Source organism: Myotis daubentonii, chromosome 5 (assembly GCF_963259705.1).
Source record: "Myotis daubentonii chromosome 5, mMyoDau2.1, whole genome shotgun sequence".
In the NCBI taxonomy this organism is placed as follows: domain Eukaryota; kingdom Metazoa; phylum Chordata; class Mammalia; order Chiroptera; family Vespertilionidae; genus Myotis; species Myotis daubentonii.
In genome coordinates this window covers 46,676,318-46,748,406 of record NC_081844.1, presented here as the reverse complement: position 1 = coordinate 46,748,406, position 72,089 = coordinate 46,676,318, and positions in this window count along the sequence as shown.

The window sequence follows — 72,089 nt, the reverse complement described above, 5'->3', positions numbered from 1 at the left end:
CAATGGCATGGGGAAAAAAAAAGCTTTGTCTAATGATATGTACAGGAGTTTCTAGGATTTGTATCTTAAATGCTGTATCCATACCCGCAACCAGCTCCATGTGGTTAATGAGTCAAATCTGGCCTGATACCTGTTTTTTGTAAAGAAACATTTATTGTAACATGGCCTAGATTATTTGTTTCCATATTGTCTCTGGCTTCTTTTGTTCTAAAATAGCAGAACTGAATCATTGTAATGGGACTGTATGGTGTGCAAAGACTAAAATATTTGCTTCCTGTCATTACAGAAGAAAAGTTTGCCCAGTCCTGCTCTGAAAGAAGAAATGTTTTTCTTCAAGCGTTTTGTTACCTAGCAGTTGGTGCCACTAACTGCTGGGCACAGATAGCACATTGCCCAGGAGGCTTCTGCTTCTCATATTCCAGAGATGTGGTACTACACACAAGAAGGAAGAAAGAAAGGAAAGAAGAGGGCAGGAGAAAGGAAGAGATGAAGGAAAAGAGAACAAAAGAGCAATGTGTTGGTCCAGATTACCAAGAACAGTCTCTGAGATGGAAATTTGGTTACAAGAAGTTCACTGAGGATGGCTGTCAGCAACACTAGTGAGAGAATAAGAGGAGCAAGATGAGGAGAGGTAGAAGTTGAATTGCAACACCTAGGCGCCATTCCTGCCACCATGGCTACTCCATACTACACCCATGGTACCAGCATTGAAGTTGCCATAATATAGACAGGGTGATGTCAATTGGCCCCATCATTCTATTTCCTTGCATGTTTAATACCTCTTCAGTGATGGTTTCCTTCTGGTCAGTGATATACAACTTTACAATTAATGTCAACTTGCATAGGTCCATTCTCATGTATCTTCCACATATGTCCTTGCCTCAATATTCTAATCTTCCACCAGGCCCCTGTCCAACTAGCCACGCCATTAACCACTACTTCTGAGTCAAAATATATTTTTTCCTTCAGACTGCTTGTCTTTCTAGAAAGTGATCAGGTAAAATGATGAAAACTCTATTCATTGGGGGGAATTTTCTTCACTATGGCCACCAGCGGGGAAGGAGGACATAGTGTTGCCACAGTTCCATTTTGATTTATATTCGCATACCAAGCCAACTCATTCCTTAACTCAGCTCAGACTTTTAGATCCTCCATCATTTACTTTTAAGGATACCCCATATGGCCATTAGGGTGAGCTGAGGGAGAGGCACTGATAGCAACGGCTTTCGGCTGTTCATTTGCTCATGCAGTTTTTTTTGTTTGTTTTGTTGTTTTTGGTTTTGGGTTTTTTTTTGTGTTTTATGGCTTGTATCCTGATCCCTAAGTACCACTCCTATTTTGTGATGAACTGTTGTTGGGTCAGCCTGACCTTAAGACTTTATAGGTTTGGCAGAACCCAATTCCTCAGGGGAAATTCTGGCTGCATTGTCTCTTGGTGTCTCATGATCAGGTGCTCCATTTCTACCGGTGCCCAGGAGCAGGCCAAGAACTGATTGTTAGAATGCTGCTGAGTAATTCTCTGTTGTAGATCACCTGGCCTTCCTTGAGGAGCCCAGGCACCTACTCTTGCAATTCTCCTATTGGGCTTTGCTTATAACCTCTGTGTGATGCCTTTTTCCATGTTTCCTGCCAGGCCCTTTGGCTAAGCAGCAGTGTAGCTTGTACCACAGCCTGGTCCTGCAGGAATCCTTTCCTGTTCTGAACTCACTAAAGATAGCTGTCTTGCATGTAGCTCCGGAAATAGACCAGAACCTGGAGAGCAATGCCAGGCACTGTGCTTTCCTTCTCAAGGGAGAAGTGGGATATGCAATAACTTGTCCTGTACTTTTCGGTGGTGTCTGGTTATATCCCAGGCCACTGGCCTCCTAAAATGGCACTGATGGGGTAGGTCCTTGAATCATGATATGTTTTGTCTCCCAGCCTCTGGTGTGCATATATCTTATCGAGGCCTTTAATATAAAGCTACTCCTTGCTCATCTAATCTGATAGGCATGATGTAATTGACATAGTGGACCAATGTGATGTTCTGAAGAATGCCCAGATTTCTGTGGCAGAGAATGTGTTTTCCAATGTATTTTTTTCACTTACTATTTTTAAAATTAGGAAAATAGATGTGAAATTACTATAATGACATTTGTTCTAATGTTAACACATTGCGTACCGCATAGAAATCTCTAAGACATACGCCAGGGACCGCACGTTTTGGGGCAAACTGCACGTTATTTAAATCATCATAATACACTTTAGGTGTTGTTTTTCAATAATTATAACATTTTTATTTACAAAAACAATTAAACAATTAAAGTTCCTAGTATCTTTTTAACGTTTGGTACTGCGTAAAACATTTTCCTCTATGAAGAGGGACCAAACAAAATTTACGTAAGTATCTAGATTCACTCCTTTTTCCATGGGCGGCACAAACTCTGCAGGCTCTCGTAGGAAATTTTTTTTTTCCATTTGCTGGAATACACGTAGGTTCATGCTGCTTCATATCACCTGACAACCTTTTGGGTGGATCTTTACGAGGTGCTCTCCTTGCACCCCCAGGGGAAGGGCTGGACAGATTTGTCTCTGGTTCCGGAGAGCCTTCATTATTGTCATCCGTTATCCAGTCTCTCGCCACCGATAGCAGAAACTGTTTATACTTCATTTTTGCTTGTGGATTGAGGACGTTGTACACTCTAAATGAATTGAAAAGTCCACAGTTTATAAGGTACAGCACAACTTTTTTTGTCCATTTCATCGTTTTCCTTAGAATGGAACAACACAAAAGGAAGTGTATCAGTTTCGTTGGTTTCCTTCCTTTTTCTGAGAGAGGGCATTTCTAAAAGCGCCAGGAACTTGAAGACAAAGACTATTCGAATGACCAAAATAAAATGTAACTGCAATGCTTTATGGGTTCAAGCAATGATATAGTTTTTCGTAGATTGACCTGCACAGTTTCCACCAATGAGATCGCTTCATTCGATGTGGACAAGACAGTGTGTTGACATCTAAGGTCCTTAACAGATGGCGCGCAAAACACGAGAAAGCTCGTGAGCGGTACGAAAGGTGTTAAAAATATTTTCTGCATTTAGTTGAATTTCATGAAAATAAAAACCATATTTTGCATAGAGCCTATTAAATACAATGGGAACTGTAGTTAAACAGTGTCATCCTAACACTCTGTCAGAGGGGACACTTCCCCGAGACCCACACTTTGGAGGTTCCCTGGTAAAATCTACTCCACAGGTGAAGAGTCTACATGGCCACAGGGATGTGCCCACACAGATAGCGCCATTCCCATCCCCCGACCATGCTCCAGGTCCTGGCGTCTTGGCGTTTCCTTCGCAAACAGCCCTGAGCACATTTCCAGACACTATGTGGAGCCCTTCCCTGTCCTTTGAAAAAATTAAAGATTAGTTGTTTTCTTTCAAAGAGAATTATTCAAAAGAGGGAAGAATACTTAATTGGGAATTTCACTTGGTATTCAGTTGATGGGAGCGGAAATCTGTTTATGTAAAACTGTAGTGGGGAGACCTAGTCCAGTTTTTCAGTTTCAGCAGACGTTTCCTTTCTCCTTACTCAGAGCACAACGTCATTCAGTGCTGAACCACACATCTGGGTTCCAGATGCCCCCGTGTACTCCCCCTCATTTTCCCAGGGAAAGCAAATACCTATTCTCACCGTGTCCCTGTGACATACAGACAGAAAAATACCAGAGCCAGTATATGTAATCGGATATAATTTACACATAAGTAGTATATAACATACATAGAAATATATAATTTATAGAAATTATTGTCATTCTCATTGTTTAGAAATTTAAACATTAAGTTTTATAATCATATGTAATTTTTAAACATTGAGTGCTCCTATTTGAATAGTTTCTGTAACAGAAGCGTGCCCAAGAACACTAATAAACACACTTAAATGTTGATGATGATAATGCTGATTGAGAAGATATGCTTCTATATTTTCTGTAAAACTCTTCTAGAATGTGTAATTTTAACAAAGAGCTCTGTTTGAAAGAATGTGATATATTCCTTGTAACTTACCACAAAACTATGTCATTATTCTCACAGTTATTTAAATTTAAGGATTTGTTCCCTTGAAGCCTCCAAACCCATCTGTGCCGAAGTCTCATTTCCCTGATGTAAATGCCATAGCACTCAATATTGGCATCTTTCAAACTGAAGAAGCGATATTCAAATTCTAGCAGTTTGTGTTAGTTGTAAGCGTAAAGCAGTCATTTGTTTTCTAAGCTTGTTTCCTGAATCTCACATGTAGATCCAGCAAACTCACTTCGTCTATTTGTGAGACTGTCTATTCCTTGATTAGCCTCACTTCCTGAGATCTAACTCCTAAACTTACCTGGAGACCAGTCGGTGTGAGTTGTAAGCGGAAGGTAAACATCAAGATGCGCTATGCTTTATTTATTTTCTTTATGGCATAACAATTTTTAATATCTGGGCCAAACCAAAACAAACCACACAAAAAACTTAAAAACCAGAAAACTCTAGCCTCATTATAAGGCACTGGTTTTCATATAAGAAACCAAGCTCCAAATTCCTCCTGTAGCAAATTCCATGAAGATTATCTATCAGCAAAGGCTACCAGTAACGATATAAAGCTACATGGTGGTGCCAGTGTGCTAATGGGGGGAAATAAGAATGCTCATCGATCTGTGCTGCTTTCAGTTCCTTTTCCTTAGTCTCAGTTTCCAAAAAATATATTTTTACTATTATTGGGAAAGACAGTAGCAACTACTCCATCAAGATGCCTGCGTTTTCTCAACATGTCCCATTCCCTCCTCATTGGCTCCCAATTGTATATGATGATATCGTTAAAATATCTTCCCTTCTTACATCTCCTACCCTCCTTGCCCTTTTTCCTAAGAACTGGAAAGTTCATACCCATAAACCCTAGTGCTTTATTTTCTTAAATGGCTCCATACTATCTGTTCTATAATATTATTAGAATTTTTACTACATTTCATCTGTTTCGAGGATTTTGCTTAAATTTTTGTTGCCCATTCCAGAATAGTCTATTTTTGTCCTTTTAGGATTTAATTATTTATGTTTATTCATTGGAAGCCAAATTGTGGAAAGACTTTCAAATGTGGTGAGTATCCTGACAAGCTCTTCCATCTGGGGTATCTCTGTCTTTGTCTTAGAGCAGGCTGTTTTGTAACTCTCCAGAGATGGATGTTATTTTGTAGAAAACTGAGAGCAATGCAAAAAATTTCCATCTATAGAAATGCAAATTATTTCTGATAGAATGAAATTAATTATTGTCCTGAGAAGATTGACTAATTTTGACAGTTTCTCATCCCTTTGTAAATTCATTTCAGCATTCCTTATCTGACTATATGTATGTGCTACTTTGACATTTTTTTGACCCTCTGATACATTTTTGTTTTCCTTATTAATGAATGAAATAATAATAACAATTAGTTAATTAAAACTTTGGAAACATAAATTATAAGACTGTATAAGATTCATGATTTTTCCCTTTTGGGGAATTATTTTTTATGATCCTTTCCCAGTTTCCAAGCATAAATTCTATACCATAAAAAGAAAAATGTAGATAGCTAGCAGACTGTGACACAAAATTGGTTTTGCTCAACAATATTACACCAAAATTATCTTTTATAAAGTGCTCCTCAAATTATCACTATCCAATTTTCAGGTAAAAATAAACACTGTCAATAAAAATGGCTCCTATGTATAAGACATGGCTTTCTATAACTTTACATGAAATTTGACCTGCAGAATAATTATTTTTATTTGTCAATGAATGAATGTTTTCCTTATAACTTTTATGCAGCAGAAATAATTAAGTTTCACAGTCAAACTGGTAAATAAATGACAGAGAAAATGACATTTTATAATAAATTTATATATAAACAACTTTGGTTTTATTCTGAGGGTGACTGGGTACATGGCTCTAAAGACGGAATCAAATTCCAGATTCATTTTGTAATAATAAGCATTTTAAATAGATGTGTAGGAGATCTTAAGGCAGAAATATCTAATGCTGGTCTTCACAGGCAGACAATGTACTCTATTGTGATTTTATCAAATTTCATTATATCACATGAAGAACATTATGAGTTAATTTTTTGCAGATTTTACAAAAAAGAAGTTTTTATTTTGTTAGTTCATATATTTCTTCTTTAAGGACTAGCTCCTCCCTGTCCCACATAGCGTGTGTGTGTCTCCTTAACATGTTAATTCTTCTGGCCTTACTGGAATTTTAAAATACAGGAGAAATTTAAAATTGTATGTGGAACAAGTACATCCATTTAAAACTCTAAACACAAATAAAGAGGACACACTTCCTTTCTCCCCCTCCCTTAATGCTCCCTGTGGTCTTTCTGCTTTCAGTGTTTGAAATTGATTATTTAATCCTACTTTGTGTTTTCATAAATTTTGTGATCATATTCTGCCATGAGATGTACAACTCCTTATCTTACTCTTGTGACAACCAATTGATTACAAGGATCCAATAGGAAAATGTATTATTTGTACATGAGACATGAAAAGCAATTTTGATTTTTTAGACAGTCTTAAGTCTCCCTTATTTGTATGCTAGTCTTCCTACTCTTCTCTAAAGAGAAAGAAATTGTTTTTGGCCCACAGAGATATTTTATTGTTCTGGGAAAGGCCGTGCTTGTGTTGTGATTATGGAAGTTGTGTCAAACAACAAGATTAAAAATATATGCAATTGAGATTTTGAAGTTGTGGGGGATTTGGAGCAGGTTAGTCTTTGAGCATTGCTGAATTTAAGAACCTAAGGTTTATACATAGAAAGGGATGACAACAGAATAATCCTTAAAATATTTCATTCTTGGCAAAATATGTACCTGGGGAAATAAAAAAAAAATGAAGGTTATGTGAATGCTTTTGATGTCTTTGACTTTTTGCCAAATATCAAGCACATCAAGAATATTAGAACAAATGCTGTTCTTGTTTTCAGGGTTTTAACAATAAATTGAAGCAGTACTGATACCCTGAAGTTGGGATTAACAACACATTTTTTATTTTTTAGAATGAACTCCTCATTCACAGGACTTACCATAAAGACCATAACTTTTGTGAGCATTTACTCCCATTTTAAGTCACCAAACATGGCCTTAGGCCTTTTAACCCTAATAAAAACATCTGCTCTTGAACTAAAGCACCATTTTGGGGTCAAATACAGTAAAGAAACTATATTGGCTAGATAAATGATAATTAATCATTCCAAAAATAAGATGATTTAATTCTACTTTGTGTTGATAGTTGCTAAAATAAAAAATGCCATCGCTGACAAATCATAAAATGCAGTGAAACCATTTCTACTGCTTAGTTTAGTTTTGTTTTAAATGTGGTCAGGCCTTATGCAATGTGCTCTTCATTATTTGAGGCGTGAGGAAGAGCAGCAGCCAGATATTTGAAGGGAAGTGGTCCCTCTGTAGAAAGGAGCTGGTTCTTTCGCAACCACTTCTGATATTTTTATTGCCAAAGGTTAGCTTAATATATAATTTAGAAAGGGTCAGGATAGCACTGTTTTTTTAGTTAAAAAGGTTACATTTGGTCAACGAGTTTTGGAAATTCTATAAGCTTTGAGATGTCTTGGCGATAGCTTTCAAATAACCACAATGTTTGCTCACCCTACTAACTTAATTTTACTAGACATTAGGGTGAAATAGCACCCATAGACTCTTCTAAACTGCTCCCTCTGATCTATCAGGTATGAGTGCACTATCACTTCTTTGCCATCTTTTGCATTTGATGGTTTCCAGGAACTTCTCTCCAAGAGTGAGATCATCCCCGAAACAGCAGCTGCCAGAGGGAGGTGAGAGACTTATGATGGCCTGACAGTCGTTCTTTCCAATTCCGTGTCAGGAGATTACATAGGAAATGTCTGCATCTCCAGATATATGTCCAGTGAAATGAAGTTTGTGAACCTTTTGTTCCTCGAACCACCCACAATTAAGATTCTGTCTGAATATCAATAAAGCTTAAAATAAATGTGGAACTCGTAACTCATTGTGTTATCCAATATTACAAAAAATTATTATAGCAATGGAATTATGAGTATAGGGACACAAAAAGTTGAGTTTATAACATAGGATTAAAAATGATGGGTATTTTACAGCATTTCCTGAAGCCAACAGACCGAGCTTAAAGAGCTCATACAATCTGCGGGCTTACCTGCCTTTCACCTGTGTTCTTGTTGTACTTCATCTATTTCTTCTCTTAATCTTGCACACATTAAATCTTCTCTTTTATTTTTCAATTACAGTTGGCATTCAATATTATTTTATATTACTTTCAGGTATACAGCATAATGGTTAGACATTTATGTAATTTAGGAAGTGATCTCCTGAAGGTTCCTCAAAAAATTAAAAACAGGACTACTTATGACCCAGCAATTCCACATCTGGGTATTTATCTGAAGGAATCCAAAACAGTAATTCAAAAAGATATATTCATCCCTATGTGCATTACAGTGTTATTTACAATAGCCAAGATTTGGAAGCAGCCCAAGTATCCATGAGTGGCTAAAAAAAGCTGTGATACATTTACACCATGGAATACTACTCAGCCATAAAAACAAAAACAAAAAAAGCATAGGTGGACCTGGAGAGTATTACACTAAGTGAAATAAGCCAGTCAGAGAAAGACAAATATATTATTTCACTTATATGTGGAATCTAACAAGCAAAATAAACAAGCAAAATAGAAGCAGACTCATAGATACAGAAAACAGATTGACAGCTGTCAGAGGGAGGGAGGTTGGGAGGCTTGGTTAAAATGGTGAAGGGATTAAGCAAAAACAACACACACACACACACACACACACAAATAAACAAACAAACAAAACACACCTCATAGACACAAAGAACACTATGGTGATTACCAGAGGGAAAGGGGAGTTGGAGGAGGTAGAAGAGGATAAAGGGGTGGGGGTATAAATGGTGAGGGAAAAAAGACTTGACTTTGGATGGTGATAACACAATACAATATACAGATGATATAGAATTATACACTTGATACTTATATAATTTATTAACCAATGTCACCCCAATAAATTCAATAATAGTTAAAAAAGAGTTAGGTACTGATGAAAACATTTATCCATCCATCCAACAGACTTATGATGGGTTATGTTAATTACCTATGCTAGAGAGTTTGCTAAGCATTTGGGATGCCACAGGAAAAATAATGTACTAGGTTCTCCATTTTTTTGGAATTTTGTTCTCTAAATACATTTTCTAGAATTATATTTTTTTAAACTTTGAGTTGTAACATAGTAGTTCATTAAAACTTCTTAATAGGTCTTGGTTAGCGTGAAAAAAAGAAATAGATGAAACAATATAGAAAAAGTTAGAGTGTATCATGCATAACAATAAGTATTGCTGTGTGAATCATTTTTTCCTGACACATGTATTTACTAGATTGAAATATAATTTGTATTTTTTTATTATGGAGAATGTTTTAAAAGTTTGAAAGCCATTGTACTAGGCTACTTACTACCTTATCTATGTGTCGTCGTTCCCCCCCCCCCCTGCCATTTGACTGAACTCTGTAGAAGAAGGAACCAGATCATTTTACAAAGCTTTTTACATTTGAAGCCGCAGAACATACCTCCTGATGTGCATCAGGTCAGTAATAATTGTTTGTGGGAAAGATGGTGGGAGAGAGAGAAGTCATAGAAAGTGGGCCATTTGAAGGAGGCAGCAAAAAGCATCAGTGAAAGCTGGCTTCTGCAGTCATGAATGGTTAGCCACGAACTGGGATTCCTGCAGTATGATGGGAAGGTAAGTACAGAGTAACTCCAGAAATAGATATAGTAACTGATCGCACAGAATAAAAGAACACTTGGATAGCAAATTAAATGAAAGTCTTTTTAATGTCCTGTCCTATATCAGTTGTTATAAAAGACTGAATCATTGTTTTTATAATACCAATTCCATTTCAGTATTGAAAAATAAATATTAATAGTTACTTTCTGGGTCCCCAATTAGTCGATGTCAAATTTTATCCACTGAGCCAATGTGCATCTATAATTTGTAGATAACTCTTACATTCTTGGTAATAATTAATGTTTTTAGGAGAAAAAAGACTACCTTTAAATGGAATACTTGATATCAGAAAATGAAAAAGAATTCAAACTATAGTGATTTTATGTCAAAAGCACTCCATTTTCAAGAAGAATGGTAAAGCTTTAATCCTACTTTAGTCCTTATTTTCAATTCTTTCATTAAATCCAAACATAAGTAATAAGCCATAAATATGCATTTTTAAAATTTAATCTTTTTCTACATAAAATATTAATTTCCTATGTCCTTTGAACTGGAACAGTACTTGTTCATGTTTAAATTTAAAACACCATTTCACCACAATCTGAAGGTATACAAAAATGTTTGTAAACTACTTTGTTTTGCCTACTGATTATTTTCTTAAAAAACTTTTATAACAAGATGTACTTATTGTTTTCACAGTATTCACAGAAAAGTAGGCTAACAATTTTTAAAAAGACTGTGAATATATAGGGGCTTGATAATGTTTTTACTGAAAAGGAAGGGGGCAGGGAGAACAAGGGCGAGAGAGAAAGGAAACTAAAAAAGAGAAATTAGTGAAAGTAATAAAAAGAAATATATTTAACATCTACACCTTGCTTTAAGATTAGCTTGCCTTGTTCCAAAACAACAGCAATAATAATCAAGTTTGACCTAGAAAAAGAAATAGAAAATGCCCTGTAGTTTCTGCTTTCTCCTGGGGTGTGGATCTTGGTTTCTGTGCATTTCTAAGTCTGATGCTTTAGTTTCCCTTGTTGATCCTTGGGCTTTCAATATGTTTTCAATAAATTTCCTTTTGTATAAATTAGCCAAAATAGCATTTCTTGCTTACAGAGTTGTTACTGGTACAAAATGTTATTATAAATATTCCTAGGGATGTGAATCCCTTTGAGACCTGAGGCTTGACAGAATGCAGGCACAGTTGCTTGGTGCTAAAAGATGGAGCAGAGGTTTCTTACACGAGGAGTGCCAGAATTCAAGGTGTTGAGAGACTGAAATCTATGTAGGAAAGGCAAGGGAATGCAAGAGCCAAGTTTAAAGAGTTATCAGATTAAATTGGTCCACAGATAGATGTCAAAGCCAGAAATATGGTGGTGGGAATTTGGGTCCAAGACGAGTCAGAGTAGAGCAGGCAAGAAGGGATTGGGGTTTGGGGGGAGGGAGGGGAGAATGGGAATCCAGGAATACAGATGAGAAGTTTTGCTGGGATTGCCTCTTGTGGCCAATGAACTGATGGGGAAGGGAGTCAGGACAGCTTTTCCTGTCTTAAAGTATTTGGGGAAATAGTATCTGTTGGGCAGTGAAGACTAGATCTTCCATCTAGGTTTATCTTTAGATAGACCATCTTCTCTTGGAGGGTCTTTGCTTAAGAATGGGTTGAGTTTACTTTTCTTTCCTATGACAACTCTTTCTTCACTTATCTGAAAATATATATTTTGAGTTTTTACGCACATTTGACTTCATTTTACTTAGTGTTATTATGCCTTGCCACACCATAACCTCAGTTATCAATGTAATTTTCTATTATACCTGTATTGTTTAATCTCTAACTATAATATGTTTGACCAAAAGAGCGTTTTTACTTTTCAATACTAGACAATGTTCTTTACTACATTTGTAAGGCACATTGGTTATGATAGAATGTCATAACATAATGTGTGCTCAGTTTCAAAGAAAATTTCAATTCCTAAAACTTCAATTAAAAGTAAGAAATTCCTATTTAGATTTCCCCCATCTCCCAGAAGGTATGTTTTATTTATTTATAAGTCTAGAGCACTGGCAGATCTTCTGCATCATGTAGGTGGTATAAAAATTCACAGTAAAGTTTAAGGTTAATAAAATATTTTGAAATTGGGAAATTTTGAATTTACTAGTAAAAAGGATCTTTTTGAGAACTTTTAGCCATGTTGATATTAATAACATATTTTCTGATATTTTGTACTAAATCATATCAGACTCTAAAATTTAATAAATGGCACCAGGAACCATTTCCCTCATACCTAGAGTTTTTCCAAGTTCCTCCTCACATTCACTGGTAGAAAGTGAAGCAGAATGTTACTCACAATAATATAGTTTAGACACCATGCGTCTACATGTGACTTAACTACAAATGCATATATATTCCTTTGAATATAGCATTTATTGTAATTATGTGTCTTGAATACAATTTTTTAAATAAGAATTTAGAAAATTAAAACTGACACAGAAATCTTTAAAAATTAATGTTAGCTTCTATTCATGTGGAGCTTTTCAATGCCTGCATGACAGGTTTTTTTTTTAGTAATATGCAAGTACATTTAAGCTACTTGAATCTTATAGAAATGATATCAGAAGATATCTGCAGACTGTCAGCATTTTTGCAAGAAGCAGGATATGAATTGTATTTGGAAAGAAAAGCTTGGTAGAAAGCTCTTGCACGGCTGTATAGAATTATTTCAGAGAAATATTATCTTTTGTTTGCCATTAAACTTTGTTAGAACGGAATCCAGAAAGCATATTGATTTGTTGTCAGTAAATTGCATATGCTGATGGATCTGTTTATCCCATTGTTGTATGCAGCTTATTTCATTCTGTATGCTTGGAACAGAGAGTACTAGAAAAAAGCTCAGATTTAACGCCCAATCCCTACCAAGTAATTCCTTCATCCATTTTGAATTTGATTTATACAGGAAAGAAGAAATCACCTCCTAAATCTGGCCACTAGCTTGCACTATTGTGTTGTGATATACCCTGAAAATTATTTCTTTCTTCACTACCACTGTTAATGTTAAACTGTAAGGGTATAATTTTTGGTATGTCTTAGGAGATAAGTTATTAGTCATGATCAATTTATTAGCTGCTAAGTTGACTTCCTTTATTCCGTGTTTGATTATCTAAAGAACCCAGAATGGAAGCTGACATATGGTGTCTCTGCAGGACTGGTTGAACATCTGCAATTCAAGCAATATTTCAAATTCATCGAGCAAACTGCTTACCTCAGTAAGATAATGTTTTATCTCTATCTCATTAGGTTGAGTTGAATATTTATGCTTTTGTATTATCAGATGCACAGTATGTTCTGTTCTCTAAGAAACAAGAAGAGCTGGTGGACGCAAAAAAAATGTCTTCTTGAGTTTTGAGCTCAGGGGGAAACACTCGCAGGGAATTCATGATACTACAGAGGAAAAGAAGTGTCCCAGGAGGAAGAAATTCAGTGTAGCAACCCTGGGTTTATGGAAACATGTACCTACTAGGGGAGGAGCCACAATGTTTTCTCTTCACCATGGATGTGGACGATGGAGAGGGAAAGGAAGGATCTAGTATAAACCTAGGTTTGGGCATTTATAACCTATCAGTGGTCGGCCAACTGCAGCTCGGCAAACCGTGGTTCGCGAGCCACATGTGGCTCTTTGGCCCCTTGAGTGTGGCTCTTCCACAAAATACCGACTTCTGCGCATGGACCACGAAGTTTCAATCGCACTGTACGTGCGCGTCCGCACATGGTATTTTGTGGAAGAGCCACACTCAAGGGGCCAAAGAGCCGCATGTGGCTTGCGAGCCGCGGTTTGCTAACTTAGATGGATAGTGGTCACGTTAACTGAAAATGGGAAGCCTGGGCAGAAGTGGCTATAAATTTGGTCAGAAAAGCAAGATACTTTTTTGGTTATTTTATATTTGAGATAGCCTTTAAACCAGGGGTGGGCAAACTTTTTGACTCGAGGGCCACAATGGGTTCTTAAACTGGACCGGAGGGCCGGAACAAAAGCATGGATGGAGTGTCTGTGTGAACTAATACATGTTAACACTGCTGCTGGTGAAGGAGCGGAGGGGAGAGCAAGAGAACCCTCCGCTCTTTCGGCTCCGCGGGCCGGATAGAACAGCCGAACGGGCCGGATCGGGCCTGTGGGCCGTAGTTTGCCCACGGCTGCTTTAGACATTTAAATTGTGATCCCAAGTTTAATTCTAAAGCTTATTGGGAAAGTCAAAGGTGGAGATAAACATAACCTTATAGGTCCTTAGTTCCTTTTTCCAGGAAGGCATTATGTTTATTGCAGCCATTCTAGACTTTGAAATATTTCCTTTCATAGTGTCAGTTATCCTTTTTAAAATACATTCTTATTGATTTTAGAGAGAGAAGAAGGGAGAGGGGAAACATTGATGAGAGAAAAAGCCTCCTGCGTGCCTCCTTCTGGGGATTGAGCCTGAAACCCAGGCATGTGCCCTGACTGGGAATTGAACCAGCAACCTATTTGTACACGGGTTGATGCTCAGCCACTGAGACACACTGGCTGAGCCACAATTATCTTTTTACTTAATAACTTAAAATAGCCAACTGGTAGGAGACTTGCTGTAAAGATTAAAGATGATCCAACCGTCCAGTGGTGCTTGCTAAAGGATGCAATGAATTTGGATCTGGAATGAGGTTGCAATGTATTTTCACACCTTGAAAAATCCATTCCCAGATTACACAAAGGACTTCTCAGGTGACCTTGAGTAGGCCATTTAGGTAAATTTCTGTGTTACTTAAATGAACTATCTCTGTGGAGAGAATGGTGATGAGGCTTGTTAATTCACATTTCTAAAAACACTTCGGAATCTCTGCATGATGGGTCAAATTCTACCCTTTCATGGAGGCAGAGGAGGGAGCAGGCAGGCCTGAGGACACGGAGGGAGCCTCTGGCACATCGTATTTCAAACGAATCTTTGAAGAAAGCTCCCTATTTTCAGCACATTAAGTGTTTTAATCACGTGTATGTTATTATTCTAGTAATTTCTTTAACATATCTCTCCCAAAGTCTCAGATTTGGATAAAGGGAATCTTTAAAGGGACTTGCCTGTGAGCTTTACAATCTACAACACTTCAAGTTTGTAAATTTTTACCTTACATCAGTGATACTCAGCTCCTAAGCAGGACAGGCCCTGTTGCTGAGCTGACTGGGGCCAAACAGGGCTGATTTAATCAGCTCTAGACAGATATTTGCAAGTTATGATCACAGATGAGCATAAGCTCCGCAAGGAGGAAAGAGAAAATTTCAAAGAAAGCTGCCAGTCTATGTGTTAATTATATCTATTTATGGAAATGTTATTAATAGTTACTTAAAAAAATAGTACCAAAAGAACAGAACATGTTCTGATCTCTTTCAGCAGGGTAGATACGAAATCAAAAATGAGAGATTTTATGTAAAACTGTCAAGGCCAAAATCAAGCTCTGGATAACTTTAATTTGAGGTTTCCTGTAGGCTGGGGTGTTCAATCAGGTGAGTGAGGTGCAAGTTTGGGAGCCTTCCAAATGAAAACCATAAATTCCTGTATCAGTGCCTTTTAACCCTGAAACTCAGGGATTAGGTAACAATATCCAGTGTGGTCCATTCCAGGGAGGCAGAGGGGAGTCCTCGTGGAGGTGTTCTTTTGCTAGACCATGTAGCCGGGTTGTAGGCAGGCCAAGGTGCTCTGCATCTTTGTCTCCTGGAAGCACACTGTGGAAAGTTTGCTCTATGAGCTCGCATTGATTTTAAGAGCCTTTGTAAGTTCTAAGCAAATAAGTTAAAAGGTCTCCTCAATAAAGCAAGTTCACACATTTCCTGGTCTAACCTCAGAGGATAGGCCTTCCAGTAACACTATAGAAGGGGACAATCGATGTTTACCAAAAAGAACTGATCTTAAGTTAAGCAATACCAGGGAAAAGACTTTAGGCCAAAGCAGATTAAAGATTTACCAATTGAATTTACCTGTTTTGTCAGTTTGTTCTATAAAGCCAGAGGACCAGGGATAAGTACAATGGAAATGCTGCATTATCCGCCAAGTTTTGCAAACCTGGTGTAGAGTTTGTCTAGTAAAGTGGGTCCTTGATCCCTATGGGACCCTGTAAAGATTTTCCCAGCAGGCAGAAATCCTTTCTGGAAGTATTTTAGTAACTGCTAAGGCTGTAGCACTACCCAATGAGAATACATATGGATCATCATTGATACATTTTTATTCTTGAGGGTGGGCTATTGGATTGAAATATACCTTCCAAACATCAAATAGGCCTAATTAGTTTTATTTCCCCCTTTTGTAAAGAGATATTCCCTTATTTTAGCTAAGCATTTAATTGTTCACTTAAAAAAAATCTTCACAAGCAATAATAGGAAGTTAAATGGTTAGAAGTAAAATTTAAGTCTTTAAATATTAAGGTTTGATTTACCTAAGCCAGCGGTTCTCAACCTGTGGGTCGCGACCCCTTTGGGGGTCGAATGACCCTTTCACAGGGGTCACCTAAGACCATTGGAAAACATATATATAATTACATGTTGTTTTTGTGATTAATCACTATGTTTTAATTATGTTCAATTTGTAACAATGAAAATACATCCTGCATATCAGATATTTACATTACGATTTATAACAGTAGCAAAATTACAGTTATGAAGTAGCAATGAAAATAATTTTATGGTTGGGGGTCACCACGACATGAGGAACTGTATTAAAGGCTCGCAGCATTAGGAAAGTTGAGAACCACTGACCTAAACAATCAAAGACTTGATGATGCAGAGTACATGTTTACTCTCCCTTTATAATTTCCTACCAAGGGGTTACCAATAATACAGAAAAAGAAAGCTTTTGTCCTTTTACCACAGAGAGAAAAACCCAATTTTCAATTCTGTATCAGCATATTTTAACTTAAATGAATCTATTCCAACCTTAGTTTGACTATAGATAAGATTTCTTCTTTAAGATTCCTTTCCCATGAACCTTCTGTAACACACACACACTTTCTGCAACTTTCATAATCCCTTTATCTTTTGTTTTATCTTTTTCCTTTTTTATTTTAGAACAATTACTTACTTTAGGACAAGATTGCTTTCTTTTTCTTGAATAAAAATGTATTTCAATTGCTCATACATTTTTCCCCCCAAAACACACATCTTATCCTCTATATGCAACCATTTTCAATCACCCTAACATCCTGATCAGGCTCTCCCACAAGTGTCTGGGTCTTAAGCTGAGGTATCTTGTGCCCCTTGTACCTTGTAACATGACACCTACAGGCTCCAAGCTTATTACCCTGGTTTCCCATTTGGTCTGTTAGCTCCAAAGCTAGAGAGTAGTTGGCAAATCATGTTCCTAATTAAACCACATCCTTAAGCTAGTTTTTATTTACGACAGGTCCATCCTAGCTCATGTGCTAAAAGTAGTTGCATTCGTTTCTGTTCTTTCTCCAATTTTTATGAGTGCACATTTGTCTTAAGCCAATTGAATAGAGCCCTTTACAATCTAAATTTCTATATTGAAGGAAAGAAAGTAAAAAAAGGAAGTTTTTTCATATTTTGGTACACACCTAGGTATGATCCAGCTAAAAACTAGGGAGATAGAAATATACCATATCTATAACAGATGTACATAAACACACATAAACACACAACAAAAATCCAAAATCCAAAAGAGTGAGACTTAACCATTAAAGCATATCAAAGGGTAACCCACTTCCAACTGTGAGTATCTATAAGTCTTTTCTCTTGATCTCTCTTCATTTCCATCATCTAGCCTCTTACCTGGCTGTGGCTGTGGCTGAGGTTGGGACTCTCATTTACTGTGTAGACTTCCCGTAATTCCTAGTTTTCCATATAGCACATCAGCTCTCTGCAAGGTCTGCAGGATTAACTGTTTCATGCACAGAGAGGGCAGAGATATTAACTGATCTTCCCGCTTTCAGCTTATTTTTCTCTCCCATCCTGCTCCCATCCAAGACTGCTATCTCTACCCCTTTCAAAAGTACAGTCTCCAATTTCTGAGTCTTTCTGAGATTCTGTGGCTCAAACCACATTCATTCTTGCAATTTTCTTCCCAGGCAGACACATAGGGCAGAACTTTCTATAGTCTTCTAAGTCATTTACGATTCAGAGCAATAGTGCTAACAGAGTTTAGATGTCCCAGATCTGGAGAGAACCCTGACTCTGCCACTTATTGAGTGTATGATAATTGGGTAAATTCTTCAACCTTGCAGGGCCTTTCTCACTTGTAAATTGTGGATAATAATACCCCAAAGGGCTATTACAACAATTAAAACACATAGAAGTGCCTGGCACATAATAGATGCTAGATAAACATTTGGATTTATTATGCACTTTCAATCTTTCCAAAATCTGCCGATAGCTACCAGCTACTGTTGTCTCCTCTCCCATTCTTTTGTCTTTATGGATTTAGAAAGTTGTCCCTACTCCCTTGTTATCAATCTAATAATGTTTTTGGGAGCAAATTGGTATCCATGTGTATGTTTATTACTTTCTAATTAATGCTGTCTCAATAATGGAACTCCCCCAAATCTATTCCCTTCCAATTCTTAGGATGGTAATTTAATACATATCTTGGTAATCTGCCTGGTACATGCTTGTCTCCGGAAAAGGGCTTGTTTTCCAGTCCCCCTTCTAGGAACCAGGGTCCTACTATTGAATCTCAGCCAGATCATGGGTGGACAAGCATCTCTGATGGCAGCTTCCTGCTTGTTTAGATTTCCCCAAATTCCCTGTGTCTGGTGTCACCTTCACTATGACCAACCTAACAAGGCACTTCCACTTTCACGTGCGGGAATTTTCAATGCGTGTGGCTTGTCCTAAGATCTACTAATCACTATGTTTTTCTTGTTGGTGAAGGTCAATTTCCTTGTTTTGCATCTTTTGCATTCTCCCTTAGTTTTTAACTGGTCCATGCCTAGGTGTGTACTGAAATATGACACAACTTCCTTTTTCACTTTCCTTTCCCTCTATTTATAAAATCTCACTTTCCATTTTTATTTTTTCTCATATTCTCCTGCTTCTCTAAAAATTTGAAATAATACTTTTAATAACTTTAAAAATATGACTTTTTGCTGTAGGATGATAGCTGTGTTTATATTATATCTACTAGGAATATGTTTGAGTGGCTGTATATACAGGAAATAATCAGCAATGAATTATTGTATAGGGAGATGTGATGGTCTTTCTCATTACATAATAGTGGGCATTTTTATTTTTTACTGTACATTAACAAAATACCCAGTTTCACCCCAGTTGTGCATTAGGCTTCATATTCCAAAATGAGAAATAGTAATGGATTTTTATTCATAGTTTACTAGAGTGAAATGATTTTCTGAAAATGGCATTTTCATAATCACTACTGGCATTATTATAAAATTTTAAAATATATAAATATTTATTTAGAAATCTCTGTGGAAATAAAGTGTTTAAGATTGTACACTATTTACTCTCCCCCACCCCCATGGGTTCTGAGCAGATCTAGCTATTTTGAAGTGGACAAAAATGACCTTACATTTATAAATGCATCTGAAATATTTAATAATGTAAGCTACTGAGTGCTAGAGAAGGAGAGAAAATAGTGTGTACTAATTTTCCCCAGTCAGATGTACTATGAACAATGGAAGAGAGGCTCCTAGGTCTGGATGGGAAATGCGGCTTGCTAAGTTGTCATATACTAATTAGAATGTAACTGAATTTTTCTGTGGTTGTTCACTCTTGCTTACAAGTGTGTATACTAATGTCAAGTTTATTCTGTCGGTGAGGGGCCAGGTGTCTTATTCAGTATGCAGAGATCAGCAGACTTTTTTTTGGAGAGCTCTAATAAAGCAGAAACTAACTTCTAGGAACACATCTCATGGAAGGAAGGAGGAAAGAGAGGAAGGAAGAAGCAAAGGGAGGAACACTTGCCAAAAGAGTTCTCATTATAATGTCCCCTACCTCAAGCATTGATTTACTGTTGAGTACAGGCAAGACAGCTTGCTAATGTCATGTATACTCATTTAGACTAATATAAAAAGGATTGCTGTCTATTATGGGAATTACGTAGGAAGCCAAATAGGCAAATATTGCTTCTAGTTTGAGTTTGTGTTCATTATTGGCTTTGTAAATGCTTAATCAAAATTATAGGGAACCGTTTGTAGAGTTTTGGTATTTTATAATAATTTACATGTAAAAATAAATATAGTTAAGTGAGGGTTAGGATCCACCATGGTCTAAGTCAGGGGTGGGCAAACTTTTTGACTCGAGGGCCACAATGGGTTCTTAAACTGGACCGGAGGGCCGGAACAAAAGCATGGATGGAGTGTTTGTGTGAACTAATATAAATTCAAAGTAAACATCATTACATAAAAGGGTACGGTCTTTTTTTTCAATAGTTTTATTCATTTCAAACGGGCCGGATCCAGCCCGTAGTTTGCCCACGGCTGGTCTAAGTTATAATGTGACTGATACTGGAGAAATATATATCATATTATATCATGTCAAACTCAGTTATCTTTGTGAATTCACATATTATACTCTATTCTACTATAGCAACTCCCTGCTCTATAATTTTATTGTCATACTAATTATTTTTTTGAGAAAATCATGAAATCACAAGTGAGAATAAAATTGTAATTTTTTTTTTTTTTTACCAATATATTTTTGTTTTGTTCAGGAACTCTTCTCTTTCAGTGCTAGAGAAAAACGTCACTTCCTTCTTTCTTTATTTATTTTTTAAAAATATATATACGTTTTATTGATTTCAGAGAGGAGGAAGGGAAAGGGAGAGAGAGAGAGAGAGAAACATCAATGATGAGAGGGAATCATTGATTGGCTGCCTCCTGCATGCCACCTGCTGGGGATTGTGCTCACAACCCAGGCATGTACCCTTGACTGGAATCAAACCTGGGATGTTTCAGTCTGCAGGCTGATGCTCTACCCACTGAGCCAAACCAGCAGGGGCAAAACGTCACTTCTTTAATTAATAATTCCTTGCAAACCATTTGATGGGAAACCATTTGGAGTTAGTGAGCCCTGCAAAATTATGGGTTTATGGATGGTTTCCATTTTGTTAATAAACTTCAAGGCTTGTTAAAAAATGACACCTCTCAAAATTAGAAAAATAAATCTTACATCAAAATATTTTATCAGCCTCTCCCTTTCAAACATGCCCAGCTCACAAGGTTTATGGCTCCAAGGTAAAGATGTCCCCTCGCTGAGCCCCGCTGGTCTACTGAGACAGTTACAGATTATACCAGCGCGAACTGGTTCTGGCATTTTGTCAAAGTGACTACAGCTTCCCTGCAAATTTGTAAAGTGTGGTCGATGGAAGGAGACACCTTTAATTTGTTTTTACCTCTAAGCGTCAGAAGACACAAGCCAAAGAGCCATAAATGTTTCCCTCTTTTGAAGATTGATGTGAATGCCGTAAAATGTGTCAAGTTCAGAGTTGTGTAGAGCACCGTGACCTTGGAGCCAAGTGAGCTCTGAGCCCCATCCCTGGATGTTTCTTATAGTTAGAAACTGTGTATATGCCACTGTATCCCTAACTCCGCTCAGTTTGCTAATCCGTAACCCCCAGGTCAGATCTAACCTTCTGATGTGTCTCTCTGGGGGCTACATTTGTGCCGGGCCAGCACAGCCAAGGGTTCGGTGAGCCTGAGGGGTGGTGGCAAAGGATTAAAGAAAAGACAAACAAAGAGAATATAGCTGGGGCTCGGTGGATCTCCTGTGCCTGGATGAGGCCACAGAGAAGGATCCAGCCAGCAAGCTGAGGCTTTATTTTATAGTCAGAGAAAAACAAGGTAGTGGTACAATGTTCTTGTGAGTTTCACTTGTTTTGGCAGCACTTTTGCTGCACCTCCCACAGCCATTAGCTAGCTACCTGGGAAGGATCTAGGGAGGGTGATAAGGTCAAGCTTAATTAAGCTAAGAGGGCCCTGCCCTCTAAGCTGGGACTTGTTTGTGGCTCTGCCACAGGTCAATCCAGGCTTAACTCCAGAGCTGCTCCCTACAACATTTTTAAATGTATATTGTTCAAACACAACAGAAAAATCTCAATTTCTAATTTTCTTTAAAAATCAGCGCTGTCTGAACTCGGATGCGTAGGGGTCCCACTGGCTGGAGCAGGGGAGCCGTTGCCTCCCTTGGGTGGCCTCTGGGCTTCCCCACTCCTTCCTCAGCCCACATTCTGTTAGCCTGCCTGGGGCCACTGCCATTTAAGTTTGCAAAACTTGCTTTGATTTAGGGCAGCTGATAGCCAATGGAGCAGCAGTTTGTTTTTTAAAAGGCAATTCTTGCTGCCCCATGCAGGACATAAACTAAATTTTCAGTCTCCTCTCCCCTCTCAGCCAAGTGTCCCTGTGTAGTAGACAAGCTACCGAGCTTGTCCAGAATGTACAACCAGAGCCAACTGCATCAAGATAAAATGAGGGTCCTTCATTCGCGTGGAGTTTGAATGAGGGAGTCAAGCTGAGTCAGCATAAGTCAATCATCAAAGACAAAACCCTCAAACTGGAATTCTACTACTTTTCCGTCTGGGACAACAAAATTCCTGGACCGTACATCCATGTGACAGAAGGAAAGCTTTTATTAATATTTCCTCATTGTTGCCTTTTCAAAAAATTCAAATCCAGTTACTGATTTTATAAATGTGATTTTTTTTTTTGCCCACGAACGACTGTCCATTATGAGTACTGTGCGGTGACTCATGCTAATGGATCAGCCTCGTTTTTTAAACGAGCGCTCTGCGGAGACACCTGCAAACCAAATCCAGGAAACAAAGTTCATTTTGTCATGTGTGGGCGTTTAGAGATATCCCCGCTAGGGAAGGACAGAAGGGGTTACGTTGCTCAGTTGCTCAGCACCCTGGAGGTGTCCCCCACGTGCGTGCGTGGCACTGTGACCCAGCCCTGAGAGACCTTCCCAGCTCTGCTGCTGCGACAGCTGCTTCAGTAAGGAGATTGGAGGCAGGCTGGAGGGGGAACGTTCCACCTGTGTTTCCCTGACTGATGGCTCCGCACAAAAGCCTGATATTGATCTGGCATCCAAAGGGGCACCTGTGAAAGCTCCAGATGATATTCTGCGAAGGATAAATTGGCAGAGTTATTTAGAAGGAAAAGAAGTGCGCTCAATTCTCTCCAGTCTGCAGGGACTGATCCATAAATGCTTCTAGGGGAAAAGCTTGATTTTCAGGCGCCTGTAGAGGCACCGGGAAGAGTTCCTCCTGTACTAGAGGCAGGGGATCTAGGCCAGATATTTATAAGATCCTTTAGCTTGTCAGCTGCATGGCAGGAGAAATATTTGCAAGCCACCGTTATTCCTGTGGCAAACATTCAAGACTGCTGAGAAGGAGCAGTTTGTGTTTTGTTGGATGGGTGTTATTCTGGGTGACCCTGGATTAGGTTTGCCCAATGTCACACGCAAGAAAAAGGGAGAAAATATAGACTGAGAAAAATCATCAGACCTATGGTGGTTCTGAACTGAACCCAATCAGAAAATGAATGTTCAAACTGTCACAATGATTTGTTTTTGCTCGTTTTGTTAGCCCCAGACTACTCAGAAGTAACCTAACAAATTGGCGGTCCAGCTACCTGGGCCAGCCTCCCAGTGACACATGACAATGGGAGGAGGAAGCCTGGGGGACGGGTGCTGCATCTTCTCCATTTTAACACACCTTCCCACACTTCCCACTCAACATTTCATCGATTGGGGTTGACCTGCAATGTTGTGGGAAATGCAGTCTGATAGTCACATATTACCTGTCAGGGTCATCACTCCCTTAGGGTGTTTGGAAACAGAATCCTTCCAACCTGCCATTTAAAAAGACTGCAGGTTTCAGCCTGTCTACCCCCTCTGGCAGAGACCAGTATCTGAGTGCTATCCCATATGCCAACATCCCACAGATAGAAGATAGAAGAGATGCATCCGACACTGTTTGCGCCCCCTCTCTTCAAACAGTCCTGGATGTCGCAGACAGGAAAAAGAGCAAACTGATTTCCTGTTAAATCTAGCATCCTCCTTGACCCAGCTTGACTCACATTGCATCAACATGTCAGTAAGGATGGAACTTGCTGCAGTATCAGGAGAGATTTAACTACCCAGGGGAAAAGCAATGCTTGTTGTTTGTCTGCCATTTAAAATATTTCCTGAGTTTAGCCAGCTAGGTTTGAATGCTATCTAGAGTTAGAATATATAATTTAAAAGCATACCTTTCCCCCAAGTGAAAATAGTGGTTATCCCTGGTAAAGTAAATGATTGCAACATCCCTTTGAAAGGTGAAGTTATTAATTAAATTTGTTTGTTGGTTTCCATGCACCTTTCCTGTATTTCATCTTCACTATGGATCATCTTTCTCTTTGCCTACATTATTTCAAAATAAAAACTCTAAGACTCACCATCATAACAAGTAGATATCTCAGGGTCTCCCTTTAGGCCCTCTCCCTTCAATTGACTCATCTTTAATAACAAAAGCATAATATGCTAATTAGACCAGACATCCTTCCGGACAACCGTCAGGATGAAGCCGGGGCTGCTTGGGAATCCTGGGTTCTGGGTGCCAAAGGGAAGCCGGTGCCAGCAGCCGGGGGGAGGAAGGCCTACTCTTGCACGATTTCATGCATTGGGCCTCTAGGTTAGTTATAATACCATCCTTGTTGGAATTTCCCAAATCTATTTTCACCTCTTGTACATCACAGTTTTCATTCTCTATTAATTCATCTGTAACCTTTCCTGCATGCTTTATTCAGACATATATTTTTTTTATGTCACTTAGTTCAACCTGTTAACTTATGATTGGATTGCTAAAATCTTTTCAAATGTATTCATTGTTTTCAGGGTTATAGCTTTGATATTCTATCTTTACTGTAACCTTAATGTGCACAGCCACCCTAGTGATTCAGGGTATGATAGCATTTGGCTATTGGACACTTGTCATTGATAGCATTATATATAAATACTGATCTTCTGATTTCAAATCATTTTAGCACACTGTTTTATTTTCTAATGTTGTTTGTTGGCTTTTATTTGTTGCCATGACTTCCCCTCCAGGTAAGCTAAAAGTTTCATTCCTTTCTTGTGACACTCCTTTTGAAACTATACTCAAGTTCTCTTCAATGCCTCAGAAAGCCTACAGACTCTTATTCTTTCTTTTTTCTGTCTCTCCCTCCCCTTCCCTCTCTCTCCCCCAGCTCTCTCAGTGAATGTTTAATGGTGGTGCTTACAAAGAGAATATTGAGAATGACCTCCCAAGGGTGAATAAAGGTAACACGAAGTTTGTAACCAAAATGTTTAGGCGTCTTCATGTTAAAAAATAGCATGTGATTCTGCACTTCATTCCTTCCACACCATCTGCTTCAGTTATGGTCCTAGTCTAACATTTCACTCTTCTGTAGTTTTTCTTAAGACTCAATGGCTAAAACAATGTTCTCAATTCAAAATCATGTGAGCGACATACTAAGTATTGTAAGGATATGGTCTTACATCCCTAGTAATTCTTTTTTAGTTTAAAGGTGCTGAAAGGAAGATCTTGTTTGGAAGTAGAAGTTGAAAAGTTGACATTTCATGTAAGTTCCCTGGGTCAATGAACAGAAATAGACCCAGCTGTGCGCTGCCTGAAAAGGAGTAATTTCCCCCAATGCATACCTGCATGTTTGGGAATTGAGTTCGAGTTCAGTAAATATTCAGAGAAGTTATCCAGCCTCAAATTTAAAAATAAAAATGCTTCATGTGAGGCTTTAGCACAGAATGCAGTTAAACCCCAGGAGGGAAGACCCACCTCTAGGGGTTGGAGAGGGCCAAGGAGAGGCTTACGCTGAACCTAAAGCAGGAGCGGAAATCCAATCTTTATTGTTTTTTCTGTTCAGTTTGGCAATTTCTATTGAGATATCTTCAAGCTCAGAAATTCTTTCCTCTGCCATGTTCAGTGTCCTAATGAGCCCATCAAAAGCTTTCTTCCTTTTTGTTATAGTGGTTTTGATCTCTGGCATTTCTTACTGCCTTTTTTAAAGATTTCTCTCTCTCTCATTGCTCACTCCACATTAGCCATCAGAACCTTTCTAGCCTATTATTCATTGTTATTTTAAATTTCACCATGGCTGCCATGTCTGAGTCTGGTTCTGATGCTTGTCCTGTCTTTTCAAATTCTGTTTTTTGACTTTTGATGCCTAGGACGTTTTTTCTTGATGGATTTGGTAAAAGAAACTGCTATCCATAGGCCTTTATTAAAGTGACGGTGAGGGGTGGGGAGAGGAATAGCATTCCTTAGTCCTATGATCAGGTAGTTCTCTGTCTTCTGTGAGCGGGAGCCTCTCTGTGGGTTTCACAGTGTTTCTCAGCCCCTTCCCTTGCTGTCTTTAGTGGGGCAGAGTGGCTGGAACCAGCTGGCCTGGGTATTTCCCTTTTCCTAGGTCAATTAGCTTTGATTACCCTGAGCAGGCAGGCTCCGCTTACCTGGTGTCTCCGGAGGGTGGGCCTTGTTAAGAAGAGAATCTCTGGTGTGTTTCAGATTAGTTCTTTTTCTCCTTGCTGGAAGCAGGAGGGGTTCCTCTCTGATATTTACAGTTGACCCTCAAACAATCTGAGGTCTCGGGGTCCTACCCTCAGGACACACAAAAACGCACGGACACTTAAGACACTGCAGTAGGCCCTTCGCATCCGCGATACAACTGACCTTGACTCTGAAACAGTATTTGCGAGCCCTAGCTGGGAACCTGCCCTCGGGAACGCGGCTGGGAAGTTACGGTTTGCCATCCACAGCTGGTAGAATGGGCCGCAGCTGTGAAACCAGGGAGGGTATAAAAGCTCCCAGTTCCAACCCGTGTTGTTCAAGGTGCCACGCGACTGTGCAGCCTGGTCGAGCTCCTGGAGGTAGAAGTCACAAAATGGTGGGGCTACCTAGACTGAGTCCCTGGAGTTTTTCACTCTGACTTGCCCACAGTGAGCCTCCTGCAATCTGCAGTGCATCAATTACCATGCAGCTCAGCTTTTCGACCCCAGCACCGCGTCCAGTAGCTGGTTCTGCTTGTGAGCCTGCGCCGGTAAGTTGTGACTCGCCGTGTTTGCTTGTCTTTCTCGCCGATTTGGGGCCTCGGTTTTTCCTGTGTCCTCCCTTGGGTTATGTTTTCTGGAAGAGGTGTTGATTTTTACTTGTTAGGATGAAGCGGCGGCTTTTAAGCTCCTTACATGCAGAACCAGAAACCAGAGGTCTTGTCTGTCTGTAGAATGGCACCTATACTTTATTAGAAGTACTAGTTTTTTTTCCTTTGTTTTTTTGTTTTATTTTGCTTTTAAAATCTCTTTACCTTCTCAGATGTGAGCTTCTGAACAGCACACTTAGGTCATTACCTCTTAAACCCAAACCCTACTCTGGTGACTTTCTCATAAATAAACCCAAGTAAGTGCTTGTGAGACGAGTGAAGGAACAATTGTAAAAAAATATATTCCAAAATTGTTGTATGTGGTTTTTATGATATAATACACAGATGTGGTTGTTGTAGAACAAATATATTTGATTTAAAAAACTGACCAGTTAACCTAGACACAGTACTTTTAAATTAAAAGGAGATTCTACATCAGGTGGTAGAGCCTGTATATAACTAGTACACAGTGTGTTTGGTCCATTCTCATCGTTTGTAACTGATGGTAAAACAAATAGATATAGAAAGAAAGCAAATAGATATCGAAAGAAAGAAAGAAAAAGAACAAACAGAAAAGGTAAAAGAAGAAATAAAGAATAAGGATAGAGACAGTAAATGTATTCAGGGTTATAATAAAGCTGTTGTTTCCTTCAGAGATAGCAGGAAATAAACCATAGAAGATTTGGCTCACATAAAGAAATGTGATTTAAGAGATAAAGAAGATTATGAAGCAAGAAAGATAAAGTCTTAGGATCTATTGAAAATGATGAAACTGCTATGAAATGTTATTGTCTTGTGGGAAAATGAAGAAAAAGAAAGTTTCTGTAGTAACTAATCTATTTCATAGGTCCACAACATAGTTAAGCATTCTCTCCTAAAACTATGGTGAAGTTTTTTGAAAGCTAATTGTGCTATAGGGAAATTAACAAGGTTTTTCTTTTTTTTTTTTTTGGCGGCCTGTCTCTATCACTTACTAATTGACTAATTGCATCATTTTGGGGAGGTTATTTTCCCCTCTAGACTTCAGTTATTACCTGTTTAATGGAAGATAGTTTTCTTCTAGATGTAGCAATTTATGTGCTAATTGATATTTAATAAATTGCAGTTACTATTAGTATAATATTAGAACATTATGTACTACATCTTACTATAGCTTTAACACACACACTCATAGTTGTAAATAATTCTTATTTATTTGTGTCTCCAACTTTGTCCTCTCCCTCTGGTCCAAGTCCATATTACCAACTCCCTCATAACTGTAATCACCAGAACTTAGCGTATCTAGAAGCAAACTCCTGTTTCCCTGCTGCAATTTGAAGCATTAAGGTCATAGCTGGATACATTTTATCTGTCAGATCTGAGCACATCTGAGCATAAAACTGAAAACTAGAGTGAAAATAGAGGACAAGCGTAGTGTAAACAATAATTGAGGTGTAAGTGAGTTGGGGAATGAAGGAAGGTAGAATTTTGTCCAGGGAAGAGGTAGGAGTGCCTGGATTTGTTTGATACATGTGCATTGGAAAGTTGACTGATAGCGGCATGGAAAGAGCCATTATCTAAAGCGGGCTTTTGACTAACCAACATGGCTATTCAAGCAAATTACTATTTGCAATGCTCATTATTTAAGAACATCTTAATATCAAGTACTAAGGGTTTTGAATGTTAATAGTAAAAGGGACATGTTATAACCCTCTGCTAACCACTCTTGCTTGCCTTAGTTGTCTGGCTAGGGTCTGTGGTGCAGTATTGATAGGGGTGGTAATAGTAGCTTTCTTGTCCTACTTCTGATTCAAAAGGGAATACTTTTAATATCACTTTTATAAGATACCTACTGCAATGATTTTTAATGCTTACAAGCTTTATCAGGTCAGCCATTAGCTTTTTTAGAAACTACTTATCAAAAATTCACCTGCCTACACTAGAACAAGGTAGCAGGGAAAGCAGTTTTATTTTCAATAACAGAGAGGAATGAACATTTTGTGTTATTGAAATACTTATGTAACCATTGCCTAAGAGACTAAAATAAGATGAATTCAAGATTTATCTGCAACATGTAAACTAGTAAGAGAAACGGCTTTCATTTTAAAAGGCTTAACATTTTTGATGAGAAAAGGCATAAGTCCCTGAAATGAAATATTTTGCAATTCTAATTAGTCCTATAACAGTAAATCCTTAGTTGCCATTTTCATATTTGCATATATATTTCAGACTTACAAATACATTCAAAATAATTCCTTAAGGAATCCTATTCTCTTCACTCAAAATGAGGCTTTCAGATTTAGTACCCCAAATTACTTCAATATTACTTCCAAGATTAAGTATTTTAGAACATTGTAGGGTCATTCTTGAGATAAGTCACTATATTGTCACTTGGTTGAATTAAAGTTTATATTATCACTTCCTGTCTGAAATTTATACTCATTCTTAGAGAAATTTTAGATACTAAATGTAATTTAGTATTTATTTAAATAGCTAAAGTAATTTAGAGTATTCTAACTTTAAATTAAGATTTAATATTAGCATAAGAAAATAAAAACTAATAAATTAAGCAATTAGGAAGTGCTCTCATAAGGAAGTAGTTAAGAGAATGGATTTTACAGGTTTGGTTCCTCCTGGCTCTGCCACTTCTTTGTTATGTGACCTTGGGTAACTTAATTATCCCCTTTGTGCTTCAGGTTTCTTTTCTATAAAATGGAGATATCAATAATGATCCACTCAAATAGAGGTATTATGAAAATTATAATGTATTAACAGAAAGCCTTAGAACATTGCAGACATATCGCAGACATTTTGTAAATTTTGACTATCATTTTTATCATCTCATTGCCATAATGTCATGAAATAGGCGACCAATTATGATTCTTCTAGTATCTCGAATGTGCTTCATACTAAAGTTTTAATAAAACATCATATATGATTGCTACAGGAATGACCATTTGAATTTGTTGCCTTTGGTGAGTAAAATTGCAGCATAACTATGACATCATTATTTGTTACTGTTAAAAATAAAACAATGGAGGCACATGGGACAAGAGATTTTCCTAACAAGACTAGAATGCTACCTATTGTCTTCACCAGTTATGAATTCTATAAGCTATTTAAAGGAAGTACACTAGACTTTTATGTGCTTCATAACTGGCAACTCTATTATCCCTCCTGTGTTGTCTTCTTTTGGGAAAAATAACTCAAGTTTCCATTGCCATAACAACAGGCTACTCTCCCTAAAACAAGAAAGGCTCTGAGTCAAAATAAAATTGTTTCCATGGTAACTGCTACATATTTAAGTACAGCAGCTTGGTTTTTAATCAGTAAAATTGTCCTTTGTCAAAAAGCAACTACATATTGTTACCAATATAATTATGTACATTTGGAAGGTGTGGTAAATGAATGAAGTAAAGTAGATTCTCACAAAAATAAAAACAAATTTGATTATCCCTTTTTAATAGTTACAGATCCTTGTTCATGAAATAAAAATCTCCATTATATATACACTAGAGGCCCAGTGCACAAATCCGTGCATCAGTGGGGTCCCTCAGCCTGGCCTGCGGGATGGGCCGAAACCGGCTCTCTGACATTCCCCAAGGGATCCCGGATTATGAGAGGTTGTGGGCCAGGCCAAGGGACCCCCACTGGTGCATGATCGGGGCCAGGAGAGACGCAGGAGGTTGGCAAGCTGGGGAGGGAACGTGGGAGGGCTCCAGGGCATGTCCAGCCTGGCTCACTCAGTCCCGATCTGCTGGACCTCAGCAGCAAGCTAACCTACTGGCCGATTGTCTGCCCCCTGGTGGTCAGTGCACATCATAGTGGGCAGTTGAGCAGCCGGATCATATCATTAGCATATTACACTTTGATTGGTTGAACGGATGACCAGAGGACCAGACACTTAGCATATTAGGCTTTTATTATATAGGACTAGAGGCCCGGTGCACAAAAATTTGTGCACTCGGGGGGCGGGGGGTCCCTCAGCCCGGCCTGTGTCCTCTCGCAGTCTGGGACCCCTCGGGAGATAACGACCTGCTGGCTTAGGCCTGCTCCCGGGTGGCAGAGGGCAGGCCCAATCCCTAGGTGCAACCCCTGGTCAGGCTCAGAGCAGGGCTGATTGGAGAGTTGGGGCGCCTTCCCCTGTCATGCACAGAGCAGGGCAGATTGGGAGGTTGTGATGCCACCCTCAGTCACGCTCAGGGTAGGGCTGATTGGGGGGTTGGGGCACCGCCCCCTGTCACACTCAAGGCAGGGTCGATGGGGAGGTTGCGGCGCCACCTTCTGTCACACACAGAGCAGGGCCAATCAGGAGGTTGGGGCTCCGTACCCTGTCACGCACGGAGCAGGGTTGATCAGGGGATTGGGGAGCTCCCCCCCTGTCACGCACAGAGCAGGGCCGATCAGGGGGTTGAGGAGCTCCGCCCTGTCACTCACAGAGCAAGGCCGATAGGGGAGTTGGGGCACCACCCCCTGTCACACCCACAGCAGGGCGGATCAAGGGGTTGGGGCGCCGCACCCTGTCACACTCAGGACAGGCCCGATGGGGTGGTTATGGCTCTACCCTGTCACACACAGAGCAGGGCCCATGGGTGGTGGTTGGGGCGCCGCTCTCTATCACCCACAGAGCAGGGTCGATCAGGGGGTTGAGGCACCGCCACTGTCACACTCAGGGCAGGGCCAATGGAGAAGTTATGGCTCTACCCCATCACACACAGAGCAGGGCCCGTGGGGGGTGGGGGGTTGGGGCGCCACACCCTGTCACAGAGCAGGGCCTATCAAGGGGTTGGGGTGTCACACCCTGTCACACACAGAGCCGCAGGGTGATCAGGGGGTTGGGGAGCTCCCCCCATCAGGCACAGAGCAGGGCTGATCAGGGGATTGGGGTGCCTTCTCTTGTCACGAACAGAGCAGGGCGGATAGGGAGGTTGTGGCCCCACCCCCTGTCGCACACAGAGCCGCAGGGCAATCAGGGGGTTTGGGTGCTGCCCCCGTCATGCTGATCCCAGTGCCGGGAGGCCTCGGCTCTGCTAATCCCAGTGCTGGGAGGCATATTACCCTTTTACTATATAGGATAGAGGCCTGGTGCACGGGTGGGGGCCAGCGGGTTTGCCATGAAGGGTGTCCTGGATCACGGTGGGGGTCGCCACTGTGGTGCCTGGCCAGCCTGGATGAGGGGATGATGGCTGTTTGCAGCTGGTCACACACCCTTCAGGGTGGGGGTCCCCACTGGGGTGCCTGGCCAGCCTGGGTGAGGGGATGATGGCTGTTTGCAGCTGGTCACACACCTTTCAGGGTGGGGGTCCCGATTGGGGTGCCTGGCCAGTCTGGGTGAGGGGCTGAGGGCTGTTTTCAGGATGGTGGGTGACTGAAGCTCCCAACCACTCCTTTTTTTCTGTTTTTATTCTGGGCCAGCTTTAGCTCTGAGGCTTGGCTCCAGCTCTTAGGCCTCCACTGCTGAAAGCAGGTATCTGGTTTGTTTGGGTTCTATGATCGAAACACTGTTTCAACTCCAGTTCTGAGATCCTGGCTGGCTGAAAGCAGGTTTCTGGGGTTTTGTTTAGCTTCTATATTTGTAACAATGTTTCAAACTGCAAGCTCAGAGGCTGGCAGCTGCAGGCAGGGAATGTTGGAGTCCTCTGTCACTGAAGCAAGCAAGCCTCATGTTCGCTTCAAGCTTCCTGGCTGCCAACCGCCATCTTGGCTGGCAATTAATTTGCATGTTGCCCTGATTAGCCAATGGGAAGGGTAGCGGATGTACGGCTAATTACCATGTTTCTCTTTTATTAGATAGGATGTGCCAATTTATGGCATAGCTCTATAGTGAATATAAAATGTTAGTATTTGTTATATTTTTATGACATTTAAATAAATTCTTCATCACTGAAAATGAAAGTGTCCATGGTCCAAATCTATTTCATTCTCTTTTTATAAACAATAATGTCCAATAATGTTAAATGTACCTTAAGTTTCATACTGATTTCTTTTATCCTTTTTTGGTGTAGATAAGCTCTTAAAGAAGTCAAATATCATGTAATGCAAATTCAGGATTAACCTTGTTTCTTTTTAGTAGCATTGACTTGTTTTCTAATGGTTCTTTTTTTGAATGTGAGAGTGGAAAGGGTGAAACTATGGCTAGAATTCTGGGAATTGAAATTGGGAGTGATTGTCATGTTGGCAGTATCTGTCAAGTAGAAAAAGTGGAGTACAGTTTCATTTCAGTGGTATCCTGGTGAACACTAATTTCTTACTTACCATTATGGCAAAGGCCATATTCTTTGTATTTAGGTAGGATCCATTTTGCAGCTCTTTACATATGTGACTTTGGGTTCAAATTTTCTCATTTGTAAAGTGGAGTTAAAATGCCTACATCATGGACTGAGAGAATTAGATGAAAGAACGCATGTGGAAGGCTTAGTACATGTGTTATCTTACCTAACAATGACTAGTACATAGAATGTACTCAATTGCTAATAACAGCTATCATTTATGATTATCTTAATCTGACTTAAATAGTAAAAAGAGAAGAAAAATCACTGGTATAGTAACAAAGAAGGAAAAAGTTACTGGTATTGGCACATATATAACTTCTCAAAATATGTTTTTATTTATTTTATCTTTATAATCAATTAAAGATTTATATGAAGTACAATTATATAATATATATTACATGATAATATCATAAAATGGATCAAAGTTAAAATACCTGATATAACTTAACGTTATTTTAATCACTCATTTGTCTTTTCCTTTTTCCTTTTCTTTCACAATTCCAATGGCATCCAGCAGATTACTAGCAGATAACTTTAGGCTGAGCGATATCTCAGATCTTTCTAGGACAATCTTGATTTAAATACCCTGTTTCGTTGTTATCCCCTAAGTAAGCTGTGCCTGTGAGGCGCTGTGTCCTGACTTGGGGGTAAAAAAAGTGTCACTCTAAATGGGAGACTGTACTGTCTCTGACTTTGGCACCGCCAGGCAATCCTAATCACGATTCCAGGTCTCACAGTGCAGATGGCACCTCAGCAGGGTCGTTGTGCTGCCTCAAGCGCAAAGTCCCATGACACCAACCTACCTGACAAGAAGCTTCAGAGGACAGCAGGTGACTGTTCCTTTTCTTTTTCTTTCCGTGAAAAGGGCAAAAAGGGAGGTCATCAACAAACTAAGGAATTGACAGCTAAATCTGTTATATAGTTTAACACCTGCTCTATGCTGCCTGTCCTGAGAATGATAAAGAATCAGGACCGTCAGTCCTGAGGTCCACTAGTTGAAATTCAAATCTATCATCTGACTGCCGCCAGTCAGAGAGAGATGCCAAGTAGGTTGAGGCCATGTTCTCATTCTCCTGTGATACAGAGCCCCTAACTTAAAGGAATCCTCAGTTCCTCACCTCTCTTCCAACTCTTGTGATTATGGAAAATTATATGAGACTTCATGAAAAAATCATTTATACATCAGTGTTTTCAAGACGTTTGAGAGACAACAAGGCAAAGAGTAAACAAGACCAAAGGTGTATGAAGTTCTGTTATAGAAAAGAAAGGATATGGACTTGGAAAGGATATAGAGAGGGATTGAAATAGAAGGAAAATTATGGTTTTGGGTAGGCATGCATAGAGGGCAGGGCATATTAGAAGAGGACATATGGAATAAATCTCTCAGTTGGTTAAACCAGTTACCTGGTGTATTTGTTTCATAGAGCTGCAGTAACGAATTGCCATAAACTGTAAGGCCTAAAACAATAGAAATATATTGTTTCACAGTCCTGGATCTAGAAGTTTGAAATTGAGGTGTCTGCAGGGCCATGTTTTCTTATAAGACTCCATGGGAGGATCTTTCCTTGCCTCTTCACAGCTTCTGATGATTGACCATAATCCTTGGCATTCCTTGGCTTGTTAAGGGTGCCATTCCAATCTCTGCCTTGGTCTTCCTGTGACCTTCACTCTGTGTGTTTGTCTCTGTGCTTCTTCTTTTCTTGTAAGGACACCAATCTTATTGGATTAGGTATGCCCTAATCCAATCAAATTCAGAGGTTGTGGGAGGATCATGAATTTGTATCCAAACAATATTATCTAATTTTCTTTCCCTATCTCCATATCTTATCCCCTATGGTAAAATTTTGGAAGGGGCTGGGGATATTTGCAGAACAAGTCAAGGGCCATGACTCAGGATTGCATCAGAATGACCTGGAGGGCGATGGATGCCATGAAAGTCTATAACCGCAGTTTGATTGTGTAGTGGTGCTGCACTGGCTGGCAGACTTGGAAGATACCTGCAACATGCTTGATTCTATTTCACAAGACACATGATGAGCAGAAACAACACAGGCATGAAGAAGAGATTTAATTTAGGATTCTGGTTGCCAGGTTGCTTTACTAAGAATCTTCATGGATATATAGGGTTAAAATTTACCTCATTTAACTATTGTGAATATCAAGTGAAATAACATTTGTGCATGACACCTCGCCAAGGAATTCCCATAGTAGTTCTTTTTCTCTTCTTTTTATGTTGCATGATGATTTATTGGTGTGAGCCAGTGTCACAGGTATCTGCCTCTTGAGTGAAGAGGATTGCATTTAATTCAGGTCAGAAAAAAGACCTACCTCATCTAGCCACATAATATTGGAAGAAAAATAAAAATTATCTTATAATCTTTCAATGTTTTTCCATAGAAAAGAAAAACTTAGGAACAACTCTTTTAAGATGAATTTGACTAAAATGTTTGATAAATCCTGTATTATATGATATGTAACATATAATGTTATATATAATTATGTGGTACAAATGTATATATAGATAATAAAAGTAGAAAAATAAGTAATAGAAGTGTATAATATATAATGTATTATATTAATTAAATAGCTCATGGCCTTGCAAAGATAGAAATACCGGACATGTCAGTTTAAGCATATAGTCTTCTTTCCATGTGCTTGTATATAAGCAGATGTTTATAACTGAAGATCTGCCTTAGCATATACACTTTGTATCCTATTCTCACACTGAATTCTAGAGACCAAGGATCTGTTCTGCATGGAATGGTTCTGCTATTATCCAACTGCTGAGTGGGAGGCTAGAACAGCAGAATTCAACTAAGTAAATCTGGTAAACAGGGTTTAAAATTAGTAAGTGACAACTACAATTTTTTCCCTTTTTCATGGTTTCCCTTGGGCGTTAATTAAATACAGCATTTTCAAGGATTCTCTCTCGCCCAATCCTTTTCTCTCATATATTGATATTTTCAGGCTGTGAATGCAACAGACAGCAATATTAAACTCTATGACTGGTTTTGAAACTGCAAGGAGATAGGTCATACTCAGTTGTAATAGACAACTGTAAAACTGAAATATTTTTTTATTAACATGCAGAAGAGTCAAGTTTGAGGATGATTTCATTTGTGGAAGTTTCCTTTTGTCCTAATAGGTAGTTAACATAGGGCTGTTGCTTCTACCCATGGAAAATTCATTCATATTCATTCTCTCTCTCTCTCTCTCTCTCTCTCTCTCTCTCCTTCCTAGGAACCTCTCTCCTCTTTTTTCCTTTCCTCCCCCTCCCTCCCTCAGTTAAATTCTGCTGCTATATTGATTGATTGTGCTTTATTTTTCTATTATGCATATAGGAATAACTGAAAATAATCTAAAATAGATGCAGATTAGATTTAGAAAGAAAAACCTGCCTCATTTTTATTACTATATTTTAATATATATATATATATATATATATATTTTACTTTATTACTATAAAGAACATTTTGTTTTATAAAGACATTGCTATTAACAGTAACATTTAACTATTTCTATGTCTTGACTTTACATTGGCCTGTAAACATGTTTAATTAATGCTTATTTTAGGATAACATTTGTATGCAAGCAAATTTATGGCTACAAGTCCTTGCCCTAAAAGCCTGTTTGTTTGTTGTTGTTTTTTCAAAAAGGACGTTTTCAAGTTTTGATGTTTAAAAGCATGTACATTAAAAAGATTCATTTGTGCTTAAAATCTCTCAAAAACATTCTGACATCTAGAAAGAAATACTAAATAGCTGGTTTTATCTATTAATCCACTTACTCATTTAAAAAACCATTTCCTGACTACCTGCCCATTAAAAATACTCTGGCACATTGCTTCATGTTATGGGAGCTACAAAGATATAGTTTATTTTTTTCATGGATTTTAAGTCTGCTAGCAGATATAAAGTACTAGATATATTATCCATGATTCAGGTATGAAATATATAAATACATCAACAGCTAAAGAAGTTCAGAGGAGGTTCTAAAATATGGAGATTTGTTACAAATATTAGGAAAGAGAGATTTTTTTGATAAAATCTATAAGGCAAATGAGAGAATGGTAGCAATGAAAAAGAGCCGTAAATCTGCGTGACTGAAATATACAGAAAAAATGAAAAGATGGAGCTTAAAGACTAGCTCTGGTGAGTGCCTGCCATCTCTGCATTGTTCTACAGAGTGGCAACAAGGGCTAAGTGACTGAAGTTGATCTTTTACACTGATTATAAATATCTTTTAAAAAGCAACAAAATGGGGGTAAAATTGAAATAATGTTTATCCTGTCATAATAGTTTAGTCTACCACTTAAAAATATTCACAGGATACTAAATCTGTCTCCAGAATTCATTTACTCAAAAAACTAACCTTCTTCTGTTATCATTGCTATGTCTGCAGGAAATTGGTTCTGATAACAATAGGCATCTAGTATAGAAAATATCCCCCAAGTTAGTAAAGTACTCTGATTGTCTTGGGATCCACTCTGGAGTACAATTCAAATAACTTATAAGTGGCCTGAGATGAAATGACATCTCTTCTAAAAGTGTCACACACAAACACACAAACTCTTAGTCACCAACATTTTCTGTGCTATGACCATCTCAGATTTAAAAAGAAGAAAAAAATCTATTTCCTGTTCCTAGTCTCACATACACACTTCTCAAACCATATGTGTCCACCATGGGTGAGACAATCACTTGTGCGCATGTTTCATATGTTGGCTATCATAAAATCAAACTCTAGAGTTAGAATGAACCCTTGGTTTAGGCATAACTGGACCCATGCTACCTTTACTTACTTTCCGTAGGTAATGATATAGATTATATAAGACGGCATTTTAAATGTCAATAGTGTGTTGCTATTTACAGATATTCTCTCATTAGATCCTTTCATGAGATATATGAAGCAGATTGCTTTGTATACCATACTTGTAAAGACATGAAAACAAGATCTTTGGTGATGTGCTCATGCTCAATCATCAAACCAGTAACAGAGCTAAGAAACAAGATCTTACCTATACAAGCACTAAATATTCTCTATGACATCATACTGTTCTGTATACTTTTTCTAACTCATGGCATATTGTAAGTATTATAGATAGTATCTGTGAATATTAAAAAATTGAGTCAATACAAATAATTAGGCCAACATAGGTTAATGAAAAATAACCTATAGCTAACATTTTCTCAATAGAAAAAAAGCCATTCCTTTGGCTACAAAATAGTGATATTTTTGTTATGTTGTGTTGTTATTTTTCATAGTCTCAGAGTTCGTTTGTAATGGCCAGATTTAACACCGGATTCTTCTGCACAACAGATAGTTGAACAAGCATTTTCACTTTCCAGTTATATTCCAATAATGAAATTTAGGAGATTAACTCATTTTAGGTGATTTGTCCAAGGTCACTCTGAAGATAAGATGAAATTTAAAAGGCCCAGAGTTTCTACTACATTGCCTAAATCTAGAATCACATTTCCCTGCTGTTTCATTATTTAACTGGGCAAAGGGCTGTGCTTTTTGAATGAAAGATCATGCTGTTTTGTAATGCTCAGCATTTGTAAATAAAGCACATATTCTTCCCAGTATATCTTAGGATAAAGATTATTTTAATTCAACCAATGAAACAATTATACCATGATTTTACTAAATGTAGCATGTATATTGACTATTTGAAAGTGAATGTAAAAAGAATCACCAGTACATGAGTTTCTACTTTTCTACATACATACTTATAACTTTTTGAACTAAGCTACTTGGCAAAATATTTCATGGGAAACATTTCTTCTCCTTAATAAAGAAAGGGAGGCAGATTAAGTCCTTAATGAGAGCTAGACTGTTGTGTTTGGATGGCATTCACTAAACTGGACTGTTTAGATAATCTTATATGATCTACTAAAAACAGACCTTTTTCTTGGTTGGGGGACCAGGAAATGATTCCATAAAACAACTAAATTTTTAGATTGATACTTGAAAGATGAGTAGGAAATGGCTATGGGAAAAGGTCTCTAAACAGAGAAGCAAAGGGTTGAGAGTGGTGTGTATTCAAGGAATTTGAAAGGTTATGATTGATTGGATCAAAGAGAACATGGGATTGAATGAAGTAAAGAGCTAAGCTGTTTATAAGATAAAGAAAATATAGTGAAAGAACATTTAGTAACTCATGAATTTTTATACATTATATTATGAACATGTGATAAATAACAAACACATATGTTAACTTCAATGGGTAGGTATTTATTTAATTGCAATTTTGAAATATGAGACTAATAGTAATTATTATATAACAAATCTTCATGGTTTAAATTCCTAAAACCTACAACTGAGATTTGTGATTAAATCATTTAAGTAAAAGTATTTACTTAAGTCACATTTTCCAATATCCTTCAGGCTATTCTCACCTAGTCAGAATTCCTATTGAAGTTTTTGAAAGTGTAACTGAAAACTTTAATAACAAGTCAAACTACATAGTGGTGTGGCAGGCAGGGAAGAAATAAATCGAAGCCACTTTCACTTACCCAGTTACCCACTAGAAGATGAATTATAGGCACAAAAGCAAAAGAAATATGTGTTACACCACTGGGAAATAAAAAAGAAATATGATGGTAACAAAAAAACTGGTTTTAAGACTACTTTATAACAGCCACCCTACCAGTTTTTTCCTTTTGTTCTCCCTGTCAATTCTGTTTGGCAACTACATTACAGTCCTAAATAAATACAAAGCCAAAGGCAGTCCAATTAGAATTGTAGGTTAACGTAAGGAGTAATACATTATATGTGTTCCTAAGTGTCATTATCCTCCCCATGATCTCAGTGGCAAATTGTTTTCCTTTAGAATAATTATAAGTTATCTGTGTTGCATTGTGTTCCCTGTTTGCTGCTGAATACCAACTGCAGAGTGCTGAGCCTGAATCCTGTCTCTGTGGAAAGGAGAGGTATCAGAATGTGAATGAGGCAAAAAGAGGCCACCTTGTGGATGGAAAGCCATGGAGATTATTGCTGAAAACAAGCCATAGCTTCCCAGTTAAAAAGAGCAGTGATTTTAGCGTGGCACGCTGATCACTGGGGCGTCTCCCCACTGGTGGGCCTTAAATACTGGTGAAGAAATAGTATTTAGAAAGGATGCAACTGAAGATAATAGCTGGAATCTGTTTTCATTTATTTTTTCCATGTGATGTTCTTTTCTGAGATGGTAATCCTCTAAAGCAGTGGTTCTCAACCTTCTGGCCCTTTAATACAGTTCCTCATGTTGTGACCCAACCATAAAATTATTTTCGTTGCTACTTCATAACTGTAATGTTGCTACTGTTACGAATCGTAATGTAAATATCTGATATGCAGGATGGTCTTAGGCGACCCCTGTGAAAGGGTCATTCAACTGCCAAAGGGGTCGCGACCCACAGGTTGAGAACCGCTGCTCTAAAGAATCTTCAAGTGTAGACCTTGTACATGTCTTTTGATTTTTAGTCTATTAATTTAGAAGTAAGGTAGATATGAGTGGATAGACTACAGTGGAAAGCAGAATTATTTTTTCCACTCAAGTGGGGTGACAGGTCTGGGACAAGATGCTAAATGTGAGACAGAGGAATTGTATTATTTATAAGTACATTGAAAAAGTGCATTGGACTGGCTCTTATCAAGTAAAGATATTAACCATACTTACTCTTCCAAGGTAGGCAACTGTAAAACTTGTCAAGATATATAAAGCCACTCCTTTTAGGCATTAAAATACTGACAATGTAAGGATATGATCCTTGAGAGAAAATGTATGAGGTGAGCTCCACAATTACCCCTGATTTTTGCCTGGAGCACTTTTCACAGCTTGACAGGGAAGTGGAGTCCAAACAGGAAGCAGTGGACTTTCTGGGAAGAGGAAGCAGAGATAAGATGTCCGGGTTGCAGAGATCAGAGGTCAGGGTTGCAGAGGTGTCTGGATTTACAGGGAAGGTACCAAAGAGTTGGCTCTGCAAGAAAAAGAGTCCAGAAATCTGCAAAGGTGTTTCCTACAGGTGCAATAAAAAAGAACTCAATGCAAATTCTAAAACGAGAAAACAATACTATATGGAGTTTCAGTCACTATATAGGCTTAAAGATCTGGTAACTTGAAAACTGATCAATAGAAACTACTGAAACTGTGTTTTAAGAGGAAAAAAGGAAGAGCATCAGTAACTTGTGGAGCAATATCAAGTCTACCATTCAGTGGTTGCAGTCCCAGAAGAAAATAAAAGAGAAGTTGAGAAACAAATTACATGGAAATATGATTGCCCAAATGCTTCCAAATTTGATGGAAAATATCTCCCAAGCAAGATTCAAAAAAAAAAAAAAAAAAAAAAGGAACACTTGCCCTGCCAGTGTGGCTCAGTGGTTGAGCATCAACCTATGAACCAGGAGGTCACAGTTTGATTCTCAGTCAGGGCAAATGCCCAGGTTGCAGGCTCAATCCCCAGTGGTGGCGGGTGGGGGTGGGGAGGGTTGCAGGAGGCAGTCGATCAATGATTCTCTTTCATCATTGATGTTTCTCTCCTTTCATCTATGAAATCAATAAAAATATATTAAAAAAACAAAATGAAGAACACTTAGATACATCCTAGTCAAATAAATTGTTGGAAAGCAAAAGTGAAAACATTACATTAAAAAGAATAAAATACCTGGAAATAAATTTAATCAAGTTGATAAAAGACCTGTACACTGAAAACCAATGGTTAATTTATTCCTTGGTATTTGGTTAATTTATTCATTTGTTTACTGATTTATTTACTCTTTCCTACTAATGGCATGTACCAACTATGAGATAATGGACCTTGTCTCTCTTGTATCATTTCCATTAGGCATGATAGTCCCTGGTACCTGATGAACATACACTAAATACTTATTGATGAAATAATGACCAACTATATAAGAAGTGGGAGAGAAGATGAATGGTGCTATAACATAAGGGTACTTAAATATTTAAGTAGAGAATAGAAGAAAGTAGGAAGATAATCTGGAGAAAGCAAAATCAAGTCAATCCGTCTCAACACCAATACATGTAGCAAAGGTTTGGCACAAGGTATGATACATATATTAGTGCGTGTATTAGAAAAAGAGGAGTTCAACAATAGCAGGACTAGATGATTAGGTGATATTAATTGGGTCTCATCTATTCACAACAACTCCATGAAGTACTTTGTTCATGTCCACTGTACTGATAAGGAAATGTAAGCTCAGAAATGTAAGTTGCATGCTCAGAGTTGTATACATAATCCTGACAGAACCAGGCTTTTGACCCAAGTTGTTTGACTCCAAAGTATTTAATCTTTGCACTATTGGCCCTTTTTGACGTTTTCCATAAAGTTAAGAGGTTGTAAACAGACTTGACATTTACAATTCTGGGGTGTAAGAGAAGGCAGTTTGGTTGAAGTGGTGATAATGCATTCCTTATTACAGTTGGTTGAGAAGTGAACAATCACCTGGAAAAGATTAACTATAAAGGGATGGGAGGCCCAGAACAGTACCTAGGGAGATAAGCAATTTGTTGTTGTCCTTGATTTTATTTGCCTCTTCTTTTGAGATCAGAAAATCTTGGGTCTGTTAAATTCTTAGGAAGATCTAAATATACATATAAAATAGAGAAACATGCTAATTAACCTGGATGCCGTAATGGGTCGACTGGATAGGAGGAGGTTGTGCAAGCAGTGTTGGGGGCGCACCTGTGCTGGGGGAGGGCCTGATCAGCAGCGGCCATGGCTGCTTCAAGGGCCGGAAAGGGAGTGGGCGGTGCAGCGCGATTTCGAATTGTGCTGGGCTCCTAGTATCAGAATAAAGAGGAAAAGGGGAAGGTTTTAACTACACAAGAGAGGGGATATTTGATGGAACATGGTCATATAAAAGTATAGAAGTAACATTAATAACACAGTTGGACAAATTGTTCTTTGGTAGAAAGAAAAAATGCTTTTCCATGGAAACAAGAGAAAGATATAAAGATGGCTACAGTGCAGCTAACACCTCATGAAAACAAGAAGATAGGGATGCTAATCTCATGACCAAAAAAAAAAAAAAGTGGTGTAGGTGATGCTCTGTGAGAAGTCAATGATAACAGTGGGGGAAGGGTGAGCCTACGAGGTGGATTGAACAAATTTTCGAAGTATTAGAAACCACACAGGCCAGGCATAGTGGGGGCATTTTAGGGAGAAAGATGAATGAATATGAGTTTAGTGCTACTGAGATGGGGCCAGATGAAGATTTTTGGTATTTTGGACTGACAATCATAAGTGAATTTAATGTTATTTCCAGGAGAATATAAAACTCTAGTGTTTTTGCTTATAGGTTTAGAAATTTGTCTTTATAAATATAACCAAAGATAACCAGCCACTTATGGAACATCAGTACAGAGTAGGTTATCTCTTGATGGCACCTGGAATGCTCATATTCCTGTTTCAGAAAATAGCAAGTCTTGTCCCAACATAAATTGATGCAATTAATTTAGCTCTCAGAGGGCAGTCTTATTTCTGGTGTTTTCAAGTCTTAAGGAATGCGTTACTATCAACTCTATGTAAACCATCAATATTGATCTAGAGGGAAATTGAATATATAGATTTGGACTTTGGGAGAGAGGAGTAATGAAAAGAAGGCTTCTAGAATTATTGATATACCTAGGTTAATTGTGTCAAAACCTGTGCCTGCCATTATAAGAATCAACTGAATATCTTTAAAAATATACAGATTCCAGGAGTCTGTCACCAGACATTGTAAATTAGTGGATCTAGGCCAGGAACTCAGAATTTATATTTTTATATAATTAATAGGTGTTTCTAATAAATTACTATAGGTGTGGAAACCATTTTTGAAGATGGTATCGGAACTCATGCATGTGTACTGAGTGAGAAGAAGACTGAAGGGAGAATTCTGTGGAATCCCAATCTTGTCAGGAGATAAATCAGTGTTGTCCAAATGTGTAGACTTGGCTGTGAAGGCAGAGAGGGGAAAATGGACAGTACACAAAAAGATAAACAAGATCAGGGGATGGCTGGTTATCATTATTTAAGATTGGAAAGGGGTATGCTTACATATTAAAGGTTTTGGAGCTGAATGTGAGAAAGAGAGAGAGGCTCCCTGTAGAGAGAGAATGAATGATTTATGCACAAAAGGTCGAGGAGGTGGTTGGAGAGGCAAGATTAACTGAGAGTTGATTTTTATTCAGTGGCTACTATGTGCCAGCAAGTCTAGATGTTAACTATTTGCTCTTGCAGAAACTCTACAAGGTAAATGTTGTTGTTCCTGTTAACTAATAAGGAAACAGATGTCCAGAATTCTTAACTTAATTGCCTACATTCAAGCAACTCATAAATAGTATAGACAGGAATTAACGTGGATTTGCCAGACTTTTTCTTTCCCTGCTCTCTCACTTCTGAGCAATGTTTACACAGAAGTAGGGAACATCCAGCTCACGGGCGGTGTAAAGCCTGCAAAATCCTTTAGTCTGGCCAATGCCAAGGCAACCACAGGCAGGACTCGAAATTCCATAAATCTGGGAGCTTTATTCATAGCAGCATCAATTTATATTAAGTGAATTATGTTAAGCGAATGACGTTACAAATATCCTAATGGCCCTTGGCAGAATAAAGGTTCTCCCCCCCTGGTTTAGGATAAGGCAGAATGAGGAAAGGTAGTGCGTTTATCTGGGAAGAGAAAGAGTTTTTCTTCAGGGCCTCAGGGCAAGAAGAATACATGCAAATGAGGAAGATAAAGGTTGGGGAAAGGGAGGGAGGTTCAGGATTAAACAACAGTAACAGGAACAATATTAACAGCCTCACAACTTTAGAATAGCCATTGAGAGGAGTTAAGCAAGAGGCTTGACCGGGTATAAATGAAGGTGTAATTTGTCAATATTTTGAAACACATTTCTAGAAAACAGTTTAAATTTTGAGTGATTTTTTTTTTTAAGTACTTCAGGAGTTAAATATGAATACACATCCCTATTTGCAGTTAGTCACAAATTGTTCATTCTTTGGTTATCTCTGTACTTGAACAGTAAACTCAAAGAAACATACATAATTTAAAAATAAAAGGTAGATTCTTGTCTTAAAACAGAATAAATTAAATTTAAATAAGCCCAATGATACTTTGCGTTCATTGAGAAGCTGATTATGTAAGAATCTTTCTTGATTATCACCTTGTAAAGCAAAAACCTTATCTAAATAATCATCATTTAATACATTGTTATAAATATGGATTTTTCTATAGTGAGCATGTATTTTTAAAGTAGGTCATACCTGCCATGGAAAATGTTAACTAGGAGAAGACTTTTAACTATAGGTTTTTTTGTATGTGTTTACATATTGATCTGTCATTCCTATTATAGTATACAGAAGCAAAGAAATGATATAAAATTAAATATATGTAAAAATGTGATCTCTAATATGTCCTGAAAATGGCAGTTTTGATTAAAAAAATAGCACATATTTTTAGATATAATTTGCATTCAACCCATATGAAAACTGTAGAAATCCCTTCTACTTGAAAATTATCCCTATGCTCGACATTGCCTTTGACAAGGTAAGAAACAGTTGGATTCATTCTAATTTGCTTCCAGTAGTGGTAATTAAAGAGGGTGTGAAGAACAGCTCTCTTCTCAATTCTCTCTAATTATTAGTCACATAATAAACCTCTTACAAAAGCAAATAACTTTGAATTTATTACCTCTACTCCTGTGGAAATATAAAGTAACACATCTCTCCCTTATTCAGTTTCATTTGAAAAGGTATGTTACTGAGGAGCCATTGAAAGTTTTCATAGGAAGCCATTTTTGAAGGCTTTTAAGGTTAAAATATGGAGCAGAATCAAACTCTGAAAATTTTCATAAGTTTTACTATTATATCATTTCCAGTGTTGTTAGACTGGCATTATGTTCACTCCTGATGAATTTAACTTGGTTTCTATTTGTCAGTCCAGCCTACTGAGATAAGCTTCTATCTGCATTGTGCTTGTTAATTTTTATGCTCAATTTTCAGTCCCGTGCAAATATGGAGAGCATTTCTTGACCACTCCCATCCTCTTCACTGCAGTAGCAAAGGAAATGTTCAATCTCTATCACACTTTACTAGATGTTCCTTCATGTTGACCAGGTATCAATAGCTAATTCTTACTGGAGTTGGGTGCATAATACATTCCATTTCATCTGAAAATGGTGTGATCATTCACTATTTTATCCAAATGTATGTGTTAGAAGAGCCACAACACGTTTTTTGAAGGGGGGGGGGGCACTAACTAATCTCTAGAATTGGCAGAAGTCCACAAGTAAGAACTAAAGAGGCAGAGAATAGAGTTGGGATAAGGAAAGGGTAGGATCTGGGCCTTTACCAGCAGTTCTCAACCTGTGGGTCGCGACCCCTTTGGGGGTTGAACGACCCTTTCACAGGGGTCCCCTAAGACCGTCGGAAAACACATATATAATTACATATCGTTTTTGTGATTAATCACTATGCTTTAATTATGCTCAATTTGTAACAGTGAAAATACATCCTGCATATCAGATATTTACATTACGATTCATAACAGTAGCAAAATTATAGTTATGAAGTAGCAACAAAAATAATTTTATGGTTGGGGGGTCACCACAACATGAGGAACTGTATTAAAGGGTCATGGCATTAAGAAGGTTGAGAACCACTGCTTTAGACTCTAATACATGTGATCTTACACAACAATGGAGTTTTGGAAGGACCATTAAATTTCCTTCTGGAATTGGATGGTTGTTTTGGCTAACTAGTGGTCCCCGAAGATGTCAGTGCACTAAACTCTGATACCTGTGATGCTGTTAACTTACATAGCAAAAGGGACTTTGACGATGTAATTATGGTGTGTTCTTTAGAGTGGGAAAATTATCTGGGATTATTGGAGTGGGCTCAATCTAATCACATGAGCCCTTCAAAGCAGAGAACAATCTTCAGCTGGAAGAAGACAACAAGATAAATACATCAGAAAGGGTAACAGAGAGATTCTGAGCATAAAAAGGATTTTTCACTCTGTTGCTGGCTCTGAGATGTAGGAGCTCACTTGCAATGTTTGGGGAGAGGCTTCTAAGGGAGGTCTCCATTTGACAGCAAGGAAATGGCGCCGCAGTCCTACAACCACAAGGATTTGGATGAGCCAACAACTTGAATGAGCTAGGGGGCAGATTCTCTTAAGGAGCCTCTAGAGCAGTGGTTCTCAACCTTGGCTGCACATTAGAATCACCTGGGAATCTTTTTAAAATCCTGATTTCTGGGACTCATCCTCCGGAAATTCTGTTTCTTTGTTATGGGGTGGGGCCACAACATTAGTAACAAAGAAACAGAATTTCTGGAGGATGCGGCCCAGAAATCAGGATTTTAAAAAGATTCCCAGGTGAGTCTAATGTGCAGCCAATGTTGAGAACTACTGCTCTAGATAGTAAACTCAGTAAAGCAACACTTTGATTCCGTCCTTGTGAAACCCAAAGTAGAAAAACCAACTGAGCCAACACAGACGCTAGCCTACAGACTGTGAGAAAAATGTGTTATCTGAAGCTGCTAAATTTGTGTAGCAATAATAGAAAATCAATATAGCACTTTATATCTTTAACAATTTGATGTAAAGTTTGGTTGATTTTATGTAAGCAAAATGACAATAGTGATTTCTTGACTTTAAACTTGTACTTAATCACATCAAAATGTATTGGTTGTTTTTATAATCTATGTGTATTAAACTAACTTTGTATCAACATTAAATGTGGACAGTAATTTTCAATCTTCAGTTTTATGTGATTTCACTTATACTATCTCTGATTATTATAGAAATTGAAGAGAATGGGAATGGGATACTTTGGTTTATGATGATCAGAATAGTTTTCATAAATAAATACCCAGTTGCAATGAAAAGTGTTCATTTAATGTGAGGACCCCTGGGTTCTTCAATGACTTTGACTCATATCAACCACTGTCCTTGGGCAACACTTTTATCTCTCAGGATGTCAGTTGCATGTTGGTGAAATAGGAGAATTCATAAAAATGATCTGTAAGACCCATGCCAGCTCTCAGAGCCTGTGGTTCAGAGATGACAGATGCAATGAGAGACAAGTGGGAATTGACAATGGGAAACTATTTGTACTTCATCATTCTCAGAGTTGTTGTGAGGATGAAAATAATAACAATAAAAGTACTTTTTGTTTCTATCTTCAGGTGTTTTCCATCTGGGATTCGATTTTAATTCATTTGGACTAGCCAGGTACACACAATCCCATTGTCTTTCCTGGATTTAAGTCACTCCATATGCTTATTTAAAGTTTTTCATTTGAAAAATGTTTAACATTTGCCTAAAAAGACCAAAGCAAAAATACAATTTCTGATGTTTTCCTTCTGTCAGTACTCCATTATTGCTTTATTCCCAAATCAGTGAAATCCATCCTTTATTTTTCTATCTCTACTTGGCCTCCTATCTCTACAAGAGTTGTCCCTGTAGCCATCCTGCCCACCTCCCAATTCTTTTACATAGTTCAGGCAAGGTGCATTTCAAATGTTCACATCTTTGTCTCCTTTGATTGTAAATCTCTTTAATCACTCTTCACTCTAGTCTAAGATAAAAAACACACACCATAATTTTAAATTTGGTAAAAACGAAAGGATGCATTTCTGTATGGCCTCGCCCTGGCTTACTAGTTAGGTCTTACCTCTTACGACTGCCTACTCATTCTCTCATCGCCAGTTGTATTGTCTATCTCTCAATTTCTGGAATGTTAAAGCTAACTTTTTCCAACAATACCAACGGTACTTCTGAACGTGTTTCCTCTGACTGCTGCCCTTCCCCCGCCCCCATAATGAGCTCCTACTTTCTCTGCAGTTCTAAGGACAAGATATTTTCCTCATTATGTATGCTTTCATAGAACCACATTTTTGTACTTTTGTGTTCCCCTCCCCACTCATTTGGTGTAGTACTTATCTCAGTTTATACTTATACATTTATTAATATGATACTGGAATAATTTCCCTGTCCCACTGTAATGTCAGGCTCATGCAAGTTGAAAATAAAGTAATACTTGCTTATAAATGACTGTTTTGATAGTCACTACATCCTTCTTTGCATTGACTGAATAAGTTTTGTCACTAAAGCTATAACCAAAATGCACATTTCTCCACACTTCTGCAGCATCCTCATTTCCATTTCTAAACTGTCTTACCCACCATCCTCCTAGCACTAACCCCCTCTCTCACCCTAAACTTTTCCTCATTAGCTTACATTTCCAATATACTCTTAACCTCTTCAAAAACTTCTTCTACCTATTTGCCTTATTGCTACTTCTCTTGGATCTAGGGATTGGAATCTTCCATGGATACTTTTAATCGAGTTAAGCTAGTCTGTTCTAACCTATATTTTCTAGGCCAGTGTAAATTCTCTGCTCTTTAGATCAATGATAACCAGTAACATTACCTTCTAGTCTTTCCCATTGTTGTCATCTGTGAAGCCTCAGGTCATTCCCTACCTTTTCCAAAAGATTATCCCTTTAATTTACTCATTCATTTAAAATAGTCAATGAGTTCTTATGTTCTGAACTCTGAGATTGTACTGTTAAACAACACATCAAGGGCCCCAGATGTTATGTGGGAATGAAGTATGGGAGAGGGAACCCTATGGTCAATAAACAAGAAATTCAATTAATGGGCTCTTTTCAAATAGTCAAGACACGAAGGGGAATATGATGCAAGGTGGTTTGGCAGGGGCTGACAGAAGTGTGTGGTGGAGATTGTTTGGATGGTCTGGGGAAGCTGGTGGTGGGAGGTGCATGTAAACAGAATATCCTTGAGGCTAACGACTTTCAGTTGTTACTGTGAAAGTGGTGAAGTTTAATAGCCTGAGCGTGGGGGTCTCTAGGTAACGTGAAGGAGCGGGGATGGGGCTGTGATAGGTGCATCTCAGGATGCAGAGCTTCTGTTGTTACAATTTTGCCCGGCATTTCTTATATTTTGTCCTGCCTCCCAACCATCACACACATACACAGAGACACGGAAAGCAGATGACCTTATCCTCCCCATCTCTTTGCCTCTTTAAAAGGACCTAACCCATGGGGAAAGAACGGAGCCAGAAGGAAAGCTCAGGTCCTATCTGCTTCTAAGGCCCACTGGTCCAGGACAGACAAAAACCTGGCGGCAGCCATATGGGATTCTAGCAACTTTGCTCTATTTATTCCCTGACAAGGTCCCTGGCCTATTTACTGCTTCCAGCACCCACCTCCTCACACACGAGACATACCACAACCTCTTCTGACTCCACAGGACTTTTCTATAGTATATGTGTGTGTGCGCGCACGTGTGTGTATATGTATATATTGTTGTGTATGTGTATGTGGCTGTGAGACAGTTCTATGATTTATTACTCCCCTTTTCTCTGACATCTCCAGGGTTGATTTCAGAGTGAAAGTCACCAGCCTATATCCAGTTTACTTTTTAGTTTTGAAAGAAAAGTCTACTCAGTAACCCAATTACAAATGAAAGACCTGTCTTAGCTCCATTTTTGCTTGGGCTCCCTGTAAGATTTGATTCTATTGACCACTCTACCATGTCTTGGAAAACTCCCTTCTTAAAGACCTACTGCACCATTCTCCTCTGATCAGAAGCCCTGCCTGTGTGTTTCCAGATAAAATTCAGTGTTTCAAATCTAATACATGAGACCCCATTGGCCTTTTCCACCATGGTGAGTCATCATTCACTACCTCACTGGCACCCATGGCTTAACTGCCTGAATCATCAGCCACCAAGGTGTGCTCTGAGTCGGTCTCTTTCTTGTCTATCTTTTTTATATGTATGTTGTTCCCTCTACTTAGAGTATCCCTTTTTCCTACCTCTCTCTCCTTTTCCATTCTCCTTAGTAAACTTCTTTTCCAGAAAAAAAAAAAAGGACAGAAGGGAAAACAAAACAGTATTTGTATTCACTGGCATCATCTAGCATGCCAGACTCCTTCCCCTCTTCCATAATTTAACTTCATAATTTTTCATGTTGTTCTAGTGTTGGCATATATCTCTCCTCATGACACTAGACTAAACTGAGTTCTTACATGGCATAGGTATTGTTCCTTCAACAATTCTGGATATACACAAGTTAATAAATATTTCTTGCAGTAATAAATTTATAGAACAATAAATATTTGTTGCAGATGGCATTCTTGTATATATATCTGATAGGAACTTTGTAGTGATAGGAAAGGATACCATAATGTCCCTTGGTTTCTATAATTTTAAAAGGAAAGCAGTATACATTTAAATGAATACATTCAGACAATTACGTAATTTCCACAATAGTAAATTGATGAAGTGTTGTACATTCTTTAGGTATATCTTCTTAAAAGTTTTATAAAGTTAATATTGTAAAATTAGATTTCAAAAGCAAGATTTAGAAATTGGCCACTGATTAGAATATTGTCTAATTATTCGTTCCTATTTTTTTTAATTTCAGAAAAAAATCTGGAGTCTGAATATTTATTGTGAACAAGGTTCTCATAAAAAGAGACAATTGGTATACAAATAAAATTTTAATAGAAAAATTAAATTTTTGTAAACTTCCACTTTGTAGATAATATTGCCAGCTTTCTACTAGATTAGAGCAATAGGTTTTGGATTTTCCATAAGCAAACAAATGATAGGTTAAGAAAATTAGGTATTACTGCAGAACATTATTTTTATGAAAAATGAGATTGCTACACACATGGATTTTATGCTATCTATATATATAAAAGCCTAAGCGACTGAACGACCGAATGACCGAACAACCGGTCGACCGGTTGCTATGACATGCACTGACCAGCAGGCGGCAGACACTCAGTGCATGAGCTGTCCCCTGGTGGTCAGTGTGCTTCCACAGCCAACCTCCCGCGGCCGGCCACCCTTCCCTCAGCTGGCCAGCCAACCTCCCGCAGTCCCTCCCCCCGGCAGGCTGGTCCCCCTGATTGGCCCAGATTGCCGGCCAGGTCGAGGGACCCTACCCATGCACGAATTCATACACTGGACCTCAAGTATTTTAGATATCATTTAAGTAGTAAAATTAGATGAACTTTGAGCATATTTATATAATTGTACAAAATAGAAGAATCAATATAAAAAAACATATTTTAGTTTCAGCCAAAAGAATTATCTACATTTTATTAATTGATTTATGATTAACCAGTCATATTTTCAAATAGACATTTATTTTGATTTAAAGGTGAAAAAATAACCTGAGATAATCTCCACTTCATCTGATATACACTTTCATTATGTTAGTGAATTTAGCTATTTTGAATCCATAAAACTACACCCACTTCAGTTTCTATTACTTTTCTGCATATTTGACAATTATACTTTTTTTTTTTTACTGCTACCTACTGCTGAACTAATTTTCTCGCAGATTATGTTTGTCAGTCTCATCCTATTTTTATCCCACTGCAGAGTGACTCATTGGTCTTCCATTTAACAAGCTTCATGTTCCTCAGTACAGTCCCAATGTGGCCTATGCGAACACTGATACAAAAGCAAACCCATTTTAAATCTGTATCTTGTTGCAAAGCAATGGTTATTTCTAGCATTTTAAGTGTGGGGTATTTTCAAATACTTGCCCCAGATGTATAACAAGTCTATGTTGTTAGGCTGATTTTGAATGACTGGACATACCACTAAGTAATGTTGTAGTTTTGCATTAGAAATGAAGTCTCATAAATCCTATTTGTCTAATTTATCCTTGGTGCTTTTGTGCTCAGCTTCAGTTAATATTATTAAATTCTTATGTAATTATAATGCAAGCAATGTGACTTTCAGAACCAAGACTGTGTCAGCATTTTCTTTGTAAATGTCTAATCTCAAAGACTTGTAATAAATCAAACAAAAAATGATATTCAGTGATAAATCTTAGAATGCAAATTCTCACAGCAAAAGTGAGTTGTGTCATTATTCTTATTAGAAGTATAAGTATGCCTTTGCTTTGGTTGTTTAAAAACCTCAGGATAAGCCTATATTTGAGAATACAGTTACTTATAGTGAATATTTCTCCTGAGATAGTTTTTTTTTTAAAATTTTATTTCTGAAAGACATCATCAGTTATTTCTGTTGTCATAATATGCACCCTTCTCATTCATGGTGCTCCCTGAATCACATTCATATTGTTCATTTCTTTTTAATACAATAGAAGTCCTTTGCAAATATTTAGAGGGCATTTATAAATGTCTGATAAAAAAACAACCAAAATTGTTGTAATTCAAAAGTACAAATTGTTTTATTAATTGGTCAAATATTACCCATGCAGTTTCTAACATGTGAGCTATATAAATTTCCCCATTTAAGGTTCACATGAAATGTTTAAAATTATCTGTGTGTGTGTGTGTGTGTGTGTGTGTGTACACACATACATATACCGATACAGAGAGAGAGACAGAGATAATTGGTCAGTATAAGGAGCTTTGACAATGGTAAACACCTCTTATAACAAGATTCAGAACATTTCTATTCTATTAGAAAGTCCCTTAATCCCTCTTTCCAGTCATTTCTATTCTCCAATGCTCCTTCAATGATTATTAAATTGCTATCACTTTAGAATAATTTGTTTTTAAATTTCATATAAATAATGTTACATGGTAATCACTCTTGTGTGTGTAGCTTTTTTTTTTTTCCACTTAGCAAGTCATTCATCTTAGCATTCTTTTTTTACTCAATAATATCTTACTAGAGGCCCAGTGCATGATTTCGCACACTGGTGGGGGGCATGGCCTGCAGGGACCTGCCCGCTGTGGGAGCGCCACTCATCCCAGTCAGCCGAGCCTCTATGGACTTGTCCTCTGAGCAGATGCTCCCTGGTCCGGTATCTTCCATGGAGTTGGAGCACTCGCCTTTCCAGGGGTTCCAGTCGGGGCTAGGCCTAGGGACAATAGCACTGAGAGGCTGCGGAGTAGGCCTCAGTCCCGCGGTGGCCATGAACTCTCCTCCCAGCCTACGGGGTCAGCTCTGTGAGCCCAGCGGCGGTGCTACGCGGCCTGTGGGCCTCCGAAGGAGGCAGGCAGGGAACGAGGAGGAGGAGCCTAGAGCGAGGAGGCAGTGATCACAGCCTGGGTTCCTGCCTGTCAGGCTGGGGTTCACCGTAGGAGCAGCCGCTCATCCTGGTCAGCCCAGCAGTGCTCCCACTGTGGTAGCACACTGACCACCATGGGGCATCTCCTGCATTGAGCGTCTGCCCCTGGTGGTCAGTGTGCTTCATAGCAACTGGTCGACTGGTCATTCTGGTCATTCTGCCATTCGGCCGCTGGGCTTTTATTATATAGGATTGTGTGTTTGCAACCCTTCTCTTTTGAATGCCTGGGTCATATTCTAGATGTATGATTGACTTCATAAGTAAATATCAAACAGTTCAAAAGAATTGAACCATTTTCAACTCCCAACAATAATGTATGAAAGTACCATTCACTGCACATTCTGACCAATAGTTGATTTTGTCAGCCTTTTTAAATTTTAGTCTGTCTAGTTAGCATGTTATTGTGGTTAAAACTTATATTTTTTTCTGGTAACTAATGAGTTGAATATCTTTTCATATATTTATTGTACATTCATAGATCTTCCTTTGTAAGTTGTCTTTTCAAGATTTTTGCTTATTTTTTCTCTATTCTGGAAACAAGTTTTGTTACACATATGTACTGTAAATAGTTTTTCCCATTTGTGGCTTGTATATCATTTTCTTATCAGTGTCTTTTGATGAGCAGAGCAGAAAATTTATAAATTTTAAAGATTTCTAGTTTATCATTTTTTTTCTTTTGGAATTTGTTTTTGTTGTTGTTTTCTGTTCCAGAACTCTTTTATCTTTCATTAGGTTGTGAAAATATTCAATTTTCTTTTAGAAACTATACATTTTATGCTTAGTTTAATCTTGATCAAATGTATGTGTATGGGATTAAGTGAGAATCAAAGTCTGTTCCCCCACACATTATCAGTATCCAGTTGTTCTGGGAATACCTGTTAAAGAGACTCCTTTACCTAATGCATGGACTTAAATCAGTTGTCCAGGGTTTATTTCTGGACTCTATTCCTGAATTTTCACTGATCTCTTAGTCTATTTCTATGCCAACAAAACATACTATCTTTATTGTATAGCTAGTGGTAAGTCTCAATTGTCTTGGCTATTCAAATTGTTTTGGCTGTTTAATGTCTTTGTTCTTTCCATACACATCTATAATAATAAAAGTGTAATATGATATTTAGACCTTCCAGTTGTCCTTCTGGATGACCTTCCAGATGAACCCGGGGCTGCGAGGGCCGAGGCAGCCACTGAGGCTGTGAGGGCCAAGCCCCTTGCACGAATTTTGTGCATCAGGCCTATAGTATTTTATAATAGGTTTGCCAGTTTCTAATCTAGACAAAAAGAGAAGACTTTTCTCTGTGGTAGAAAAGTGCAATTGCTAGATTGTAAAGTTTGTGCATCTTCAATTTTACTGGATTGTGACAGTTTATTTTTAAAATGCTTATACCACTTTATGCAACATAAGCAACAGGTGTGTTTCTGTTTTCTTTTTGTTCTCACTAGCCCTTGGTATCAGGATTTACAATCTGAAGAGTTTCATCCATCTCACTTGTTTTTATTTGTATTTCTATATATAATGCAGTTGATAATCTTTTCATGCTTATTGGCAATTTAAACTTATTTCTATAAAATGTTTACTCAAGTCTTTTGCCTTCTTTTTCTATTGTTCGTTTTTCTTATTAATTTGAAGATATTCTTTATATATTCTAGATATTATTCCTTTGGAATTGCTTTTTTTTCTATTGCAATTATCCAAATCTGTGGCTTAGCATTATGCCTTGTTTTTGATATCTTCTTTAATACAGACATTTTTATTGTGGAAAAATTTGGTTTATAATTTTTTGATTATGTGTTTCAATCAGGAAATTATTTTCTGTCCTAAATTCATACAGACATGATTTTTATTCTAAACATTTCAAAGTGTAGCTTTCCAAACTTTATGTGGAAATTAATTATTTTTGTACATCATATAAAAATCTGGTTTTACTTGTATTTAAGACAGATAACCATTGGTCTCTGACCATTCATTGAATAATATCCCTTTCCTTACTGATTTTAGTGCCATTTCTGTTAAATTCAAAGTGTGGGTATTCTCCATATGCATAGATTTATCTGTTTTCAATTTGTTAATATTTTATTTAAGATTTATATCTAAGTTTGTAAGATTTATATGAAATTTTCATTACTAAAACTTTTTTGTTTTATTTGTTTTTGCTTGATGGACACAGTTTCAGAAAATAGGGATTAGGACCAAGCTTAAGGGGTGGCAAAGCACTGATGGAGCAGAGCCACCCCACAGCCCTGAAGTGTCTGAACTTTTATGAAAGCGACCTGAAGTTCTACTTTGCTTGAGCCCTATTTGGGAGGTTTTTATTTTCTATTTTTAGGTAAAAATCTAATCATAAATGATACTTAGATATATTCTATGTTTTCTTGAGCCTTGGTATTTTGATTTTTTGTGTAAAATATATGTATTTTTAAACTTTTCAGTTCATTGAATGAGGTTGTTCATAATAATCTCTAATGATCTTGAAAAAACTCTACAGTGACATGTCATTTTGCACACTTTATTTTATTTGTAACTTTATCTTTTTTCCTTAATCAGTTTTGTTTTTGTGTTGTTGTTGTGTTTTTTTTAAAACAAACTTTACCTATCACTTCTGATTATTACATGGGATCATGGTAATTTTATTCTCAAAAATATATTCTATAGAATAGAAAACTTTATTGCTATATGTATAAAAGCACATAACTCAGAATTCTTTTAGGATGCAAGTCATTGATAACTTGTTGTATTTCTTGTGTAGTTATTGGACTTCAGTTTTCCACAGCTTTGATTTGGGTAATTCATTCACTTAAAAAACATAGATTTTCATATTTATTTACTATAACTATAAACATTATTCTCTTATTATAAAAGTCCTCCATACTGTTATAGTCCCATCCTCTTTCCAATTTTGTTTTTATTTTATTTATACTTTTTACTATGTGTCCTAGAGATTCATCTGCTTTTCTGGATTTCAAAAATTAATTCTAGCCTTTCTTTACATAGTATATTATTTTTTTCAATCAGTTTATAATTTTTATTTATATTATGTGTTGTTTTGTTATTAGATAACCCCTTCAAAGACTGTTTGAAAGATTTTCCTAAGTGTTTAGATTATTAGAGGAGTGCAGACTTTAGCAGAGGAAAGGGACAACTTTTTTATAGATTTTCCCAGAAAGATAGGTTTTATCTTGTCCCATATTTTGTATGTTTAAATGGCTTGTGTAGAATGTCTGGGTCCTATTTCTGTAAAAACTCTCCCCTATGTATCTCTAATGAGATGAAAGTCATGTGATTTCACTAAGACATCTGCCTGGGGACAGGTTGCAATAATATTAAAGTACTGGTCAATGCATTAGATGTAATGGATCCCTGAGCTCATCTATAATAATAAAAGGGTAATATGCTAATTAGACAGGATGTCATTCCAGACGTCCTTCCTGATGAAGCCGGGGCTGGAGGGAAGCCAGCCCGGGTCCCGGGTGCCTGCCTGCGGCTGGAGGACGGAAGCTCATGTCCTGGGTGCCAGAGGGAGCCCAGTGCCAGCAGCCGGGGGAAGGAAGGCCTACTCTTGCACGAATTTTCATGCATAGGGCCTCTAGTGAGAGATAATAATGAACCAGAAGCTTGCAGTGGAACCCCAAGGCTTCATTTTTGCACATTTCCCTGGGTTGTTCTGATATATAGCTAGATATCATTCCCATTGCTTTGAAACAAATGTAATAGGTACGCATTTATGTGGGGTAAATGGAGCTTAATTTTATATTAACCATATGTAAATGGAGCTTTGAAAATAAGTTTTATTCTCTAGTCTAAGCCATTAAATGAATTCTTAAAAGATTCTGATTTTTACTTCATTACATTATCTGGCAACAAATATTTGGTAAGCCCTGTCTAGTCACAGAAAGAAAAGATGAGCTGTGCACATGTTCAGTTAATTTGCAAATATAATAAAATTTAAATTTACAAAGAAAAAACATTTTTGGTATATTTGAATTTTAAATGTCTTCATTTTCAAGTTTCTATTTAAAAGTGATTTTGGCTTCATTAGCAATGTGGTAGTTTTTACTCTAGGCTTGTAAGATTTGAATGACATTAGTGAGAAGCTTTCTTTTTCTGCTAAACTTTTAATAATCCATGCTATTTTCATTGGTCAATTATCTCCACCTCGGAGTCCTACAGAAGTGATGTACTTATTCTCAAGGGAAAGGTGTCACTTCCAGTTGGTCATACTAATGAGATTTGACATGGCAGTGAGCAGCCCTTCCTAGTTTGGCAGAGATAACCCTGCTGATTAAATATCCATTAGAAGTACTCACTAAATTAAACCATGCATTGGTGCTACTGATCATTGCAGCTCTGTTCTCCCACATTTATTTTTTGATGCCATAGAAGTCAAATATATTTTGTATTTTTCAGTTTCCATATGTCTATGATGCAGAATTTAGAGAAGAATATGGAAATTATATATAACACACTTGAAATTATACTAACATTTAAATATCAAGCTTTTCTTTGTGACCTAGTGGGCATTTATCACATAGTTGATGAGGTGGCATCTTTTGAACACCCTTCAATGAGATATAATGAGCTCATTGTTCTCAAGTTAGAAGTTAGAACACCCTCTCTTAGACTTCCTATTATTTATGTGGCATTGGCTCTATCAACCAAAAGTTGTGTGAGACTTTGGACTTGGAAGTGAGCCATAAGGGAGAGGGGGTACAGTGCACAATCTCTTTTTTTGGTGGGAATGGTGGCAGAGTTGGAGAACCCTGTATCCAACCTTGAAGGTCTGACATTCTTGTGCTCAGCAGCCTTGGGAGTGATGTTCTCACTGAAGCAACCCCCTGTTATGTTGGTTCAAGCTGTTAGGACTAATTCTCCAGATTTTTAAGATATCTTCTGAGCTTCCTAATTCCACATAATCATTCATTAAACTTACTTAGAATGGATTCTTATCTCTGCAGGAAAGAACTCTGAACTTGCATGTTCTCACACACTCGTTAACCATGATGTCGTTTCAAAAACTGACTTTTGTTCCCATCTCAGGGCTCTTCATTGATGCTCCCTCTGCCTCAAAAACAGATGTCCTCAGAGTTGAATCTTCCCATCTTTAGACCCGTCCTCTAAAACTCTCCTTCAAACCCTCACCATTCCTCGCTTCTCCTATCCAGCGGTCTCTAGTATATCTCTTGTTTACTAGTAGTTGGTTAGGCAATGTATGTTTACATCTTCCTCACAATATGAGAACAGGACTGTTAGTTGTTTCATTTACTGGAATATTTTCAGATCTGGAATAGTGCCTGGCAAATAGTTGACATTCACTCTTTATGACTGACTGAATGACTGAATAAATATGCCCACTGTATTGTTTAACTTCCAAGAGCTTTTGCAAAAAGCTTTAAAAATCATAGCTTTATATTTTGGCCTTAAAGGAGAAATAATTGAGAACTCAAAAAAGAAGTGAGTTAGAGATAGAAGTATTTGAATATTTTCCAGTGGGAGAAATGGCAAAACAAAGAATAATCCCTAAATATAGTAATCTGAGGGGGTTATCAAATATACATTCCCAGCAATTATGTACTTAGAACCTTATAAGGAACCTCAAAGGATAAAAGAAATTCTAAGAAATCTAAGATGTCCCTGCCATTTCAATTGCTCTGGAATAGGTAGGAAAGAAAAGGAAGATTTAAGGAAATGGAAAACAGATAGAAAATATGAATGCTGCAGCCTGACATTATTGGAAATGTTTTACTAAAAGCTTGCATTGCTCAAGAGTGAAAAAAATCTGAAACCATTTGTTGGGGATAAGTTCTTCATATACAGAAATAATTGTTTAGGATTTATGTTCTAAAGTTTATTCCCTTGAAACAGATGTTGGAACACTAATAACTTTTGAGAGAAAATGAATATCTGTAAGCTTTAGTATGAAATAGCGAAATACTAGTTAATTCCTAATACTGACAAACTTGCAAATTACACCTTTTCAATCACGTTTCTAATTAGTGGGTAGACACCTTGAAGCACTATGATCATTCTGATTTTAATTGTCAGCCGGTGCTGTCAATGGTTCCTCCATATGTTCCAACAGCAGCAACAACAAAAAATGAGCAATTATGCCACGATAGCAACTATAGTTTTGATGATCACGGCTAATTAGGTAACGACATGATTCAGTTCTATTGCTTATCCAGTCAGAACATAATTATGATCACATTTTCCACGATCCCATGAGTGTATTTATTTCTCTTCTGTCCAAAAATTTTAGGGTGTAATGTAAATAGGTAAATAAAGTTTCTCTCTAAAGAGAAAGTGGGGATTTCACTTTTAATTCACTTAAAATATCTTCAGGAATTATAACAACATGTTAAGTGAATACATAGACACATGTCCATAATAGAATGTAGACAGTGTGTCTTGATAATAGTGGGCATTTATTGATTTTGTCTTATGTATAGAGAACTCTTTCCAGGGCTTTTCATATATTATCACGTTGAATTCTCACAGTTGTTTTATAAGATAGCTTCTTTATTACTACCATGTTTTATATGAGAAACATAATTTTTAGGAAGGTCAAATCACCCAAGTTTAAACAATGAATGAGTGAATAGCAGGGCCAGGATTTCACCAGGTATCCTGCCACCAAGTCTGTGGTCCTGACTCCTGGGCAATAATGCCTTCACATTGGCTTATCCTCCCTGATGTACCTACAGCTTCCTTTTGTGTCCAGTACACATTTGCTATGTGTCTGTGCACAATGCTTGTACTAAATCATTTCTTTCTCACAGTACCCATATGTGGTAAGCACCTTGATTTCTTCATTTAGCATAAGATGCAACTGAGACACAAAAGTTAACTAAGCAAGTGCCCTGACACTACACAGCTTATAAATAAAAGATGCAGCAGTAGAGTTTCAAATGCAGTTTGATGGCAGAGTGCCCCCTTGGTCACCATACTCTGAACCTCTTTCATGTGTCCTTTCATCTTGTTACAGTCTTTGCCTCTAAAACAGATGGGCTTAATATGTAAATTTCCCCTTATGCCACTTGCATTTCTTCAAAAGTGTCTTAACCCACAGGAATGTAAGGTGACCCTCAGACACTGACCAGCTAGTGGAGCAGGTGGTTTTATTCCCCCATCCAGTCTCTGCTACAAATTATTTATGGGTAACAGTTTCCTCTAACCATTAATTGAACATTAATTCATTTACTAAGCACTTAGTCTATACCAGAAACCCAAGTTGATCTGAGAGTTTTGATACACTCCTGAAACACAGTCTCAAATTTCTGGAATTTCCGGAGGGGTAATAATCTTTAATGCCCCTTTGGGAGTGCTGCTAAATGTGTTCTTTTTTTTATAGAATAAATATCTTTTTAGACTCCCCCAAAATGTCTCAAATGTCTAAGGAAAATGACCTTCTGAAAATATTCGTAATTGCTCCACAATATCTAGAAAATAGATATATTTTTAATTGTCTCATCTCTTTTCTCTCTCCCTCTTTCCTTTTTCCCTCCCACTCTGTCTGTCTGTCTCTCTCTGTCCTCCAATCCCATCTCTCTTTAAAACACACATGCATGCAAACACAGCTACATTTTCTCTTATTATGAACAGCAAATGCACAATGATGAAGACAATATCTAGCTCAGAAATATATTTTGTTTGGTCTCAAATAGAAAGTACTCATACAAGGAGAAAAATATTTTTAAAAGTCCAGAGGATTGCTCGAGGGGTGTGAAACATCCTTCCCCGGAGAAATAATCTCATGGTTTAAGCTAAATTGATGGCGGGAATTTGATGGGTTGGCTCACTCCTCTGGTGCCTCTGGGGCATAAGGCAATGTTGCTGGACTTGGCAGACGAGTCAGAAGGCAGGAATTCACATGGAACTTGGGAGAAGGGAAAAACCCCCTCTTTAACGGGTGCTTTGGAAAGGCTCCTTGAGCTACCACCTTGGTAGATGTTGGATGCAGGATCATTAACCACCCAAGATAAACACAGTCCATGGGAGGTTGTGTTCTCTCCATGTGTGGGTTGCAAATGGAACTATTGTTTACAATAGCTGCAGTTAAATGAGAACAAAAGTTAAGTAGCGATGAGTCAACTCTGCAAGCCTCTTTCTCTAAAAGTGCAAGGACAAATAAAATAACATCAGTTTCCAAATGTGAAAATTATTCCAAAATATTCATTTCTCCAATTCAAAACAATTACAGGTAAATTATTTAGAATGATTAGGAAACAGAAGGGAGGGTTGGATTTCCAAATCTGCTCCTTGGTAGACGGTGACTTCACTGTGTTTCAGTTTCTCTACTTTTCAAATGAGGATAAAATCATTTGCCTCGCATACATTTCAGTGTTGTCATGAGGATTACAATAACCCCAAAGAATACTTGGGAAAGTACTTGCTATATTCTCAAGTAATAACATTCTGTAGCAGCTTTATTCAATAAGTATACTTGCAAACATTTATTATGATGCCTGACACATGAATTTATTATTATAAAATGATAATTTAAGATATGAAATAGATAGTAACAAATGAAGCTTCAGATTTTTAATCTTTTTGGTCAACTTTGGGACAATGACATCCATTTATAGTGTGTAAGTCAATGAGTTATGACAGAGGTAGACACCTGGAAACCATCCTCCCAATCAGTAACGAGCATTTCCGTTACCCTTCAAACGTCCCTCATGCCTCTTTGCAATATCACCATAAATTATTCTGAAAGATTTAGAATTTCATATAAATGGATTCATAAAGTTTATACTCTCTTTTGTCTAGCTTCTTTCACTCAGCATAAAATTTCTGACTTCATTCAGCATAATGGTGCATGGTTCATTAGTCTGTTCCTTTTTATAGCTGAGTAGCATTCCATTACACTGCATATTATATTATGCTTATCTATTTCCTTGTTGATCATTTGACTTGTTTTCAGTGTTTAGCTATTATAAATACAGTTGCTATGAGCATTTTATTATTTTAAATGTTTTAAATTGATTTTAGAGAGGAAGGGAGAGGGAGAGAGAGATAGAAACATAAATGATGAGAAAGAATCTTCGATTGGCTGCCTCCTTCATGCCCCTCCTGGGGATTGAGCCTGCAGCCTGGGCATGCACTCTTGACTGGAATCGAACATGGACCCTTCAGTCTGTAGGCTGACGCTGTATCCACTGAGCCAAAGCAGCTAGGGCTCGATGAGCAATTTAAATGTCTTTGTGTGGATATGTTTTCATTTCTCTTGAGCACCTTGGAATAAAATTACTGGGTCATATATAAATGTATGTTTACCTTTATAAGAAATTGCCAAACTGTTTTTGCAAAATGATTGTATCATTTCATTTCCCTACCAGCAATATTTATCCGTATAATTGACAACATTCACTCTCACAATTTTTAATCTCAACCATTTATATATGTGTACAGTTGTATCTAATTGAAGTTTTACTTTACTTTCCAACTACCGATATAATTTACTTTTCCAGATAATAATGTTAAACATATTTTCAATAATAATTGACATTTCATATATTTTAAGAAGTGTCTTTAAATTTTTACTTATTTGTAAAATTGTATTTTCTGAGTTGGAAACTTCTTTTATATATTCTAGATATAAGTAATCCCTAAATAAATACACATTGTGTATTGTCTCAATATATGTTATATATTATGAAATAATATATATAAGATATATATTCTCTCCTATTTTGTGTTTTTGTATTTTGCATTTTTACTTCATTAATCATGTTTTTATAATAATTATTTTGATAAAGTTTAGTGTACTATTATTCATTTTTGGATTATGCTTCTGATATCTCATCTGAGAGATATTTGGCTACCTATTATCATTTTTTCCTAGAAATTTTGTACTTTTAGCTTTAAAATTTATTTCTATGACACATTTCAAAAAATTCTTCATGTATTGTGTGAGCATTAAGGATTGATTTTTTTTTTTAATACAGATGTCCTGTTTTGAAGCCCCATTTTTTGAAATGATTTTCCCCCTTTTTTAATTACCTTGACCCTTGCTTGTAGTGTATTGTTGATTCATTAACACTGAACTCACAACTATCAGTACTATAACTCATGCCTGAATGAACCTTATCCGACATGTGTATTTTCTCCATAACAGACATTATGTCCTGTTTGTGTTGGGAACATGAGACAGTGCTTTCATGCTATGCTTGGGGACCATTTTTAACAGCTCAGTCACCAACAAAAACCATGAAAATGAGAAAAACGTGGCAAAATAGGCCATGAGAAGGACACTGTTCACAGTAACTATGAGAGCTGACACAAGAAGTTAGGGTGTCATTTTGTTAGAACTCAGATGAAGAATGTCAGTGACTCAAAACGTTTTGCCATTTTAGACATGTCTACAAATGACAGTGGGAGCACCATGTGTATTAAATTGGGGGTTTTGAATTAATTTTGGTAAGTAGGTGAATTTACAATTATGGAATCTTAGTATAATGAGGACTAACTTTTCTTGTATTGGTTCTTAGACTCTTCTTGTTAACAAATATATATTTAAAGGCAATTTATTTAATGGACTGTATATAATCAATATCACAACTCAGTAGCCATAATCTATCTTGAAAAGTGTTTTTTATGAACCTATAAAAAACTAGGTATAATAATTTCTCTAATATATTTGCAAGTTTCATAAGTGAAGAAAATGACTTGTTTCAGTTTATAATTACTTGGTTCCTTGTGCAGTGGACTTTTTTTATGTTTAATATATTTGTCAGGCTTTTGGGGGGGAAAAAAAGGTTAGGATTGGAAGAAATATTAACTAGCTACTTTGTCAAATACAAGACTAATTATATAAACTATATTTTTACACTTTTGATTAAGGAACAAAAGGACAATAGAATTAAGTAAAAGAAACCTTCTCAGCCTAGAGACCAACCATTCTCCAACCAGGCTGCACATCACATTCACCTGGAGGACTTTCAGTAAACACTGACACCAGGTTCCCACAGGCGAAAGGTCATGTGTGAACTAGTCACTCATACTACAACTTCTCTGGTACGTTCAATGTGCTGTGAAGATTGAGAACTTCTGCTCAAGACAATAGCCAACTAACACAAACGCCAGTTATTTATCAACAGCATCTAGAACGGTTTTGTTAACCTTTATTCTGTAATTTTCTTTAGTGTGGTGACAAGTCTATCACTTTTATTGTCATTAATTACCACATTAAATTATATCTTTTGTTGACATTTCAGACTTCGCTTCTTGCTCATTTTCATGTGAGAGGAAAACATCATTGAAAGCACAAACATTTGTGTTCATCTCCTTCTTGGGCTTTTAAAGAGAGTGGAGCTCTTCTCACACCATCCTGCGGGAGTGGGAGGAGTTGACCATTTTCTGCTTCTGCCCAATCTTAAGAGCTCAGAAAAAGGAGTCCCTAGGACTTCTAAGCTCCCTCTCTATCAATGCTTAATGTTTGCCTTTTACATTGTATTTACAGTGAGCACCTAGAAAGTGATTTTTCTCTCTTTAACTGGAGTCTATTATTAATACAGTCCGTATCCAAGTATAGATGAAAATTTTAAAAAGACTTAAGGATGTTTTTATTACACGCATCTCTTTAGTGACCTGAATAATTTGCAAGTGACTGTTTAGAATCACTTTGTAACTTCAAGACCAATCCATTAGACTGTATGAAAAGTGGAGCAATGTGCTTTTCAATCCATTGGTGTAATTTCTCAAGGGAAAATAAATTTTCTGCAGTAAAAATGATTGTTACATTTCCGTGTCTTAATCTGTTCCTTGCCTTCAGTGCTGTCACCTAGATTCTAATTAGGCCTTTGTGCAGGTTCCAGTCCATTCAGACAGATTGTTTCGTTTTTCTCTGGCCTGTTAAGTATCACCAAGCAGATGTGTCCTGCTTCTCTCAGACCCGCTTTCCTTTTTCGTTTTCAGAAAATGATATTTTTGCTTTTGCCATTTATACTGGCTCTGGTGGTAGTTATATACCTTGGGGTGTTTGTACTATTAATGGGTGTGGTCTCTGGTTACCCACCGTAGCCTGTTAATGTTGCAAATTATTTCTTTAAAGAGAAAACAAAAAGACTTTTGTTATGTGGTTTTCTGTGTTTGGCTGGTATGAGTTTGCAACACTGAAAAATAAAAATAAATGTATAATTTTTTTTTCAAAGAATAAATGGATTGTGATCCCAGAGAGCTGAGATTTTAAAAAATGATTCTATATAAGATAACAATAATAGCTGATAGGAGTAATCAATGAGTATCTCTAAGGTGCCAACCACTGTGTTAAATTCTTTAAATACATTGTCCCACGCAGTCCTCAAAACCATCCAGATGTATCCTCAATGCCTGGAATTGTGCCTGCCACTTAACACATTGCGTACCGCTCAGGAGTTTTCTTGTGTTTCGCACACCATCTGTTAAGGACCGCTCACGAGTGTTCTCGTTTGTCACGCGCCATCTGTTATGGACCTTGGATGTCAACACACTGTCTTGTCCACTGTGGGGCGTGGTTACAATGATAACACCAAAATGGACAGTCGCTCGGGGAGACTTTTCAAGATCCAACCTGTGCTGGATTATTTCCTGCACAAATTTCGAACAATATACAAACCAAAGCAACAGTTGTCTTTGGGCGAGGGAATGATTCCATGGAGGGGACGTTTCAAATTCCGCACGCACAACCCAGCGAAAATAACAAAATACGGTTTACTTGTTCAGATGGTGTGCGAGAGTGACACCGGCTAGATCTGCAATATGGAGATATACACTGCTGAAGGAAGGAAACTGCAAGAAGCTGTTCTTTCAGTCCTTGGACCCTGTCTTGGCATATGGCACCACATTTACCAGGATAACTATTACAGTGCTACATCTACTGCTGAATTGCTGCTACAGAACAAAACTAGAGTCTGTGGGACTATTAGGGAGAGTAGAGGTTTACCGCCAAATTTGGAAATGAAAACACCAAGAATGAAGAAAGGTAGCATAATATTTTCCAGAAAAGGCGATATTCTTCTCCTAGCATGGAAAGACAAGTGGGTTGTCCGAATGATATCAACGATCCATGACACTTCTGTCTCGACAACAGGAAGAAAAATAGAAAAACAGGAGAGAATATTGTAAAACCTACCTGCATCAAGGAATACAAGGCCCACATGAAATGCGTTGACCGTGCGGATCAATTCCTTTCGTGTTGTTCCATTCTAAGGAAAACGATGAAATGGACAAAAAAAGTAGTGCTGTACCTTATAAACTGTGGACTTTTCAGTTAATTGAGAGTGTACAACGTCCTCAATCCACAAGCAAAAATGAAGTATAAACAGTTTCTGCTATCGGTGGTGAGAGACTGGATAACGGATGACAATAATGAAGGCTCTCCGGAACCAGAGACAAATCTGTCCAGCCCTTCCCCTGGGGGTGCAAGGAGAGCACCTCGTAAAGATCCACCCAAAAGGTTGTCAGGTGATATGAAGCAGCATGAACCTACGTGTATTCCAGCAAATGGAAAAAAAAAATTTCCTACGAGAGCCTGCAGAGTTTGTGCCGCCCATGGAAAACGGAGCGAATCTAGATACTTATGTAAATTTTGTTTGGTCCCTCTTCATAGAGGAAAATGTTTTACGCAGTACCATACGTTAAAAAAGTAATAGGAACTTTAATTGTTTAATTGTTCAATTGATTTTGTAAATAAAAATGTTATAATTATTGAAAAACAACACCTAAAGTGCATTATGATGATTTAAATAACGTGCAGTTTGCCCAAAAACGTGCGGTTCCTGGCGTATGTCTTAAGAGATTTCTATGCGGTACGCAATGTGTTAAGTAGGCACTTAAGCATTTAGTAATGAATGTACAACTTGGTGAAGGAATGATTATAACCCCAGTTTATAGATGAGGACACTGAGGCTAAGAAAATGGAGTAGCCTGCTCAGTTTTATATAGTCAGCAGCAAGCAGAGGCAGGATCTGAGACAGCTCTGTCTGATTGACTCCAAAATATGTTTGGACTCTCCATACACATAGCTTCACCTCAATTCTCTGAGCCTCAGTTTATTATTAGGAACATAAAGGTACTCATCAAGTGAATTCTAAGGTCCTTTTTAAATTAAATATAAATATATTTAAGAAATCCATGACCAACCTTTGAAAAATTAACATTAAAAGAGACTTGAGAAGTGGATCTGGAAACTGAGAGTTGAACTGTGTTATTTTTTGTGGTTGTTGTTGTTGTTTGTTTTGGGGTGTGTGTGTGTGTTTCTACCTTGGAAAAGTTAGCAATTTGGAGGGACTGGAAGCTGAATATAAAAAGTGAACCTCAGGTCTTTTCTTCTATAGATCTCTCTTACCTGCTGTTCTGATAGCTGAACAATTGTGAAAACAACTTATTTGATTGCAAATTCTGGGCTGATGAACTGATTTTTCTTCAAGTAAGCCAGACTTGTGTGAGACCACTTCCAGTCTTTATCACACTTGTGAATATCAATTTGCTTTGCTGCCACAATGTTACTGTATTTGGTCATAAGGTGCTACATGCACTCATTCAGGTGGATGTTAATGCATTATACAACTTGTGCAATATATACCTCTCTATAAGTAAAAAAAAAAATTCTAAATTATGAAGCATTTCTGGCTGAAAGTTTTTGGAAAAGAGGTGGTGGGCTTACTCATGCTCCAATGACTAAGGCTGTAGTCATTGCAGGAAGAGTTAGGGACAAACACCCTTTCAGTGTTATGGGTGCTGATTTCAGGATATCAAGGCATCTATTCTATATAGAAATAAGGTTTTCATATTTGGAAAGAAAAAGACCATCAGAGATCATAATATAATGCAGTCAGAAATACTACTGACCAGGGTTTCATGGCTTTCATAATTAAGTCTGGCATTTTAGAAGTCAGAAATGCAGGGTAGAGTCCTTAGGAGTGACAGGTTTATTCTAACAACTGCTGAAATAGTAAAACTAACTTTAAACCACTCAATATACACCCAGCTATTCTTTGTCATGTCTATCTTCTGTTTCTAATTTTTCCTGTATTTTCCCCATTCCTGTCCTAGTTTTAGAACAATTGGAGCATTTCAAGATAGCATCATAATAAGAGAGAGAGAGAGAGAGAGAGAGAAAGAGAAAATGCACCACCTTGCACCTATGTACTATCCCCTGGTTTTAATACTGTTTTACTAACATTATCCTACTGAATATTCACATAAAACAAGTAGAGAAGGAGGTAAAGGAAACTTATGGTCTCCAAGATTATTTGATAAAACATATGGCCTTAGAGGCTGTGACAGTCATTGTCATACAGCGATTAAGTGACAGCAGAGGGACCTATTTCCAGAGCCTCGATTCTTAGCTAACTGAATTTTCCCCCATATGACAATGACTCTGCAACTTAACTTTGTCATTTGACCAGGGCTACCCCTCGGATATTTCTTTTTTTAAATAGATATTATATAAAAACCATGCTAGGCATTCTACAAATATCATGGTAACAAGTAAGGAAATATTATATAAATTATAGTGCAGCATGACTCACAAGATTTCCAGAATGCTTCCCAAAATGTGTTTCTTAGTTTTTCAAGATATAGGACAAAGCTCCTAAAATGTCACTGTTAAAGTTCTTATGTATATTCTTTGAGAATCTGGAGACCAGCCAGGCATTGATTATGATACTGCTGGAACTAATGCTATCATTTGTAAAGTGGGTTACCGCATGCTCCCGAGATGTCTTAAAGATGCTGTGGGCTTTGACTAGGATGAGTGGACCTGACTCCTGTGCACTGTCTGACTTCAGTGGTCTCCTGGGGATTCACATGGGGATTCACAGCAGTCTGACTCTTCGGCGGTTGTGTGTCTGTCCCTCAGAGTCCCTGATTTTTAACTGCTTTTAGTCTTCATTTGCAAATCATTAGTCTCCTTTCTTATTTGTTTTTACTTATAATACAGAAATGCAGCCATTTCTGTATCTCTTGATTAGGCTAAGCTTTGAATGAATTTTGTTCTCCCAGTTTGTATGTTGAAGTCTTACCCCCGAATCTGATAGGATTTCGAGATGGGGCCTTTGGGAGGTAATTAGGCTTAGTGGGATTCTAAAGGTGGGGCTTTCATGATGTAATTAATGCCTTTTTAGAAGAGACATTAGAAAGTTCCCTGTGTCACGTGGCCACACAGAGAGGGTGGTCATCTGCAAGTGAGGAAGTGGGAACTCACCAGAGACCAACCGATGGGTACCCTGATCTTGAACTTCCCAGGCTCCAGGACTGTGAGAAAATAAGTTTCTGTTGTTTAAGCCACCCATACTACTATGGTATTTTATTATGGCAGCCCAAGCTGACTAAGAAGGGTATTATAGCACCGTACCTGCCATCTCACTGGAGTCATTGACAATAATCAATGCCTCTGTGTGCTAACAAAATTGGAAATAGATTAAATTATTTAAGTACTTAATTCTAGTTTAATGGTAGTATGTATTTTCTAGGTATAATTAGAAAATAACATGAAGTGGGTTGAAAAGGAAGACATTATGAACTTGGACGCACAGGGAATTTAGCTGAGAGCCCAAAGTCTTCTAATTGGTGTCATGTTGTAGAAGAATGACTTATATTTGTCTAACACATTTTTTTTCCTTTGGGGATAAATACTCAATCCAGTAAAAGTCCACATCCCCTCCAGTTGTTTCTTTCCTGCTGTACTTTCAAGATGACATCTGGACTCCGGTATCTCACTGTATCCCCATTGCCATTGAGGGAGGGATCCTTCAGCCTGTTTCTGGGGAGATAGGTGCCCTCTGTTTTCCCTCATCACTCAGTGTCTAGCACGCATTTGCTGCTAATGTCTGGCAGGTGCGCTGGTGCATCCACTCTCAATATGGTCAGGGTCAGTTGGTGACTCTTGGCTGACTTGGTCCCTTTTTAGTTTTCCCTGAGTCTTTGCTACATTCATCACTGCCCTCATGCAATGATCCCATTCCAGACAACTGGCTGTCTGTTCCACAAGAGGCCTCTGGAGGGCACAGGCCACGCCTGCCTGCTTTCCTTCTGCTTGATGTGACAGGGACTGACTCAGCCCTTCCCAAGAGGGACTGGGAAAGGGGAGCTCATTGGAAGTGGTCTGGCTGCTAAGGCATATTTAAAAATTGGTTTGGTGATAGCCACACGGTTTTTATAATGCTGAAATACACAACGAAAACTTCAATGCAGCGAAGTATTTAGTAATATGTAATATTTAGGACCTTCTATGTGGATGCATGTTTTATTAGACATTAATGACTATTTTCCTCTTACGAAGTGACTGTTACAACAAACCTCAAAAATATAAGATGATCAGAAATATGTTTTTGTACCATCTTGTCAACTGTGTATAATAAGATATAAGCAATTCTCAAGAAGCTGAAGTAACCCTTGCCTTTATAACATCAGAAGCAGAAGCCTTTCATTTTTTGAGTTATATCCTTCCACTGGATCCACTTTGCTTTGACAGCTTGTCATGAATAAAAGTTGTCTAGGCTCTTAAAATAATCCTTTATTTATGAGTTTTCCCTGAATACGAAAATAGCAATAATAACCGAAATTATGTCTGGGTTTGCTAATGTGAGGCCAGTGTCTTTGGTTGTGCTCATGTTCCTTTTCTTGGTTTCCAGTAATTTGCTCTTGATATAAACATTAAACTTTAAGTGTCCTATCTCAGTAATTATTTCAGAGTAATCTTAATTTTTTTCTCTTTTTCGCTTGATTTTTATCAGTATTATATCTGTTAAGGTATTTATTTTCAACAACAGCAGCAGCAAGAAAGCTTTGCCTCAACAAGAAATACTAGAGCTGACACAGATCCTGAGCTGGTCCATTCTGTTTTAGGAGATGAGGAAACTGTTA